The sequence below is a fragment of the Symphalangus syndactylus genome, chromosome 14, assembly GCF_028878055.3.
Source record: "Symphalangus syndactylus isolate Jambi chromosome 14, NHGRI_mSymSyn1-v2.1_pri, whole genome shotgun sequence".
Classification (NCBI taxonomy): Eukaryota; Metazoa; Chordata; class Mammalia; order Primates; family Hylobatidae; genus Symphalangus; species Symphalangus syndactylus.
Window position 1 is genome coordinate 54,996,910 of NC_072436.2, and position 69,821 is coordinate 55,066,730.

At 51.0% G+C, this 69,821-nt stretch overlaps 2 protein-coding genes and 1 long non-coding RNA gene across 13 annotated transcripts in view; 2 read left to right on the top strand and 1 right to left on the bottom strand.

Moving 5' to 3' along the window:
- Positions 1 to 23,792: 23,792 nt before the first annotated feature.
- ARID5A (AT-rich interaction domain 5A) lies at positions 23,793 to 39,781 on the bottom strand. 8 transcript variants are annotated; one of them, XM_063617688.1, is made up of 9 exons: positions 39,033 to 39,394; positions 38,151 to 38,320; positions 35,785 to 35,930; positions 28,926 to 29,041; positions 26,976 to 27,114; positions 26,631 to 26,683; positions 26,159 to 26,256; positions 25,692 to 25,851; positions 23,793 to 25,326 (listed from the first exon to the last, which is right to left on the bottom strand). In XM_063617688.1, exons 3-9 carry the CDS (start codon positions 35,816 to 35,818, stop codon positions 24,112 to 24,114), a joined length of 1,815 nt encoding a protein of 604 aa, XP_063473758.1. In that variant the 5' UTR covers positions 35,819 to 35,930; positions 38,151 to 38,320; positions 39,033 to 39,394; the 3' UTR covers positions 23,793 to 24,111. The 8 variants fall into 8 exon arrangements, with proteins under 8 accessions (XP_063473758.1, XP_063473759.1, XP_055097557.1 ...); XM_063617689.1 differs by having other exon boundaries at positions 38,798 to 39,394; XM_055241582.2 differs by lacking the exons at positions 35,785 to 35,930; positions 38,151 to 38,320; positions 39,033 to 39,394 and adding an exon at positions 39,640 to 39,781.
- Positions 39,782 to 44,133: 4,352 nt separating this feature from the next.
- On the top strand, positions 44,134 to 48,550 carry LOC129462009 (uncharacterized). Its single transcript, XR_008650750.2, has 3 exons — positions 44,134 to 44,213; positions 46,602 to 46,717; positions 48,264 to 48,550. It is a non-coding gene; the product is annotated as an uncharacterized lncRNA (long non-coding RNA).
- A 16,359-nt stretch (positions 48,551 to 64,909) lies between these two features.
- The window catches only part of NEURL3 (neuralized E3 ubiquitin protein ligase 3), a 13,143-nt gene continuing 8,231 nt past the window's right edge, over positions 64,910 to 69,821 (top strand). For 2 of the 4 annotated variants that reach the window (XM_063617703.1, XM_055241587.2), the window contains exon 1: positions 69,799 to 69,821. This exon is cut by the window's right edge and continues 620 nt beyond it. Coding sequence is in view for 2 of the 4 variants with exons in the window: in XM_055241586.2 (XP_055097561.1) it covers positions 66,104 to 66,179 (76 nt within the window). In the remaining 2 variants the exon portion in view is untranslated. Of the gene's footprint in view, positions 66,180 to 69,798 lie in introns of those variants that run through there. The other 2 variants (XM_055241586.2, XM_063617702.1) reach the window with 2 other exon arrangements.

Genomic DNA, 69,821 nt, shown 5'->3' on the forward strand with positions numbered 1-69,821 from the left:
AATTTTATGATAATCCACAGCCATTACCCAAGATCTAAGTACCTTCTTCACAGTCCAAAAGGTGTGTTAGACGGAGATGTGATAGGTACTTCCATGCCTCCAACTTTCAAGTCTTTGATATTAGCACTGATTTCTGCAGTTCCCCCTGGGTGCAGTATTACTATTCAGGAGCTTCACTTGGCCTTTCCTACTGTAAGCCAGTGTGGAGGGATTCAGCCAGTTGCCAGTATATCTATGCCAATTATACATTCAGGAACTGGGAATTTAACCACAGGCATGGATCTACAGATGTCCTGGGTCCACTGTAATTCAAATTTGGACTCAGTCCATTTATCGCCTGCTCATCAGTAACACAGGAACAGGGAGGAGAAGCCTATGAGAAGTGGAGTGGAAGACGCAAGTCCCTTCTCACTCCTCCATCTTTGCAGCCTCCCTCTGGTGGCCTCTATTAGCAGAGACCCACAGGGAAGCATTATCACAAAGCAGAAATGAGGTTTGTAGAGTTCCATATCACAAACCAGAATAGAAAATGTAGGTTTGCAGCTGAGATACATATATGCATTATATGTTATTCCCATATACAGCTATCCCTCAGTATCCAAGGGGGACTGATTCCTGGACCTCTTGTGGATATCAAAATCCATAGATGCTCAAGTCTCTAGTACAAAATGGAATAGTATTTGCATATAACGCATGTATATCCTCCTGTATCATTTGAATCATCTCTAGATTACTTATAATACCTTACATAATGTAAATGCTATATAAATAGTTGTTATACTATATTGTTTAGGGAATAATGACAAAAAAATAGTCTGTACATATTTAGTACAGACAGTTTTTCTCTGTATATTTTTGACCCACGATTGGTTGAATCCGAGGATTCAACCCACAGATATGGAGGGCCACAGATATGGAGGGCCAACTGTAATATGTATACTGCAGAACCCACAGATATGGAGGGCCACAGATATGGAGGGCCAACTGTAATATATATGCTGCAGAACCCACAGATATGGAGGGCCACAGATATGGAGGGCCAATTGTAATATATATGCTGTATATCATATATATATAATATATATGCTGTGTGATATATATAATATATATGCTGTGTGTTATATATAATATATATGCTATGTGTTATATATGTGATATAATAATAACTGGCACATGCTTTTTCTCATTTCTCTATCAAAAAATTATTTTTTTGAGACCAACTCTGCTGTTGTTGACCAACAGCTAATAGGCACTGTAGGAATTCCAGATTTAGAAATTTTGGGCAGCATGGCTGGCCTTGAAGAGGCTGGGATGGAAGAGGTTTCCTGGATCTGCCCACAGTGGTGTTCTCAGAGCCCTGGGAGTCCACACACAGCTATAAGAAGCACTGAAAGCTTCCTGCATGTCAGCGTTCTCCTCTTCCTTCATATCCATGACTGGTGCATGCCTGGATTTCTTCTGTCTCTCTGGCACTCATACCTCCACCTCTCCCTGCCATGTTTGGCTTTGGCACCTTCTTCTGCTGTTGCTGCTCCTCAGGCTCTGCTCTTCTGTGGCCACCTCATACATTTCCAGGACATCACACTCAACAATTGTGGAATGCCATGCAGCTACTAAGGCAAAAGCAAAGGTAAATAATACATGATTTCTTGCCTCACAGAGCCTTACAGTCAAGGGAGGCTGACTCATCAGACTCTGCCTCCTGTCCTGACCATGCATCTGCCTCCAAACATGCATTTCTGTCTTCCTCCTAGACACTGCTGCTTGCCCTGACTAGGTAGTCCTTGCCTCCCTTTTCTCAGCCCACTCCCTCGCTGGGCTCACTGTTTCTAAAGATAAAACCATTACATCAGTGAGTGATTCAGGCCCACAGACCTCCATTCAATCACTGAGCCCAGGTTCTGTCTGCAGAGTATTCTAATCTCATGCATCCACTCACTCCCCCTTATTCAGGACCTCATTCCGTCATCCTTATAACTGCCGCTCTCCTCTATAATCAGTCCATCCTCCACCCTGCAGTTAGCTTAGTAGTTCTATTATGTGGCTCCTACTATGTAATTTAACCCCAAATCTTTATTAGCCTTCACTTTTCCACCAGTGCTTATGTTATCAGGTCTAGCCCTTGTCCTTCCATGACTGGGTCTTGAATCCCTATGCTTACCTTATATTCCTATTAAACTGCACCACTAACTTTGTCCTTAATGCCTCCCATGGCCTTCTGCTTGCATACTTTTGTTACCAAGTTCTCATCATCTGAAATTTCTTCTGTGTCAGCTTCTGTCTGCTTCCCTTTCCGGTTCTCTTTGTTGTCCCCCCTCACCCAAACTGAAATTCCACAGAGCTTCTTTTTCATTTTGGAAGATAATGATATTGTTAACCTAACACTCAGCACATATGGCTTTGTACTGTAGTTGTTTATGTTCATGCCACATTGCCTTCCTTGGCTGTAGGCTCTTTAAGGGAAGAAATTATATAGTATTTACATTTGTATTGATCTTAGTAGCTGGTATGACACTCAACATTTGTTGAGCGTATAAGTAATTCCGTTCTCTCCTCTCACCTATACTTTTCCTCTTTTCCTCTCTTTACTGATGTTTCTCACCTTGGCCTAGAAAAATGTTTACATCTTCTCCATATTAAAAACAAAACTAGGGTTCCTCTTCTACCTAAGATGTAGAAAGCTGGCATGAAAGACAAAATGCACTGGATAATTAAGGAGGAATGCTTAATTAATAGGAAGAATATTGAGCAATGAAGACAGTCTCAAAGAACAGCGGGGAGACCTAGGGTTTTATGGGGGCACTTAGACAAGGGAGCCATCTGTATCTTCTGCAAATCTTATAGAAGTCAAGCAGAAGGATGGAGATGGGTCTTATCTTGGTGTATGCCAGAGCAGGGCGGTACTTTGCAGTTAGCCATTTCCTGAGCCACAAAAAGATAGGGAAATTTCTTAACTGTTACTGTTTTTAGGCATATGAGGCTCAGGCGGAGTTCACTGTTGTTAGTCCCTTCTTTTTTCGTGAATATCATTCATTACTGAACAACTAAGAGGTGATCACAAAGCTTTAGAGGGGCAAAGCAGGTATAAGAAGTGGCCTCCCAAGGGCTCTTGGTGGTGGTGGTTTTGCAGAGTCAGTTGAGCCATCTGATGAGAGGTGGTGGCAAAGATCAGTTGTTTTAGAGTGCTAGAAATCTGGCATCTTTAAAGAAGCATGACTGAAATGTAAAAGAGAAATATTCATATCAATGGTTGAACTGAAGTACAGAGCCTGAGGGTAACCTGTTCATTGGATTCCAAGTGGTCAAAGGAAGAAAACCTTTTGGTTTTGCAGCAGTGCTTCTTGAGTTTCTTGAAGCTCAAGCTAGGATGGTGATGCTCTTGATGTTGGTCAGTCTTGGTTCTTGCTCATATAGAGACATGCATATACAAGCATTTTACTGGTCTTCCTTAGTAGTCCAGACAGTGGCCTGTGCAGGGAGAATTCAGCCCCTGCATGGTCTGCCATGGTGATGAGGCCTTTGAGGTTTATATCAAGTCTTTGGGCTATAGGTTATAGGGGGTTCTGCAGATCCCGGACAAAGGGCCAGTGCAAGGCTACCTGGAATCCTGACGTAGAATCTAGATGGTGAGCCTTCATTCAGTTCCTGGTGATGCTGAGTCAGGCAGGAGGTAGGAAAATTAAAAATGTTAGTTTGGATAACCATAGCCAGATATTGATGACATCTGGAAGAATTGAAAATTTGATAAGAATCCACAATTTAGGCAAGGTGGCAGCCTCCAGTCCAATTTGCAGGTAGGTACTAAAATTGTTTTTTCCATGGGGTGAAAGGAAGTCAGTTAAATCTTTACCAGACAAAATAGTTTGCGTATCCATCAGTTACCTGTGATTTATAAAAAAATGAACAGCAATGACCAGAGCCAGAATCTGATAACCCAGATGGGTGTGCATAGATTTCCACTGAAACACAAAATTCCTGTCTACAGTCCCTTTCATCTTGATAAAAAATAATCTCAAAGAACTGTTATTCTTGGCTGGGTGCGGTGGCTCACTTCTGTAATCCCAGCACTTTGGGAGGCTGAGGCAAGCGGATCACTTTAGGTCAGGAGTTCAAGACCAGCCTGGCCAACATGGTGAAACCTCATGTCTACTAAAAATACAGTACAGAAAAAAAAATTAGCTGGGCGTGGTGGCATGTGCCTGTAGTCCCAGCTACTCAGGAGGCTGAGGCACGAGAATCGTTTGAACCCAGGAGCTAGAGGTTGCAGTGAGCCAAGATCATGCCACTGCACTCCAGCCTGGGCAACAGAGTGAGACTGTCTCAAAAAAACAAACAAACAAAAAACGATTATTCCTGATCAAGGCTTGATCACAAAATAAAGCTGGTCTCATTAGACTTGTCTGATTACTCACATAGGTAGTGTAAGAATGGTAATTTGCCACACAGGTCTTCTTAAGTTTACTTTGTTGAAAGTTTTCATGAAGACTTTCAGACTGAGCTTTAAAATTCTCTTGAGGCTAGGAAGCCAAGCTAAGAACTTGCCATCATACTTTAAATGCAGTACCTATAAATTTGGACAAGTTCCTCTTTTCTTGAGTCCCCAGAATATCCTAAGCTTCCTGGTACTGTCAGGAAGTGACCTTTCTTACTCACCTGTAAGACTGAAACCATGTACTCCAGTGCCAGTTTTCCCAAGAGCATTTTGTAAACATTGGCTCCAAAAAGTCAACCTTAGTTCTTTAAAGTATCTGGTCATAGCTGATTAAATGAGCATCATTCTCAAACATGACATTTGGGGAAGCACTAGAGTAAAAGAAAAAAACTATTTGTAGATGACAAAAGACTTAAAGGCCTTTGTTGTATAACGAATGTTTCCAATTCTGTCCTGTAAACAAGGAGGACAAATTCTTATTGAACCTGTGCAAGTAATTATATTGCAATGAAATTAAGAATACTCCAAATTCTGGAAGGATCAGGCAGTAAGAAAAATACACCATTTGCAAATTGATATGGTTTGGCTCTGTGTCTCCACCTAAATTTCATGTCGAATTGTAATTCCCACATGTCAGCAGAGGGGCCTGATGGGAGATGACTGGATCATGAGGGCAGATTTCCGCCTTGCTGTTCTCATGATATGAGTGAGTTCTCACAAGGTGTGTTTGTTTGAGAATGTGTGGCACTTCCCCCATCACTGTCTCTCTCTCCTGCCACCATGGTAAGACATGCTTGCTTCCTCTTGGCCTTCCGCCATGATTGTAAGTTTCCTGAGGCCTCCCAGCCATGCTTCCTGTACAGCCTGCCAAACTGTGAGTCAATTAAACCTCTTTTCTTCATAAATTACCCAGTCTCAGATAGTTCTTTATAGCAGTGTAAGAATGGACCAATACACAAATGTTCATTTTAGTTTATAAGAATATAGTCTACTAAATTGTTATGAGTTATAGATAGCTTAAGATAAAGGAACTCTTTATGTATTCAGAAAATAGAACATTAAAACAACAATATTCCAAGCAAAACCCACAACCATCCCCTATCAGTTCATTCAGTCCTATGTCATTAATTCCTGTTCAGCTCAATCTTAGGTTAGCAATCTCATGAATCCATCTGTTTCTCAACTAGAGTTCTAGAAATCCTGACTCAGTTCAATTATGTGGTCTCAAAGTTGCTTAAATAGTGCCATCAGAAGTCTATACCCAAAGGTACCTGGCATAGTCCTTTTCCACGGAGTTCTGAGACAGTCCTTCTTTATTGACGTGATTACAAGTCCTTTCAGAGAAGCATCAGAGTAGAACAGAACACTATTGGTAGATAACAGAAGACTTAAAAATGACTATGGTTAACATACTGCTTATAATTATCAAAAGTGAAAGGCATGATGAGAGTTCATTACAAAGATAATGCAACTCAAGAATATTTGCAGTTTCTGAGGCGTGCAAAACAAGATGAAGTCAGTCAAAATATTTTTAGGCAAAATATCTATAAATATAATGATTGATCCTATTTTCAAAGAAAAGTAGATGTTATATCTAGTTTATAAAAATTAATGAACATAACCTTTTCAGGGAAAAAAATCTTAAGATATAAAACATAACAAACATGGACATAATATATCATGAATATACCAAGTATATAACAAATGACAGTGTTAAGTTTTGTGGGAGCCCTATGTTTCTGGAAAACAGCAAAGGCTGAGAAATCCCCGCACTCTGCCCTCCAGGAAACAGCTTACTGTGAAGACCACCCTTCCCTATATGACTTGGCTAAGACTCCCAGATGCTCCTTGTTTACCCTTGGCCAAGTCAGACAGACTCTCCAAATTCCCATTCTTTGCCTCATAAATGATTAGCTGAACTCTTTTGTCCCCACTGGACAAAATGGGAACAAAATCAAAATCTTTGGTTCGTATTCTCTCCTTCACCCAAGGCTCCTAAGCATTGGCTCACCCTCAGCCTGAGCCAGCAGACAGCCCTGCTACTTCTGGAAACAGACTGGGCTAGGTGCAGTGGCTGACACCTGTGATCCTCTTAGTTTGGGAAGCCGAGACTGGAGGATTTCTTGATCCCAGGAATTCAAGACCAGCCTGGGCAACAAAGTGAGACTCCATTTCTAGAAAAAATTTAAAAATTAGCCAGGTGTAGCAGTGCATGCCTGTAGACCCAACTACTCAGGAGGCTGAGGTAGGAGAATCACTTGAGCCCAGGAGGTTGAGGCTGCAGTGAGCCACATTCATGCCACTGCACTCCAGCCTTGCTGACAGAGTGACACTCAAAAAAAAAAAGGGGAGGGGGGAAGAAAATAGACTGGCTTTGGGATAAGACATTCTTGGGTCTGCTATCCTGTCATGCCACCCTCCAATTCCACTTTCCCATACTTGGATCTTTCTAGCCTTATTTACTCCTCTCTACAAAAGAAAAGCACTTTGCGCAACCTCTAAGATACTTGCAGATCTTATGGTCAGAGCAACCTCCCCCTGGCAATAGTTCCTTACCACACCCCCTTGCAGTAACTGCTCCAATAAAGTCTCCTTACATAGTCTGGGTTTGTTTTTATTTGACTTGAGGAAAGAGATTCAGCAAATCTGGATTAGGTCCTAGATACCTGTGTATTAGTAAAACTCCATAGTCAAGTGATGTGAATCCTCAATTAAAAACCCTGGCCCAGAAGATAGTAGATTCAAATTAGAGAATTAAAGCTGCAACCAAGTTAACATTTTAAAAACTAACAAATTATAACTGATAGCACTATACTGTTTTTGTCTAATATTAGGCAAAGGAGCACCAGGAATCATAAACATATAATGGACAGCAAAGACATTGACGATTGTCTAGAAATTTCCCATAAAGCATACAATTTCTGAAAATTTTATATTAATAATAGCCCAGGCCAGCATGCGGTGGCTCACACCTGTAATCCTAGCATTTTGGGAGGCCGAGGTCAGAAGTTCGAGACCAGCTTGGCCAACATGGTGAAACCCCGTTTCTACTAAAAATACAAAAATTAGCCAAGCATGGTGGCACATGCCTGTAATCCCAGCTACTCAGGAGGCTGAGGCAGGAGAATCGCTTGAACCCAGGAAGTGGAGCTTGCAGTGAGACAAGATCGCACCACTGCACTCCAGCCTGGGTGACAGAGTGAGACTCCGTCTCAAAAAAAAAAAAAAAAGTTCAGGTGCAGTGGCTCACACCTGTAATCCCAGCACTTTGGGAGGCTGAGGTGGGTGGATCACAAGGTCAGGCGTTCAAGACCAGTCTGGCCAATACGGTGAAATCCTGTCTCTACAAAAAATACAAATATTAGCCAGGCGTGGTGCTGCATGCCTGTAGTCCCAGCTACTCGGGAGGTTGAGGCAGGAGAATTGCTTGAACCTGGGAGGCATAGGTTGCAGTGAGGTGAGATCGCACCACTGCACTCTAGCCTGGGCCACAGAGCGAGACTCCGTCTTAAAAAAAAAAAAAAAAAAGCATCTCTTCTGATTTGACAAAGTGATCTAGGGCAAGTGAGCCCCCTCCCACCCCCACCAAATTGGGGCTTAGCCCAGGAGGGTTGTTGGCTTTATCTAGGAAGGAATTCAAGGGTGAGCCAGTGGGGTGAGACAGCAACTTTTATAGAGGCGGCAGTGCACAGTGGCAGCGGAAGTGCTGCACCTTACAAAGCGGGGCTACCCCTTAGGCAGTGTGCACAGAGTAGCAGCTTAGAGGCACTTCTACAGTCATATTTATACCCACTTTTAATTATATGCAAATTAAGGGGTAGGTTATGCAGAAATTTGTAGAAAATACTGGTAACTTCTGGGTCGTTGGGTGGTTCCCACAGAAAGGGGCAGTAACCTCTGGGTGTGCCAGTCTTATGGAAAGCTGCTTCTGCGCTGGCCGTGTTTTAGCTAGTCCTCAATCTGGTTCTTGTCCAAGTCTCCACCCCCAGAGTCTAATCCTGCCTCCTACCTCAAAAGCTTCCCATGCAATTTATTAATAACATATCTGATAAGCTGAATTACTTCTAGTACCTCTCCTTTTACAAGGTGAAAGAACAAATCCTAAGTGATTTTCCAGGGACCCTCTGGGAAATCTCAAAGACAGTTGTAGGTATGAAAGATACCATTTAGGATTTGATTTGGGGAAGGCAGAATATCAAAAGCTGTTAGAGGTTTGAATACTTAAGTTAGGGTCATAGATTACTGAGAAACAATACTTAGCTACCCCATTTAGCTAAAGTGACAATGAAAATATTTTAAAAGTAAACATAGGAGGTAACATGATTGTAAAGAACCTTAGCTCTTATAAAAGTGGTAAGACTTTCTCTTCTTACTTAAGGACATGGTAAAGTCAACATAAAGCATAGGAAAGTATTCTGATAAAACACATCTTTGGCCGGGCATGGTGGCTCACGCCTGTAATCCCAGCACTTTGGGAGGCCGAGGCGGGCGGATCACGAGGTCAGGAGATCAAGACCATCCTGGCCAACTTGGTGAAACCCTGTCTCTACTAAAAATACAAAAATTAGCTGGGCATGGTGGCACGTGCCTCTAGTCCCAGCTACTTGGGAGGCTGAGGCAGAATAGCTTGAACCCAGGAGGCAGAGCTTGCAGTGAGCTGAGATTGTGCCACTGCACTCCAGCCTGGTCGACAGAGCGAGACTCCATCTCAAAAAAAAAAAAAAAATGCTTTTTTCCCCACATTGAATGTATTAGAGGTTCAAGTTCCTTAATTTTGGAAAATTTTAAAAATATCGAATTTATATTTCTAGCTCTTGTCTCTAAGATAAATACATCTCAATTAGAATAGAGCTCTTACCTGGGCACAGTGGCTTACACCTGTAATCCCAGCACTTTGGGAGGCTGAGGCAGGAGAATCTCTTGAGCCTAGGAATTTGAAACCAGCCTGGGCAACATGGTGAGACCTCATCTCTATGAGTATGGTGGCACGTGCCTGTGGTCCCAGCTACTCAGGAGGCTGAGGCTGGAGGATTGCTTGAGCCCAGGAGGTCGAGGCTGCAACTATGTTCATGCCACAGCACTTGCATCCTGGGTGATAGAGCAAGACCCTGTCTCAAAAAAAAAAAAAGAAAGAAAGAAAGAAAAAAGGAATAGAGAATAGAACTCCTTTAAGAGATTTATAATCCAACCTAATTTGATGATACTGTCGGGAGGTAGGAAAATATTATACACTCAGAAAAGTAAACATATAAACAGAGCTTATAACTTTAATTCTAAAATTTCAGCCACAGGTCAAGAGTAAACACTTGTTTTCTCCAGTAAACAAGTGGTACAGGTGCAGGTGGTACAGACCTGTAGTCCAGCTACTCAGGAGGCTGAGGAAAGAGGGTCACTTGAGCCAAGGAGTTCAAGGCTGTAGTGCATGATGATCACACCTGTGAATAGTCACTGCACTTCAGCATGGGCAATATGGTGAAACCCCATCTCTAAAAAAAAAAAAATGCATAAATAGGGCTGGGTGCGGTGGCTCACACCTGTAATCCCAGCACTTCGGGAGGCTGAGGCAGGCAGATCACAAGTTCAAGAGATAGAGACCATCCTGGCCAACATGGTAAAACCACGTCTCTACTAAAAATATTAAAAAATTAGCTGGGCATGGTGGTGCACACCTGTAGTCCCAGCTACTTGGGAGGCTGAGTCAGGAAAACTGCCTGAACCCGGGAGGTGGAGGTTGCATTGAGCCAAGATTGTGCCACTGCACTCCTGCTTGGCAACAGAGTGAGACTCCATCTCAATAAATAAATAAATAAATAAATAAATAAATAAATAAAAGCATAAACAAAGAAAACTCACAGTTTTCGAACATTTCATATCAGTGAGTTTTTCTTTTCCCAGAGGGTACAAAATCTGAATTAATTTGAGTTCAAATAGACAAGCAGAGAAGAATAGAAAACTAGATGCTGTGCTGTCATTCATCCATCAGGGCATGACCTCTGGGCCATTAAATCCATTTGGCCTCTTCTCCAGTGTCTCCTTTGCCAGTCTGTATGCATGTCTGATTGGTTGGTATCTCAGTCACATGCCTGCTCAATGGCAGCAAGGGAGTTTGGGAACGCAGGTTTTTATAGCTCATCCCTTGGGAAGATGGTACTCAAAATATAGGAAAGGACCAAAATGGAGGTGGTCCAGATGCCCTCAAGGATATTGGGTAGCCATCAGTGACAGACTTGCATCTGGTGTTTCTGATGACCTTCCCTCATTCTCCCTGCCTGTCAATGGAAGCCACTCTCCTAGGGAGGACAGATTTTAGCTCTCTTCCTGGTCCCTGCCCCATCCCTTTCCCTTTCTCTCATGCGAATTCTAATCCCACTCTATTTGATTTAGCATCCCATTGCTTTCTATACAAGCACAGGTTTGACAGGGCCCAACAATGGGGCAGAGAAGCCTGCAAGGGCTGCCTTGTACGTGCCAGGCATTGTTTGCATGCAAATGACGGCTAAGTTTTCCCTAGGGAAGACCAATCAGGTCTGCTTCTTGGTCCTAGTTCTTGAATGTAGCTGGATCCAAAGCCATCGTCCTGAAAATTCTGGAGTGACTTAAATTCTACACTATGTGTCAAGCCCTCCTCTCCTCATCACAAGTCAGAGGTGCCTGACTTATTGTCTGGAAAGAGTTCTTCCTTTACCTGTGAGCTGGAAGGTGTTCCTTGGCAAAAGTGATGGAGGATCCAAGATCAAGGACTCGGCAGAAAAACACACACACACACGCATACACAAACAACAGCAACAACAACAAACATAAAAAGTGATGGAGGAGAGATTCTGGCCACTAAAGATCAATATCCTTATATTGGCCACAGGGGGGTGATTAGGCTGGCCTGTCAGGTGGCCTTGCTCAGTGCAAGGGCCAGTGAGTCCTCCCACTCATCACTGACTTGGCAGGGGACAAGGCCCAGCCTGTCTCCATAGACGTGCCTCTGCTGCCTGGACCCATGGCTGGGGCTCTTGAACGTTCACCATCTGGGACACCTGGATATCTGGTTGATGGTGTTGGAGTGGCAAATGGCAGAAACTACATCTGGCTAGCTTATATCCAAAGAAGGATTTATGAGGAGGATTCTGGGAATTCTCTCCAACTCCAGAAAACATTTAGGATCCTCCGGGATATGCAGGGTCTCCCTGGAGCACAGCTATGACCCTGACTGAGCGCCATTAGTCCAATTAGATGGTGCCCCTCCTTGGCAGGGGTCAGGTAGTACTGGACCACTCTGGAAATGGCCGCGGGCTGGCTACTGCAGCCACAAAGATGTCAGTGATCAAAAGAAGCATTTGATCACCTGGCCAAGGCTCAGGCATCTGTGTGTGAAGGGGAAGGTGTCAAGGAGTCTGCAACAAGGTTGATGCAAATTCACACAAAACCAGGCACAAAACCTGTTATTGGTCCAGGCTTCCAGACTTGAATGCTACAGCTAGCAGTCACGGCCCAGCCTCGCCCTCCAGGGAACCAGGCAGGAGACATGTCCTAGTGTCATGGGCCTGGGGCCGTGTTTCCATGGTGGGCACTGTGGCACTGCGACTGGACCCTGCTTCAGAGGAACAGGGACATCATTCCATCAACCCACTTCTCAAAGTTCTCAAGTTGCATAGAAGGCTACTCTCAGGACCTCCCTTCTTCCCAAAAAGGGCAAAGGATGGCCCTGTGTTGTCCCACTGACAAATGCTGAGAAGCAGCCAGCTTTTCCTTCTGTTTCTCACGACAGCTTGTGTTGGTCTGTCCCTGGCATTCTGTGCACAGAGACCGGTGCTTAAAAGGAAAGGAAGCGGATAAAACAAGGGGTTTGGAAAGGAAGAAATATCTACACAGGAGTGATGGTCAAATATGTAATAACTATGATAATCTAAATATAAAATATATATTTTTTATTCTCTAAATAATATGAACACAGTTGACCCTTGAACAACATGGGTTTGAACCGCTTGGGTCCGCTTATATTTTGATTTTTTTCAAAAGATATAGTCGGCTCTTGGTATTTATTGATTCCCTATCTGCAAACAAATACAGATGGAAGATGTGGTATTCTCAAGATGCAAAAACCCTTGTCATCAGAGGGCAGACTTTTTATTTAGGAGGGATCTGCAGGGCTAACTTCTGGACTTGGCTGTGCATGGATTTTGGTGTGGGGGGAGAGTCCTGGAACCAATTCCCCGTATATACTGAGGGACAACTATTTCTTATAAAACTGCTTGCCAAGTGATGTAAGTTGTAAAACAAACCGTTCATCAGATCCCTCTGATCATTTCCAAATCACTCATTGGTTTTCGTAAGCTGTTGGTGTGGTCTTTGTTTGACATGGCTGACCCTAAGTCAGTACGTCCGTTTCTGAGCCCATGATGGCATGGGGAGCTATCCCAGACTGTTCCATTAAGCTGCTCCTTTTGTGACCTGGTATCAAGTCACACACCATAACTTCTGCCTTATTTTATCAGTTCATTAGTTAGATGAGCCACTAATTCCAGCCCACATTCAAGAGGAAGGGAATTAGGCTCCACTTTCTGAAAGGAGTACAAGATTTTGTGGGCATATTTTCAGCTACCACAGTCTGCCCTCTGGCCACAGATTGTTTACAACCCTCACTGTATTAGTCTTCTATTTCTGCTGTAATAAGTTACCACAAGCCTAGTGACCTAAAACAACACGAATTTATTATATTGCAGTTCTGGAGGTCCGAAGTCCAGTATGGGTCTCACAGGGCTGGAATCAGGTGTCAGTAGGGCTGTGTTCCTGCTGGAGGGTCTAGGGGAGAATCTGTCTGCTTGACTTACAGCTTCTAGAGGCACCCACATTCCTTGGCTTGTGGCGCCTTCTTCTGTCTTCAAAGCCAGAAACGCTGGGCCAAGTCCTTCCTCTGCTGCCTTTTGAGTCTCTTTCTCCCACCTTGTTCTTCCACTCTTAAGGACGCTTATGTGACATTGGGCCCACCCAGTATTTTCTTGACAATCCAGGATAGTTTATTCATATCCAGCAACCATAATTTCATCTGCAACTGGAATTCCCCTTTGCCATGCCACCTAATATAGTCATAGGTCCTGGGGATTAGGATGTGGACATCTTTAGGAGGCTGTTATTCTGCCTACAGTCCCATATACAGAATATACTCACCCTGTTTAAAGATTCTCCAGAAGCCTTACCCTTTCCAGCATCGGCTGAAAATCCAGGTTGTCATCATTTACCTGAAGATGTCACCAGATGTGGATGAGGCTTCTTGGGCATAATTTCTCAAGTATAGTAGCTCTATATCCAAAGACTTGTGAACTAAAAGGAATTTTTATCTATCCCTGACATGTTCCACAGTGGTGGGACCAGCATAGGATAACTGCAGTGGACATTCCTATTCGAAAAGGGGAACATGGGAGGCACCTAAGAGCCACTGGTCCCTGGCAGCTTTGAAATTCAGTGGGATGAGTGTTGGGGGCTCCTTGATTAGGATGCACTGCTGCACCCGTTGGGGAGTGATTCTCCGTGGGATAAAGCTCCCCAGAACGTGGAAGTCCCTCCCAGCAGATATCCCCTAGATCTTGCATTAGTCAGCTTGGGCTGCCAAACAGAACACCGTAGACTGGGTGGCTGAAACAGCAGTCACTTATTTTCTCATAGTTTTGGAAGTTGGAAGTGTAAGATCAAGATGCTGGCAGGGTTGGTTTTGGAGGAAGCTTGTCTTCTGGGCTTGCAGACAGATGCCTTCTTGCTTCGTCCTCTCTGCTCATGTGCAAGAGAGTGAGTTCTGGTGTCTCTTCTCTTATAAGGACATCAGTCCTATCAGATTCAGCCCCATTTAACCTTATTTATGACCATTTAACCTTAATTGCCTTGTTAAAGGCCCCAAGTCCACATGCAGCCATATTAGGGGTTAGGGCTTCAGCATCTGACTGTGAGGAACACAGTTTGGTCCATAACATCTCACTGGCTGGAGCTGGGCCATGTGGCTTCTAGCTGCCAAGATGGTGGGGGACGTGGGGGATAGAATTGTTAATGATTGGCCAAACCGTATGAGGCCTCCACCACTCATGTCCTGTTACCTGAGGTCGTGCTCTGAACTAAGCTGGGATTCTGTTAGCAAGGACAAAGTGGGAAATGGATGTGAGATGGACAGTTGGCAGGGTCTGCCACACTGTCCCCAGCGATGCTCCTGACCAAGCATCTAGTCACACTCCATGAGCCTAGGGACACAGGGCAGAGACAGTGGGCACCAATTAGTTCTGACCCCACCTCCCCAAGGAAACTTGCCCCGTCTCTACCCCTCCATCTCCATGCACTGATCTGGCCTGTGCTTTCCAAGGCCTGATCTTTGTCCAGTCCTTCAAGACTGTGAGACACTGTGTACTCTCCACACATCCCCTTTTTCTGGCTTAAATTACCCAGATGGTTCTCGCTGCTTGCATTCAATGACTACTGCTGAATGCTCACTTTAAAAGTAATAGAAATAACACATGATATATATTGTGAATGTGTGTGTGTGTGTGTGTGTATAATATATATGTTTTCCATTTTGCTACATAGTCCTCCTGTTCATAATTTCAACACCACAAATGCAGTCTTCTTACCCGAGACTTGGTTGTCACCTCTGCACCCCTTCTTCCATTGCTGAGCATCTCCAATCATTTTCTACAATAAATTCCCAGAAGCGGGACTGCCGTCAAATGGGATGAATATTTTTACAGCTCTTGACATATGCAAGAGGCCTGTGGTAAATTATACTTTCATCAGCAATGTATAGCACTGTTTTTTTTTATTGCATCTCACTATATATTTGTAATTTAAAAAGAAAGAAAATGTTGTTTTCTTTTTCTTTTCACATATCTCAATTCCTAAATTAGAGAATTCCTGTCAAACCATGTCCCCAGGTTTTCTGGTTTGGGAACTATGGGGATGTGGTAAGAAGGGAGATGGGGGAAATCTCCCCTTTTTTTTTTTTGAGACTGAGTCTCACTGCGTCACCCAGGCTGGAGTGCAGTGGCGCCATCTCAGCTCACTGCAACCTCCACTTCCTGGGTTCAAGCAGTTCTCCTGCCTCAACCTCCTGAGTAGCTGGGATTACAGGCATGCACCACCATGTCCAGCTAATTTTTGTATTTTTAGTAGAGACGGGGTTTCACCATGTTGGCCAGGCTGATCTCGAATTCCTGACCTCAGGTGATCCGCCCGCCTTGGCCTCCCAAAGTGCTGGGATTACAGGCATGAGCTACGGCGCCTGGCCGAAATGGACAATCTTTTATTCGATGTTACAGCTACACACGTAAATGCACAGCACGCACACGCTTGCACGCATTAGCAGTTTACTCCTCAGTTCTTCTTCAGAGAAGCGGAATAGAGAAACTGAAGACGGGCTGAAAAGGGCAAATCCTGCCAACAAACTTAAACTGGAGGAAAGCTAAGGCTCCAGCCATGGCCAGACCGTCCAAAGTCCCTCTCTGGCTTCTCCTACTATCCCACTGTCCTTGACCCACAGTCCCTGCATCTTAGCATCGTGAAGCACTGGGCTCTTGGGGTTCAGATCTTGTCTCTTTTCTTGCCAGTGACCTCGGGCAACTCAATCTCCCTTAGCCTCATCCTGTGGAACCCGGGATGAGAACAGAACTTTCTCCTAAGGGGGTTGTGAGAAGAAATAGCTCCTGGCACCTGCATAGCACCAAGCCTGGAGCAAAGTTAGTACCGAATAAATATTAAGCTGCCAATATTATTGTCCTGCCTGTGTGCATTCTCGTTGCCTCCTGGAAAGTGGTATTGATTGTGATTCGTGTTCATCCTGCAGACAGGTATGTCATCCCTTGAATATCACTGCACTTGTTTCCCAGGGTTGCCATGACAAAGTACCTCAAACCAGGTGGTTTAAAACAACAGAGGTAGGTGCATAGCGCATGCCTGGAATCCCAGCACTTGGGGAGGCCAAGGTGGGTGGATTGCTTGAGCTCAGGAGTTTGAGGCCAGCCTGGGCAACATAGTGAGAGCCCATCTCTACAAAAAAAATGCAAAATTAGGTGTAGTGGGACGTGCCTGTGGTCCCAGGTACTCAGGAGGCTGAGGTGGGAGGATCACCTGAGCCTGTGAGGTTGAGGCCACAGTGAGCCAAGATCACACCACTGCACTCCAGCCTGGGCAGCAGAGTGAGACCCTGTCTCAAAAATAAATCAATAAAACAACAGATATTTCTTCCTTCCCAGTTCTGGAGGCCACAGTGTTGACAGAGCCATGCTCCTGGAGGGGAATCCTTCCTTGCCTCTTCCTGGCTGCAGCTGATTTGCTGGCAATCTCAGGCATTCCTTGCAGCTGCATCGCTCCAGTCCTGTCTTCACGTGGCACTCTCCCTGTGTCCAGTCCTGTCTTCATGTGGCACGCTCCCTGTGTCCAGTCCTGTCTTCACGTGGCACTCTCCCTGTGTCCAGTCCTGTCTTCACTTGGCACTCTCCCTGTGTCCAGTCCCGTCTTCACTTGGCACTCTCCCTGTGTCCAGTCCCATCTTCACTTGGCACTCTCCCTGTGTCCAGTCCCGTCTTCACGTGGCACACTCCCTGTGTCCAGTCCTGTCTTCACGTGGCATGCTCCCTGTGTCCAGTCCTGTCTTCACGTGGCACGCTCCCTGTGTCCATGTCTTCACACGGCTGTCTCCTTACAAGGATGCTGGTCATGGTGGATGAGGGTCCACCCTACTCCACTGTGACCTCATCTTAACGAATTACACCCGTAACAACCCTATTCCCAAATAAGGCCACATTCTGAAGTGCTGGGGGTTAGGACTTCAACACATTGCGGGGGGCGGTGTGGGGGAGTGGCAGAAGTCGACCCAAACCCACCAGTTTGATTGGATGGCTGCTTCTCAGCAGAGGAGATAGTCAATCATTTTCACCATTGGTCGGGCACTGTCGACCAACAGCTAGGAGGTTGATCCTAGAAATGAGGATTTAGAGAAAAGCCCCCGATGAGGGTGGAAGAAAACGAGCCTTCCTCCTTTCTCTGAGTAGTGAGTTCCAAGGAGTGGAGTCTCTTGGAGCTGCAGGTGGTGTCTGGAGGTCTAGACTCTGATGTGGACCCACGTCAGGAACTGGGTGTGGCATGTGCTGCATGGATGGAGTTGAGGCAGCTTCAAGAAGCAGTTGTGGGTTGTGTCCTTGTTTTGAGTCCCTTCTGCTGCTTTCCAGAAACTTTAATAAAACCTTATTAAATGTCCCTGCTTGGTCTCATGGGTGTGTGCAGGGTGGGGAGGGGAAGGGATGGGGTTGGCTGTATTTCTGAAGGAAGAATCAAGGGCAGGTTCTGTCCTTTCTCCAAAGCCAGATGGGAATGTGGCAGAGGTTATTGGTGGGAAGAGCCACTCCTCCCCAGGACCACAGCGATCTGGGCAAATGCAGTGGGAAAGAACCTGGGGCTGCTTCCTGAGCATGCAGGAGTCCTCTGGGAACCACTGGGACGCGGAGGAATACCAGGGATGTTTCTGAATGTTGCTAGTGGGCACATGTACCAAAATAATTTAGGTGAAAAGAAAAAAAAGGAAGGGACCCGTGTGATATGGGGCTAGGTATAACTTGGGGTTGGTGGTGAACGGGAATCGCGAATTGCCCTCAGGGAGTTGACAGTCTGGGAAGGCAGGGATGCAGGAAGTCATGGGTCCACACTGGTGGGTGGAGAGGCATTGGCTGTGGGTGCTGTAGGGGCACACAGGATGGGTACCTAAGCCAGGAAGTCTTCCTGGAGGAAGAAACTTCTGAGAGGCTGGAAGGAAAAGTGGGAGCAGTGACATGTTTTTCGGGTGAAAGGAGTGGCATGTCCTTCTAGAGTTGGGGGACAGCCAGGCAGGCCAGGGAGCTGGAGTGGGGCCTCAGGGATCAGCCAAGACAGAAACTGCAGGGGTTTGGGTGCTGTGGGTGGTGGAGGGTGGGGTGGAGGTAAGCCAGGAGCCTGGGGAAGGAAGCAGAGCCCATGAAGAGCCTTCCAGACTGAGGCATTTGGGTTTTAACTTGAGGACAATGGAAGATCATGGACCAAGTTTATGCAGAGGGGTGAGCTGATCAGAGCTGGATTTTGAAATGAATTTTTTTTTTTTTTTTTTTTTTTTCCTGAAACGGAGTCTTGCCCGGGCTGGAGTGCAGTGGTGTGATCTTGGCTCACTGCAACCTCTGCCTGCCAAGTTCAAGCGATTCTCCTGCCTCAGCTTCCCAAGTAGCTGGGATTATAGGCGCCCGCCACCATGCCCAACTAATTTTTGTATTTTTAATGGAGACGGGGTTTCGCCATATTGGCCAGGCTGGTCTCAAACTCCTGACCTCAGGCAATCTGCTCACCTCGGCCTCCCAAAGTGCTGGGATTACAGGCGTGGGCCACCGTGCCCGGCCTTGAAATGATTTAAAAAATTTATCATCTACTGATTATCCCCATACTCAAGGCCAGAGGCCCCAGCTCAAAAGCACTGCAGTTACTTTACAAATGACACCAGAATTGTTCCACTTTTACTCTATCCTATTGGTGTGGATCCTAGATCATCCCTCTCCAGCTTTCTGGTTTTTGGACAGCCTTCCTGGGTTTCTCCCAAGAGGCAGCCTCCCTGATGACTACCCAGGGATCAAACTCTGTAGCTCAAGGCCAAGGGATGTCCAACCCAGACTTCTAGGATTTGACTGCCCAATCCAAGACCTGCTCCTCCACAACCCTTGCTCATGTGGGAGAGAAACTAGGCAGCTCTGCACAGGAGCTGTGGCTAAGATGTGGCAGTGAGGTCAGGACCTACATCAGACAGACCGTCATCAGGCACGGTTAGATCATCACGCATGTAGACAGAGATGGCAACTAAGTGGCAGGTGAGCCTCTGCACCACTGCCTGTGGCCTTGGCAGACATTACTAATCAATTGCATCACTGTCACACTGAGTCAACCCCAAGCTGCAGACAGCCACCATCAGTCAAAGTTGATACCTGGGGGGAAGTGTCTTGCCATACTTGACTCAGACGCTGACAGGATCCAAAGTTCAGTGTGACTGTGAGTCAGAAGCCAGGCGGGAGAGCAGGAATGTTAAAAAGCAGTGAGGCAAAGGGCAGGGTGTGGGGCGGTCAGGCTGGTAGAGCAGAACTGCTGGTGGGGAAGGAGGTGATGATCCACATTCATCAGAACTTTAGTTTACAGAGCACTTTCACTAAATGCCCACCACTCTTGAGGTAGGAGTGACTCATTTCCATATCACAGGTGAGGGAATGGAGGCCAAGAGAAGGTATGCACCTGGCGTCACCCAGCACGGCAGCTACTGTCTTGGTCTACAGAAGACACACTTCCTCTGAGATAACAGCCTCAGAGGTTACTGGGTAAGCAGAGGCCTCAGATAAGATTCTCCCCTCACAGTGTATCCTGAAGAGGGACCCCAGGGAGAGAAGGCAGTTGGAGCTGAGTTGGCAGTGCGTGCTGTTAGGTGATTGATCCCTGGCTGGGGGCGGGGGGAGCCCTGATGTGTAGCACGTGCTGATTTCTTTCTTCCTTTTTTTTTTTTTTTTTTTTTTTTTTTGACAGAGTCTCACTCTGTTGCCCAGGCTGGAGTGCATGGCACGATCTTGGCTCACTGCAACCTCTGCCTCCCAAGTTCAAGTGATTCTCCTGCCTCAGCCTCCGGAGTAGCTGGGATTACAGGTGCGTGCCACCGGGCTAATTTTTGTATTTTTAGTAGAGACGGGGTTTCACCATGTTGGCCAGGCTGGTCTTGAATTCCTGACCTCAGGTGATCTGCCTGCCTTGGCCTCCCAAAGTGCTGGGATTACAGGCATGAGACATAGTGCCTGGCCAGAAATTCTGGTTTTTAAAGAGAAGCCTGATACCCACATTTTTATGTGAAATCTGATTTTTAAATTCTGGCAACTATTTAAAAACATTTAGCTGGCTGCTGTGACATGCACCTGTAGTCCCAGCTGCTTGGGAGGCTGAGGTGGGAGGACTGCTTGAGTCCAGGAGTTTGGGTGCTGCAATGCATGATGGTCTTGCCTGTAAATAGCCACAGCACCACTCCAGCCTGGGTGACACTGCAAGACCCCATCTCTTAAAAAAAAAAAAAAAAAAAAAACACATCTCAGGCCACTGTCAGCAGCCTCTGTTGTTTGTTTGTTTGAGACAGAGTTTCACTCTTGTAGCCCAGGCTGGAGTGCAGTGGCACAATCTCAGCTCAGTGCAACCTCCGCCTCCTGGGTTCAAGTGATTCTCCTGCTTCCCTGGTAGCAGGAACTACAGGTGCATGCCATCACGCCCAGCTGATTTTTGTATTTTTAGTTGAGATGGGGTTTCACCATGTTAGCCAGGCTGGTGTCGAATTCCTGACCTCAGGTGATCTGCCTGTCTTGGCCTCCCAAAGTTCTAGGATTACAGGCATGAGCCATCGCAGCTGGCCCACCCTCTGGTTTTGAGTGTAAACCTTTGCTGAGTGGTAGAGGTCTCTCACTTCCCTGCCTGGGCTCCCAGCTGCCCCTCTGCTTCCTCCCCTGCCAGCCCGTGGCTGTGCCCACCCTGAGACTACTCCCTCAGCTCCCTCCAGTGCAGGTCGCTTCTCCACGCTGTCCCGAGGTGGGGGTTGCTGCCAGCCCATGTTGCTGCCCCTGCATCGTGGCCTTGCTGTGGACCCCGAGCCCCTCCTCCCCACTTCTTGCCTGACCTTGGCCCAAAGGCGGTGACTCCAAGGATTCCCACGCTCCAGCCCCTTAGTTCCTTGGCCTCCTCTCCTCCACTCACTCCCACGGTGCACCCAGGTACAGGGAACGTCAGCCAGCCCTCTTATCCCCAGGCCACCTCCTTGAGTCCCGCGGTTCTTGGAGCCCCACTGCGCTCAATCAGTCCCGCCAACCGTCCTTGGCTCCCCGCACCCAGCTTGGACTCCAGGCCCTCCACTGGCCTTGCTCCCTGCACTCGCCTCAGCTCCCTGTCCCGCTCTGTGTGCCAGACTGTCCCGGCCCAGCGCCTCCTCGGTGGAACCTGGCTCTCCCCGACTCCGAATCTTCACACAGCTTGTGGCCTGGTCCCGCCGAAACCCAAAACCCGTGCCACCAACCTCAGGTGGAACCTAGTGCTTCCCAGAGGCGCCAGGGCATGGCGGTGCTCCGGTCTGAGATCACTCATTCTCGTCCCCTCCTCCCCTCAACCTCAGGTCTCCAGCCCTGGTACTTGTCCTCAGTCTCTGCTCACTGAGGAATCAGAGGCACTGACGTGACCCCACCATTCAGGCCGATTGTGAGCCGGGACGCTACCCTCTGAGAATCGGGTACAGCTAGTACCGGGCTGTGGGGCACTGGGCACAGAGGGTGTCCTGGAAGCATGACTACATCCGGCTCTAGCATCTGTGCCAAAGCAGGGTCCCCTGAGTCCTGCCCAGGGCCCCCACTTGCCCAGGACAGACGCCCCACGGGAAGTGCATTCTCCAGACCGGCCTCCAGAGGGCGCCGTGATCACAGCGCTGAGCTGCCTGCCCTCAAGTCCTGCGGACGGGCCGCCTGCCCATCTTTGCGCCAGGGCCAGGCCAATGTTGCTTCGCAGATGAAGGGCACCCTGCCCCATCCTGGGCAGGACCCTGCACACAACAGGGTAATCTCCCCTTTTATCCAGGGGATCTGACCCCAATGACCAGACCCAGGGCCTGGAGGGTGAGCAGAACTCAGCTCCCTCCCCATTCTTTTTTTTTTGAGACCGAGTTTTGCTCGTTGCCCAGGCTGGAGTGCAGTGACGCAGTCTCGGCTCACTGCAACCTCTGCCTCCCGAGTTCAAGTGATTCTCCTGCCTCACCCTCCTAAGTACCTGGGATTACAGGCGCCCGCCACCATGCCTGGCTAATTTTTGTATTTTTTGTACAGATGGAGTTTCACCATGTTGGCCAGGCTGGTCACAAACTCCTGACCTCAGGTGATCCGCCCGCCTTGGCCTCCCAAAATGCTGAGATTACAGGTGTGAGCCACTGCACCCGGCCCCTCCCCATTCTTTATCATCCACTGAGCCTCCGCAGCTCGGAGAGATGGACTGCACACGGGCGCATGTGGCAGTGCGGAGCTCAGGGCTGGTCACTGCAGGTGCTCAGGCTGACATCTTGGCATCTCTCAGAAGGAAGGAGATGGAAGGTTGGGAAATGCCCCTGCAGAGCCTGAGTGCTCTCAACATCAGGGACCACCACTCTTTGCCCCTCCACCCGTCACAGGCCTCGCTTGGAAGGTGCCTGAGCTCTCCTCCACAGGCTGCTCCTGAAGGAGGCAGCCAGGGGCAGGGGCTGGATAGGGTGCCTTTTTGGCCTGGCCACCCACTCCCTGGTGCCAGGCATGCTGCACGTTCCCTGGCCTGGGTTCTGTCATCATGGATGGTGGCCTTGGGCAAGCAAGACCCTGCCCGTCCCTGGCCTTGGCCCCTCTACCTGCAAACTATGGGGGCCCTTCCCATGGCCGGAGTTCATAAGCATCCCAGCATCCCAGCCCCAGCGGCCAGGGTATGTTCCAGTGGTGCGTGTCACCCACTGACCTGCTCACACCTATGGCCCCGACATCTGCCCTCTACTTGGCCAGCAGTAGCCCCACTTTTCCAGGACTACATGTGAAGCTGTTTGGGTGCAGGCTGCTTGTGGAGGGAGGGGACAGTGCCTCTGAAAAGAACCTGCCCTCCCTCCTCCCGAGCCAAGGCCCTGCTCCCATCCGGCCTGCAGGAAGCAGGGTGTCAGGCCGCAGGGATTCTAATATGAGCCCTGGGGCAACCACATCTGAAACCGCAGGGGCTTGTTACCGATGCAGACACGCAGACCCAGACCAGTGGATTTGCTCCCCTTTCCCTCCAGGCACCTCCGGTGATTTCAATCCAGTGGTCATTCTGGCCTGTCCATGCGGGTCAGGCAAGTGGGGTGGGGCTGCAGAGTGGGCTCGGCTGCAGGCCCCAGAAATCTACATCCACCACCAAGGCAGACCAACTCAGGCTTCCTGGTGACACTCCCAAGCCCCCAGGGGCACTGGTAACAGCCTGGGGTCCTGCTCAGAGCACGGGAGTCACACAGCCTGCGCAGCCCTCCCCTGCCCCTCCTGCCAGGGGAAACTGGGCAAGTCACCGACCCTCCTACGGCCTCCAATCCCCATCTCCACAATGAGGAAGGCAGCAAGCATTCCCTGAAGCTCAACTAGGAAACTGGACTGAAGGCAAGGACAGATGTCAGAGGCTTCCTAAATGGCAGAGGCTGGGGTTTGCTTTGGGCCTGCTCTTGAGTGGGGTAGTGGTGTTCAGGTCCACTTCCTTGGCCCCCTAATAGCAGCCCCACCCACAAGCTCACCCCCACCTTGCCTGCCGTTGCAAAGGCCCACACCACACACACTTCAGGGCTATGTGGATTCACACTGGTGTCTTTTTATTGGATTTTCCGTGGGCAACCTGGGTGTTTCAAGCTCCGCTCTGGGGCAGTGGGAGCAGCCCACCCTCTCCCAGGGCCTTATAACAACTGGGTCCTCTGCTCCTGTGCTCAGGCTGCTGCCTTGAGATAAACCCAGTTTTCCCACTGCCTCCTTCTTCACTTGTGCCAGGCTGCCCAGCCAGGGGCATGGCCCAGGTGTCCTGGGTAGCAGGCACTAGTTCAGAGCCCCCTGGCAGCAGCACCTGCCTGTTGTAGGCCCGTTGACTCCACAGTGTACACGACACCATGGGCTGGCCTACAGCTTGGTGTTGAGGTGGAAGAAGTGGGGTGCTGCATAGGTTGTGACTGGTGGTGCGTGCCAGGCAGATGAGGCCGGGCAAAGTCTGTGGCGGAGGGCACTGTCGAGGGATGTGGGGGGGAAGTGCATCAGGCCAGCGGCCACGGGCGAGGGGCCTGCAGTGGCCAGGAAGTGGGCCGGGAAGGCCGGGATGACCAGGGGGCTGAAGGGGAGTGCAGCCTGGCCCTTCAAGGGGCCCGGGGTGCCAGTGAAGTTCAGCGGGCAGTGCAGCATGGTGCCCCTGTAGGCCTCTGGGGGCACAGGCCCCAGGGCTGGGCCCAGAAGGCAGGAGACCAGGCCAGACCCTGCAGGTTTGGCCCCACACTTCTTGGCATCCGCCTCCTTAAGAAAGGGAGACACGGCCCGTAGTCTCTTCCCACTGTGGGCAGCACCCTCTTCCTCCAGGCTGCGCTTGCTGCCCAGGCCTGGGCTACTGGGGAAGGTGGGCGGGAGTGTGGGGCTCTCGGCTGGGACCTTGGCCATGGGGGACACCCAGCAGGCTTTGGGCTTGGGGTAGAGGATGCCCTTTCTGGAGCCACCTTTGTGGAATGCAGAAGGGCGGTTAGCGTCCCCGCCCCACACCAGCTGGGGCTCTTTCACTGACAGCCCCTCTTTGCCAGGAGGCCCCCGTAGCACCCCATCTTTAAGTCTAGAGAAGAAGTCCCTGGGGTGCTGGCTGACAGGCTTCAGCACCTCGGTGGGGTGGGTGTGGAAGCAGCCCTTGAAGATGGGGGCTGCCGGGCAGGGGCCCGCCTGTGCCTCCTCCCTGAGGCTGCCACCTGGGGCCTGCAATTCCTCCTGAGGGGTCAGCCGGTGCCTGGAGTTCTCAGTCAGCCCTCTGGGGCTCTGGGGACTCTCTGGGAGGTGAACAGCTGGGGACGCCTGGGGCTCTGCCCCATGGCGGCAGCCCTCCTCCTGGCACTGCAAGGCCTCCGCCTTGCTCACCTGGGCCAGGAGCTTCTTTTTGGCCAGCGGTGACATGATGCCGTGTGTCCCCTTGCAGTAGAAGCTGGATAGGAGCCGCTTGTAGGCCTTGGGGCAGCCGCTGGCACCCACGAAGGACACAGAAGACCCAGAGGCCGGGCCCTGCTGTTCTATGCTGTTCCTGGGGGGTTCCTGGCTGGGAAGTGGTGCTGGGTCAGCAGCATCTGCTTTGGTCTTTCCTGGCATCATCTGGAATGAGAGAAAGCCTTGCCTCAGGGCTACCTGAGCCACCCATCCTGACCTGAGGAGCAGGAGGTGGCACTTTCAGCCCTGCCCAGGTCCCCCGCTAGCCCCTGCAGTCCTCTGTGCAGAATTTTCCAAAGGTGCCCTGTCCTCTGAGTGGACACAGCCTCAGGTGCCTGGTGGGTGGGCGGAGGCTGGAGTTCAGAGTCCACTTGCACAACCATCTGTGGAGAACCAGGAACCTTGCAAGTCCCGCCCTGGGTGCAGGTTCTGTGTGTTCTGAGCAGACAGCTCCGCGGCCACAGGGAGTTGTGGGGTAGGGGGCTACAAGAGGCAAGGGACAGGGTGGCCCCAGCCAGCTGCAGGCCTACCTGGTCCATGCGCCGCTCCTCCTTGGCCTTCTTCGGCCTCTCGGTGGCCCCATCATCCCCTCTGTTCTCCTTGGCCATCTTGTACTGTTTCCTGGGCTTGGAGGTGGGCAGCGGCTTGTCATCCTCCCCCTTCAGGTGCCGCACGTATGGCAGGACCAGCCTGGGGAGGAACCACGCATGTCCCCCAGGAGGCCGGCGCCCATCCCCTCCATAGGCCTCTGTAACCTCCTCTGAGCCCGTCTTTCCCCGCCGGCGCCGAGGAAGGCCCTCTCCTGGTCCCAAAGCTTCAGCTCCCTCAGTGACTGCGCCCAGCCAGCCTGAGCTCCCGCAGCTGTGAGGACGGCACAGCGCTGAGGACGGCGCATACCCGGCCCGCTCTGGGCAGAGTCCACCCGGCCCTCCCGGCAAGGTCAGCCAAGGCCCCGCAGGGCAGGCGGCGTCCAGCAGCCAGGCCCGCCCCGCCGTACCTCTCGTAGTGACGGCGCGTGCACGTGGCCGCGCTGGTGCTGCCTGGGTTGCCCCCCAGCTCATCGTACACGTTCTTCCAGAGGCGGCGCCCGGTCACCTGCAAGGGCACCTCATGAGGGCGCGGCCGGCGGGCGCCCCCTGGCGGCGGGGTCCTTGCAGCTCCGGCCACCCTCACAGGGACTCGAAGGACTGCAGTTGGGCAGCTGCTCTGCGGCTCCAGCAGCGGCCAGCCGATTCTCCCTCCTAGGGCCATGGACTGCTGGCCCAAGCAGTTTTCCCAACACGGGGCAGGCAGAACAGATGGGGAAGGCTGAAAAGCTGCTTTGAGCAGCAGAGTACCAGCAGGGGAGGCAGGGAGGCAGGGGCAGGACTGGGGATCCTGGCTCTTCCTCTGTCCAGAGGCAAGGACAGTGCTGCAGGCTCACCCCAGGGATATGCAGTTTGGCAAGGACTGGGAGGTGCCTTCCTTACCAGCTCATAGGCCCCCAGCTTCTCCACTGCCTTGTAGATCTTCCACAGGTTAACTGGCGGAGAGAGGGGCAGGCTGGCCGTCAGTCTCTGTGGGAGGTGGGGACAGCCTGCCACCCCTTCCTGGTGCCCTGACAGGCAGGCACAGACCAGCACACACCCAGCCAGGGCCACTGCGATAGACGGGCAGGCTGTGCCCTGTGCACCCCTGGCCCAGTGGCAGCCTGGAGGGAGGCCTCCTTTCTATCTGCAACCTGGGTCACCCAGAGTGGGAGTGCCTGCCCGATGCCCTGCCTGGGCGGGGTCTCTTGCTGGGCCCCCCTCCCTGCCTGCACCCCAGGGACGCACTCTGCTTGAAGCCGAGATGGGGCACCCTCTCGATAGGCGTGTGTCGCTCCTTCATGAACTTGTAGAGGCTGACCAGGAAGGCCTGCTCCTCCTCCCGCTCCTGCTCCTCCTCCCGCTCCCCGCCTGCCTCGGGGGAGTCCTAGGGAGAGAACAGGAGGCATTGGGATGGGCCCCAGTTGGTGGCTGGCTGCTGGGGATGTGCAGAAACCACTGGCTGCAGGAGGAATAAGGTGCCTGCCCCAACCCGTTTCCCAGAGAGCACCTAGCCACTGTTCTGGGAGGGAGTGACTGCTCCTGGGTTCGGCAGGCACAGGTGTCAGCTCTCAGCGCCCCAGGACAGGGGCTAGAGTCCAGGACCTCCCCGGAGGCTGGGTACCCCAGAGCAGCTGGCTCCAGAGGCTGCCACGAGAGCAGTCCCCAGCCTTCTCCAGGCCAGGGTCACTTCTCTGTCTTGGTCTTGATTTGTCATATTTGTGTCAGCTCCTCTGCCAGACTAGGAGCTCCAGGAGGGCAGGCTTAGTGTCCCTGGGACTCCTCCATAACCGCAGAGGGAAAAGCTGAAGCAAAGGTGCTTGGTGCCTTCTGGTGCCGTGGGGTTGCTCTGTCAGGCCCATGTTCCCCGAGCCTCTGTGTGGCCCCAGCCTGCCGTGCTGAGCACAGGGAGGTGAAGCTCTGGGCTTCATTTGCATACTGCTGTCAGGGGCACAGGACTTTTGGTTGCGGATCCCAGAGGGGCAATCTCTGCTGATGCCGTTCATCCAGCGAGTGGCTCGGGGCAGAGCCCAGGGCCCATACCCTGCTCAGAGAACAGACAGCTTCCAGGACATAAACCATCTGGACTAGGACAGCGCAGACAGCCATGTGTTCCAAAAATATTTGGTCCAGCTGGGCACGGTGGCTCATGCCTGTAATCCCAGCACTTTGGGAGGCCGAGGTGGGCAGACAGATCACTTGAGGTCAGGAGTTCGTCCAGCCTGGCCAACACGGGGAAATCCCATCTCTACTAAAAATACGAAAATTAGCCAGGCCTGGTAGTGCATGCCTGTAATCCCAGCTACTCGGGAGGCTGAGGCAGAAGAATCATTTGAACCCAGGAGCTGGAGGTTGCAGTGAGCCAAGATTGTGCCACTGCACTCCAGCCTGGGTAACAATGAGACTCTGTCTAAAAATAATAATAATAATAATAATAATAATAATAATTGATTCAAGTTTATTTCAGTGTTTTTACTTTTTTTGTTAGTTGTAAATAGCTTCTGTAATAGTTCAGTGTTTTTAAGGTATTAAAGACCTCTGAGAAGAAACAACATAGGAACTCATATATCACCCATGAAATCATAACATGCTGGGGCCCTGGGGCTGGTCTGTGCAGACCTCAGAGGAAGGCTCTCTCATAACTGCTCAAGTCAGTCTGCTCCTCCAGGCCTCTATTCTGAATTCCCGGCAAGCTGCTAAAGACAACTACCATTTGCAACCACTTTTCTGCATGAATCAGGATACTTTTCCAGACTGTGCCACCAAAGCAAATGGCCAAAATGAATACAAGGTGGGGTTGACTGTGCTCCGAAAAAGCTGCCTGCAGCTCCCCCTTCAGATTCTGTGCTCATCGAAACAGTCTTGTTGGTCTCACCGAGTGACTTTATACACCCATGTTATGCATCTGAATGAATGGATGTGAATGTGGTTTTACATCATGGGCTGGAGCTTTTGTCTGTTTTATGGATCAGGGTGGTGGGTCATCTTCATTTGAGAAAAGGGTTCTGCTACAAAAACCAAGATTGAAACTCTCTGCCACAGATGACAAGTAAGTCCCCTGGCTGCTGGGCAGGGCCAGGGTAGGAACATATCTCCCTCCTGAGAGCTTGGGGAGTGTCCAGGTTCACCTGGAGGTGGAGCACAGGTGAGGGTGGCAGGGAAGAGCACCCAGGGAGTCAGCAGAGGGAGTCAACTCACCTCCAGTGAGATGGGGTTCTGGATCCCGTTCTGCTCACCAGCAGGTTTGGGGGATGCAGGTGGGTCTAGGGCGTCACCCTCCGTGGACTGCTTCCTGTTCCCTTTGACAGGGGCTGCTACAAGGAGAGAGGGAAGGAGGAAGGAGGAAGGGGTGGGGAGAGAACACATGAGATGCAAGCAGGGAGGAACAGGAGCAGTCTCCTTACCCCCAATCAGAGTTGCCAGAGGGCGCCAGTGCAAGGGCTCACTCCTGTGATCCCAGCACTTTGGGAGGCCCGGGCAGGTGATCACCTGAGGTCAGGAGTTCAAGACCTGTCTGGCCAACATAGTGAGACCCCGTCTCTATTATTTAAAAAAAAAAAAAAAAAAAAAAGAATTGGCCAGGGGGAAGGGGTGTGTCCCTGGCTGCACACAGGCTACATGCACACACACACACACACACACAGACACACACACACACACACACAGGCCCTCCTCCCCTCTCCCCCACAACCCGCTGCATCCGCTCCACACCTGCCCCTTTTCTTTCCTCTGCTCCAGCTATCTCCCCACATCTTTGAAGGAAACGCAAAACCACCTTGAGGTCAAGTCACAGGAGGCCGGGGTTGGGCTGTGGTGCTTGGGGAAATCCTGTCTCCAAAATCTGCCCCATGCTCAGACACAGAGTTGAGAAGCAGCTCAGTCTCACTGGAGAGCTAAAGGATCCCATGGCTGTGGCCCCAAAGCAACACAGGGGTCCCTGAGTAGTAGTTCCTCTGGGAATATTCAGGAACATCTGACCTTTCCCTGAGCATCTGCGGAGTTCTAACTGCCCTAATAAGGCCACATGCTCCCCTCACCTGCAAGGGTCCTGGTGACCCCTCAGGTCTCTGCTGACAAGTGCCTTCCTCTGGGTGGCCTCCTCCGGCCCCTGGCCACCGGCAGCTCCTCCGTCGCCCTAGGCTACTCACAGCCATCCTGGCTGAACTGCCTGTGGCTCTTGGGGCTCCCTGATAGTTTGGTGAGGCTTCCCATACCCACACAGCAGGTGCCAAGCTGGAATGAGCAAGGCTCACAACAACCCTGGGTGGCGGGCAGGAGAAGCCATGGGCCGTATTTTACTAAGAACCACCATGTGCTGATGGTTGCAAAAACGCAACACCTCTGCCACTGCAAAAACCACAACCACTGGAAACTGCCTCAGGCCACATGGCAGGCTGGCAGCAGATACCAGACCAGGAACCCATGTCTTCTGACCTTTTCTTTCTGTCCTTTGTCCTTTTGTTAATCAAGTATGAATTGGTTCACTCCCTCTCAGGACATCCTTATTGTTAGGAACCTATGAGATTTCCCTTCCATCCCAGACAGAAAAAGAATCTCCTCAGGAACAAGAAACCCAAACCAGCGTAAGCCAGGGGCCAGTGGTACTCAGAGGCACTAGAATCCTTGGCCACTGAGTGGTCCTGCTTTGATAGGTGTTCTTATGTCTTGCCTCCATGTTGATGGCTGCTGACTGATCTCAGGGGGGTGGTTTCTTGGGCTGGGGTGACTGTGGCAATTTCTTAAAATAAGACAACAATGAAGTTTGCCACATCCATTAACTCTTCCTTTTTTTTTTTTTTGAGACAGAATCTCGCTCTGTCCTGGAGTGCAGTGGCACGATCTTGGCTCACTGCAATCTTCGCCTCCCGGGTTCAAGTGATTCTTCTGCCTCAGCCTCCCGAGTAGCTGGGACTACAGGTGCGTGCCACTATGCCCGGCTAATTTTTGTAGTTTTAGTAGAGACGGGGTTTCACCATATTGGCCAGGCTGGTCTCAAACTCCTGACCTCATGATCTGCCCACCTCGGCCTCCCAAAGTGCTGGGATTACAGGCGTCAGCCACTGCGCCTGGCAACTCTTCCTTTCATGAAAGATTTCTCCATGGCATGCATGTGATGCTATTTTTGACAGCATTTTATCCACAGCAAAACTTCTTTCAAAACTGATGTCCATCCTCTCAAACCCTGCTGCTGCTTTATCAACTAAGTTTCTGTAACATTCTAAATTCTTTGTTGTCATTTAGACAATGTTCACAGCATGTTCGCCAGTAGATTCCACCTCAAGAGGCCACTTTAGGATGGGCGCGGTGGCTCACGCCTGTAATCCCAGCACTTTGGGGGCCAAGGTGGGCGGATCACCTGAGGTCAGGAGTTTGAGACCAGCCTGGCCAGTGTGGTGAAACCCTGTCTCTACTAAAAACACAAAAGTCAGCTGGGTGTGGTGGCAGGTCCCAGTAGTCCCAGCAACTCGGGAGGCTGAGGCAGGAGAATCCTTTGAACCCAGGAGGCGGAGGCTGCAGTGAGCGGAGATTACTCCACTGTACTCCAGTCTGGGCGATGGAACAAGACTCTGTCTCAAATTAAAAAAAAAAAAAAAAGAAAAGAAAAGGAAAGAAAAAAAGTCACTTTCTTTGCCCACCCATAAAAAGCAACTCCTCATCCACTCAAGTTTGATCATGAGATTGCAGCAATTCAGTCTCATCCTCAAGCTCTGCTTCTAACTCTAGTTCTCTTGCTGGTTCCACTGCATCTGCAGTGACTTCTCCACTGAAGTCTTGAAGCCCTCAAAGTCATCCATGAAGGTTGGAATCAACTTCTCCCAAATGCTTGGATATTTTGACCTCCTCCCAAGAACCACGAATGTACCTTAAATGCTCTCCGGAGGTTTTCAATGTATTTTACCCGGATCCATCAGAGGAATCACTATCTATGGCAGCTACAGCCTTACAAAATGTATTTCTTAAATAATAAGACTTGAAACTTAAAATTACTCCTTGATCCTTGGCTCTAGAATAAATGTTGTGCTAGCAGGCATGGAAACAACATGCAGCTCCTGCTACATTTTCATCAACGCTCTTGCGTGACCGGTTGCCTTGTCAATGAACAGTAATATTTTGAAAGGAATCTTTTTTTCTGAGCAATAGGTCTCAACAGTTGGCTTAGAATCCTCAGTAAACCATGTTATAAACAGATGTGCTGTCATCCAGGCTTTGTTATTTCATTTTTAGAACACAGAGTGAGTAGATTTAGCATAATTCTTAAAGGTTCTAGGTTTTTTGGAATGATAAAATGAGCACTGGCTTCAACTTAAAGCCACCAGCTGCATTAGCCCCTAACAAGAGAGTCAGCCTGTCTTTTGAAGCCATGCATTGACTTCTCCTTAGCTATGAAAGTCCTAGATGACATCTTCTTCTGATACAAAGCTGTTTCATCTACATGGAAAATCTGTGGTAGTGTGGCCACCTTCATCGATGATCTTAGCTGGATCTTCTGGATAAATTGCTGCAGCTTCTACACCAGCCCTGGTTGATTCACCTTGCACTTTTATGTGATGGAGATGGCATCTTTCCTTAAACCTCGTGAAGCAACCTCTGCTAGCTTCCAACTTTTCTTCTGCAGCTTCCTCACCTCTTTCAGCCTTCACAGCATTGGAGATTTAGAGCCTTGGTCTGGATTAGGCTTTGGCTTAAGGGAATGTTATGGCTTGTTGGATCTTCTATCTAGACTTCTCAAACTTTCTCCATTATCAGCAATAAGGCTGTTTTGCTTTCTTACCATGTGTGTTCACTGGAATAGCACTTCTGATTTCCTTCAATAACTTTTCCTTGGCATTCACAACTTGACAAACCGGTGCAAGAGGCCTAGCTTTCGGCCTATCTGGGCTTTCGACCTGCCTTCCTCACTAAGCTTAATTATTTCTAGTTTTTTATTTAAAAATAAAGACCTGTAACTCCTCCTTTCACTTGAACACTTAGAGACCACTGTAGGATTGTTAATTGGCCCAGTTTCAATATTGTTGTGCCTTAGGCAACAGGGAGGCCAGAGAAGAGAAAGAGAGGAAGAGAGATGGGGAATGCTGGTCGATGGAGCAGGTGGAGGACGAGCACACACAACATTTATCGATTTAGTTCACTGTCTTTGTGGGTGGGGTTCATGGTACCCCAAAACAATGACAATAGTAACATCAAAGATCACTGATCACAGATCACCATAACAGATATAATAATGAAAAAGTTTGAAATGTTGTAAGAATCACCAAAATGTGACACTGAGACACAAAGTGAGCACATGCTGTTAAAAAAATGGCATCGATAGACTTGCTCCATGCCAGGTTGCCACAAACCTTCAATGAGTAAAAAATGCTGTATCTGTGAAGTACAATAAAGCAAAGCATGATAGAGCAAGGTGGGCCTGTACATTCTCTCCCTCAGTCCCAGAGGAATTCCATTTTAAAGAGGGGGAATCTGAAGCCAGAATGGTTATGGGTAAGTCGCTTGCCTCCCTGGGGAACCAGGATTCAAAACAAGGTCTGATTCTGGTCCAGTGGCTGCTGTGGTTATCAACATTTGCAAGGCCTTCATGAAGAGTCCAAGTAAGCCCAGAGAGAAACCAATCCTAAGGCTTGTCAAAGAGAAAGAGACCAGGGCCACCCTCTTGGGCTAGCCTCTGACCCACCAGTCTCCAGAAATCCTGGGTACTAACAAGTGACCCAGCAGACTGATGCCTTTCCAACCAAGTCCTCTGTGACTTTGTGCTTCAGTCTTCCCTGCTATGAAATGGGAGAGGAAGATCCTTGAGTTCTTTGCTAGCGATCCGTGAATTCCTGAAGTCTTCCAGGTCCAGGAGCACCTCCTCCACCGGCTCTTCTCCCACTGCCTGCTACCCTCAGCTCACATATCCCCTCCCCTCATTCCTGCTGCCCCAGAGCCTCGGCATCAACAGACCCTCTCCATGTCTTCTTTGGTGTGACTGGGGCTTCTTAGTCACAGACTTGCTATGTGACCCTTGGCAAGTCGCTGCCCCTTGGGCTTCAGAAAAATACAGTGGTTAGACAGGGCCCATCAGAATCACCTGGAGGAGCATAATGCTCCGGCTGCATCCTCAGAGTCTGATTTAAGGTCCAAGGTGGGGCAGCAGGGTTAAAGCTCCCCAGAGCATCCCAGTGGGCAGCCAGGTCACGAGCCACAGGGCGAGAGGGGCCCTAGTCCCTTCTGCGTGATTCAGAGTTTGCAAGCTCTGCCTGGACCACACTGGGGGAAAATCTCCTGGAGTTGGGTGCTCGTATTACCTGGAAAGGAGGTCACCAATCCGAGCTGTTTAACCCCAGATGGGAAAGGGATTAGAGCTGTCGCCTTAAGCCACAAAGGAAAACATTCTATCTCTGTGTCCAGCTGAGTCCCCAGATGAACTTGGTCTCCATTCTCAGGGTTAGTGCTCTGTCCTGCCAGGGTCCTCTGGGTTGCAGGTCTCTGGGCCCCCACTTCTGCAGCATTAGATGAGCGAGAAGGGAGAGTCCTCCCGCTTGGTCTCCAGGGTGCCCTCTGTCTTGTCCCTGACTGCCCTAATCCCTCCCTTTCCCTGATCATTCACAGATCAGGGTTACATTTGTAAAAGGGGTTCTGCTATAAAAAATAAGCTTGAAACCCGCTGTCATAGATGTTGGGCCACGCAGGTCCGGCGTTGGGAGGTAGAGAGCTGGGAGCCAGGCAGGCAGGACCTGCACAGGTGGGTGGGCCCTCTCCTGGCTCTGTGGAGGAGGGAAAAGGCTTATGGAGCTGGAGGCCCCGTCTCCCAGCCCCACTCAGCCCACAGAGGCAGGAGAAACCCACTTGCCCCTGACAGCTGCTGCTGCTGCTGTGAGCCACCGCACTACTGCCTTGTTCCCAGCCTGTGTGTGCAGATTCCTTCCTGGCACAATGCCTTACATGTTTTATTTGTAACAAAAGTGGGGGATCAAATGCAAAAAAGAAAACTGCTCTCCATAAGAATGTCATCCAGACTTCACCTTTCTCCATCCAGCAAGCAATGATGATGAATGGTGATTATTGTCTCATTACTCACTTCTAACACATCTGGAATCTATTCCAGTATACAGGATGAAATAGGGATCCTAGCCATACTTTCCCTCCATTGGTTAGGGGGTCCCAGTGAGTGGCCTCCTCCCCCAATGGTGCAAAATGCTACTTTCCCCATAATGTCAATGCGTATAAGGAAAACATCTGGGACTATTTCTGGACATTCTATTCTGTTCCATCTGCGGTGGAATGCTAGGACCTGTGCACACTGTTTTAATTTTTGTAGCTTTATAAATCAACTTACTATCCAGAGGGCAAGTTGCCCAATATTACTCATCTTTTAAAAATATTCCATCTGAACTTTGGGATAATTCTGTTACATTCTCTTAAAAAAAAAAAAAAAAAAAAAAAAAAACACGTTGGGAGGCCAAGGCAGGCAGATCATGAGGTCAAGAGATCGAGACCATCCTGGCCAACATGGTGAAACCTCATCTCTACTAAAAATACAAAAATTAGCTGGGCGTGGTGGCACATGCCTGTAGTCCCAGCTACTTGGGAGGCTGAGGCAGGAGAATCGCTTGAACCCAGGAGGGGGAGGTTGCAGTGAGCTGAGATCGCGCCACTGCACTCCAGCCTGGCGACAGAGCGAGATTCCATCTCAAAAAAAAAAAAAAAAAAGGCCAGGTGTGGTGGCTCACGCCTGTAATCCTGGCACTTTGGGAGGCCAAAGCAGGCAGATCACTTGAGGTAAGGAGTTCGAGACCAGCCTGGCCAACATGGTGAAACCCCATCTCCACTAAAAATACAAAAATTGGCGGGTGTGGTGGCACACGCCAATAATCCCAGCTACTCAGGAGGCTGAGGCAGAACAATCGCTTGAACCCAGGAGGTGGAGGTTGCAGTGAGCTGAGATCAGGCCACTGCACTCCAGCCTCGGTGACAGAGACTCCGTCTCTAAAACAAACAAACAAACAAACAAAAAACCCCCACTACTGGGGCTTTGATTGCATTTAAATTTAGAAACTACTTTGAGGAGAAATAATACCTTTACAGTATTGCATCTTTCTTTTCAGGACCATGTGTCTCCATAATTCAGGTTTCCCTCTGCAGTCCTCAGAAGTTCCTTCTTAAAAAGCCCCTGTGCTTTCTTGGGGAGGTTTATTCCTAGTTTGTTCCTTGAGTTTTGTGCAGCTAGAAAATAGTGTTAGAAAAACCCTGATAACGGTAGTTCACTCCACAAAAGCCCTCCTGTGATTTCCTCATTTCACTGCTGGGAAGAGGGCCGAGGCAGGCTAGGTGGCTGTACCAGAAGATGAGCCTGGGCTCCTAGTGACCCAGTCCCTCACTAGGCAGACAGAGGGTGCAGCAGGGTGCTGGGCAGGAGGATTGCCTGAGGCTCTTCCTGTGCTATGAGTCTGATTTCTTTCCAACTCCATGGCTCCTGTCTGAGTCAAGCTCAACTCCCAGATCCTAAAACTCCAGCACTGAAGAGGTTAGTCTGTCACTCCCTCCAGTAGAGGATGCTCCCATAGGTCTACTTGTTCTCAAGTTATATGCTCCACCGACTCAAATCGGTGCCCTGGCTGGCGTGGGCTAGGCATCTCACACAACTTTGCTTTGTTGAATCTTCCCAGCCATCCAGATATAACAGATATAATGTCTGAGGCTCAGAGAGGTTCAGTAACTTGCCTGGGGCCACACAGCTTATCCATGGCAGAGCTGGGATTCAGAACCAGGGTAGTCTGACTCCTGAGAGACACTGATCCGACAGCTAGAGATTTTTTTCTTTCTAATGGGAGCAGGGAGACCTCAAGTTCCTTATCTGTGCTCAAAGGATGCAAACTCCTCCCCTTCCCCCAAGTAGATGTGCAGTTTCCCAGCACATCGCTCCTGTCACTCTGCTAACAAGAGCAGGTCTGTGTTGACTGCTAAGGCATCCAGGCTCAGGGATGGGAGGGGGCTGGTCAGAGAGCTGGGCAGCAGCTGGCGGGGGGGGGGGGGGCGGGGAGGGAAGGGGCATGGCCCCCACACTCTGTGAATCAACTTCCCTGGCCTGTGTTGGGGAGGGCCCAGAGGACCCACCATCTTTGAATAAGGGGTGTTATCTCCATAATCTTGAGGAAGGAGGAAAGACCTGTTGATACATACTGAGATTCCATTTAAAAAACTGCTACCTGTTACCTGAGAGAGTAGGGGGCCAGCTCTGGCCAGGGCTCAGCCAACCTGGCGAAGCAAAGGCAGGTATGCAAAGGCAGGAAGGTGAAGGCAGTGGGGCGGTGGTTGAGAGTCACTGAAGACAAACTTAAGATGTCTCACAGGGCTTAGCCAGGACTAGAAGGTAGCTATGGGGCCGGGCAGTGGGTGGATGTAGGGAAGTCAGCGGGCCCCCTGCCCTGCCAGACATCAAGCTGGAAGCAGATGAGAGTGGGCCAAGAGGATAGATGGGGCAAGGGGCTCTAGCACCGCATGGCTGCACCTCTTATCAAGTTGGTCACTGCTTCTGTATCTCCCTTTCCCCATCTACAAGATGGGCGTGCTAGACTCAATGTGCCCAATGTTCTCAGCAGAAGAAAGAGAGAAGAGAAAGGAGGCTTCCCCCACAAACCACAGCCAGGCTCAGTAAGAAGATCAGAGGCCTGCCTGTCCTGCTCCCTCCTCAAGGCACCTCGCTGCCCAGCAGGTGCTCCGGAAACATCAGCCTCCTGGGTGCAGGATGAGCGCAATGGACTTACAGACCCCTGTTGCCCAGAGAGGGGCAGTGACTAGTACAAGGCCACACAGCTCTCAAGTTTAAGGGTCTGCTAGAGGCACACACCCCTTTTCTTCTCTCCCTCCCTCCCCATCTTTCTGCTACCCGCCCCATTCACCCAGGGTGTGATGGGAAGGAAGTGACACTTCCTTTCATGAAAAGTCACCGACTGGGAACACTGCGTCAATTACCACAATAATGGTAACAGCAGCCTCAATAACAACCAGCAGACGCCGCCCCGCCCCCTCGGCTGAGGTTGTTGGCTTAAGTTTCTCTGAGCTTGGGCTGGAGCAAAACAAAGACAGCCTTTGAAGCGGCGAAACGGCCGGTCCACTAGGCAGCCCGGGAGCGGCGGCCAGGCCGAGTCTACGCGGAGCTTGCGCCAGCAGTTTGGGGAGGGGGGCCTGCCAAGGACTGAGCTGGAGCCAGCAGTGAGAAGAAACGCGATGGGCCTGGGACCCCCACTCCCTACCAGGGCACAGGTGCAGCTCAAGCCACAGCCCGACCTCGGTACCTCAGCTTGGGGGAGGGCGAGAGAGACAGGGTCTGGGAGCAGCTGAGGCCACAGGAGCCACCAGAGGGTACAGAAAGGGACGGAGGTGCGGGGGACACTGAATGTGAGGCTACCAACTTCCAAGCCCCACTCTCCCTGTCCCTCTTACCGGGCTCTGGGATGTCCTAAAAGCCCCAGTTCCAGGATGGGGCTGTCCCTCCCCACTCAGTCTGGATCACATTTGGTGGTGAGAGACAGTGAGAGCTCCTCAGATGGTTTCGTGTGTTGCCATTCCACCTACGGGGCAGAGGCTCAGAGGTGCCAGTTGACGTCTCCCAACTGTAGAAGCAGATTATCGGAGGCCCTTTCCACCTCTGCCACACCAAGCTCTAGGCCCCAGGCGGGTCCCTAAGGCCTGGATTGGGCTCTGAGCTCTGCTATGGGGTGAAGCCCTCGAGCCCCAATCTCCCACCCCTTCTGTGCTCTAGCGTTGCCTGCAGGCGCAGTGACGCCACCGTGCGTGTGGGCTCCCATCAGCTGAGCCCAGGTGGGGCAAGAGGCACCTGTTGTCCTCCCCTGGGGCCCGCAGAGCCCTCCTTACTGGCCCAAGACTCTGCAAACAAAGGGACACTGGACCCACAGCGCCTCGGGACCCCCTGGGCCCTCGGGGGTCCTGCACCGCGCAAGCCCCACCACGACGGCGCTGGGCGGAGGGTGACGCGACCCCAGCCCGGGCGACCCCTAGACACCGCGGAGGGACTGAGCACGGGCCCAGGTTGGCCCGCAGCTCCGGCCGAGCGTGAAGCCGGGCATCACCTGCAAGCTCGCAGCCCACGCTCTTGCCCTCTTCCCCCGACGCTCCCCAGCCGCCACCTCGTCCCTTCTACAGACCGAGGGAAGAGAAGGGGACACACAAGGGACAGGAGAGGAGAGCAACCAGGGAAGCGACCCCTCTCCTGCGGGGCTGCGGCGGATGGGCGGAGAGACAGGAGAAGAAAAGAGAAGGGAAGAGAAGGAAGGGGCACGGGGCGAGAAGCCAGGCTCCCCGGACCATCAGCGCAGCCCGCAGTCGAAAGAGGAACAGTGGAGCCTTCAAAGCGCATTGAGCAAGTTCTTCACACCCGCGCAGCCCCTTTCAGGAAACGGCGGCCGCAGAGGAAAGGACCGCGCGCCCCGGACCCGAAGTCTGTGCCCGGCGGCGCCGCGGTTCTGAAACCCGCAGGATGTCACGGGGCGGAGGGGCGGCTGCCGACAGCTGTCACAACAAATTAGCTGAGCCCAGCTCGAGGTGGAAACCGCAGCAGGAAGTGGGACAACAGAGCCGTACCCAGCTCGGCACATTTCAGGCAAGAGACGGCGAAAAGAGTTTCGAGATAAACGCCCGGGAAGCCCCTGGCCGCCAAAACTTTTTGTCTTTCCTTTTCTCGAAGCGCGCGCGGACGCCCAGCCTCACCCCTTTCGCGCCGGCCGGGGAGCGCTGAAGCCGCGGGCCGGGCTCGCTCCCCACGGCCGGCGCCCCAAAGCCCACCCCGGGCCCCTCTCCGCCCCGTACAGCGGACCGACTGCCACGAGGGCTGGAGGGGACCCGGCACCGGCACCTTGACCCTCCCTGCAGGGCCGCCGAGCCCCGGTCCGGGCCGCGCCGCAGAGCCGCTTACCCATGGTCCGGCGAGGTCCCGCGTCGCCCGCCCCGAGACCCTCAGCGCGCGGCTGTCCAGACCCCGCGCTCTCTGGGATACTGGCTCGCAGCGCCGCCCGCCTGCCGCCTCCCCGCAGTCCCGCCCCGTCCCGCCCCTGCTCGCCCCACTCTGGGCTCCCATTGGTGGGCCCGGCTTCGTCGTGCGGGGGAAGTGGGGGGCGGGGACCGCCCTTGAGCCCGGTGACCTCTGGGAATTGTAGTGCGCGCCCCTCGCCTCTAGGCTTTCAGAGTGGGGCCCCTGGAATAGCGGAGGCAGGACCCCCAGGAATCATTGCTGCCTTGTGCCTCAGTTTCCCTGGAGGCAAAACTAGAGCCTTGGAAAAAGCTTCCTTGCTTTCAGCAGAGCACTGAGGGCTCTGTGGAGCGAGCGAAGTGCTTCTGACTGATTTGAAAGTGGCCCTGTGCATTTCCCAGTCCCACCTAGCCCAACAAAGAAGGCCAAGTGAGGCCGGGAGCGGCCTGGAATCCCTGTGCTTTGGAAGGTGGAGGCGGGAGGATCACTTGAGCCCAGAAGGTCGAGGCTGCAGTGTGTTTTGTGTTTTGATCACACCACTGCATTCTATCCTGGATCCTGGGCAACAGACGGAGACCCTGCCTCAAAAAAAAAAAAAAAAAAAAAAAAAAGGAGAGGTGGTTAGTGTGAGCTAGACAAGGACCAAACTAATAAATCCTTGGCCTAGGCTCTGTGGCCAGGCCTGCCAGTAATAGTCAATGTCCACATACATAATGCAGACAGAGTGTGGCAGCTACAAGCTGAGTAGTCCAAAGAAGGGGCATGAGTTCAGGCTGTGGGAGGTGGGAATGAGGCCTAGGGTGAATGGAGGCAGGAGGAAGTGCCCAGCCAGCCATAGCAGCAACCTGGACCTGTGCAGGCCAAAGAGGAAGAAAAGGAGGCTCAGGGTTTCAGTCCCAGCAGGTGGCTAGCTAGGACGGGAACCCTGTTCCTAGCACATAGAAGCTACACAAAAATCTTTGTTGATGAATTTTAATACTCATAATAGCTCTATGCACTTCACACCATCATTGTCCTCATTTTATAGGGTAAAACTGAGGTCTGAGAGATTAGCTCAAGTAACACAGCTGGTAGGTGTTGGAGCCAGAGCTAGACCCAGGAAGAGGAGCCCTCATAACCAGGCATCCCCCCACCCGCTTTGCACCCATTACTAACCACTCATCATACTGGTGCCCCTCCTCACACTAAACGAATGGACCAGGGTTGCAGTTTGGTGAACCTGAAACTCTGGCCCTTACCCTTTGGCCCTGGGATGGAAGACGTCTGCAGGCTCAGTCTAGAGCAGATGACGCCGTGGGCTCTGCAGGATAAATCCCCTGTCTACCTCATAATGGGTTGGCTTGTAAGAGCCAGCACCTGTAGAATTGGTAATAGACACCCAGAACAATCATAATGGTAATTATAACAATGCATCCCACTTCCAAGTTTACAAGCCACTTTCCCCTCCAGGAAAGCTAAGGCTGTGGTGGAAGACACTATGATGCCATCAGGAAGCACCTTTGTCCATTCTGGAAGCATTGATTGGCAGGCACTACGCCCAAGGCTGGGGATGGAGCTCTGGATGCAGCCCCCGGGGTCACAATCTAGGCCAACCCCTCACTTGTGGGTTGGATACCCCTACTGACAAGGAACTCACTATCTTATAAGACAGCAGCTCATCCCACCAAGAGTTAGGGTTATTCTGCCATCCGGGCAGCTGGGCACATTCTGACAGACAAGGGCTGTTGTGCAAATCCTCAGCAAGTCAACACCTGCCTGTGCCAGCCTGGGAACGATAGGATCTAAATTTAATTGCTTCCTGAGGCAACTGTTTGCAATAGAAAGTAACTTACAATGGCCAGTAAATCCTGCAGAAAACAGACATCTCCATTCGTCTGGCTAAAAGCATAAACACTTCCATTGCTCAAGCCTCCATCTCACACACCTCCACTCCGGCCCAAAGCCACCCTCCTCCTGCACCCTCCAACCACAGGATCCCAGGCCAGGACGCCTCTGTGCCTACAGAGGGAGTCACCTAGCCCCTCAGTGTCCTGGTGTCTCTTTGTGTGTCTTAATAATAAGAAAAACAAACCATCACTTATAAATAAACACATTCGTCCTGTAAAAACATGCAAGTAAATCAGCCCTCTCTGATGCTACACCAAATCCAGTTCCCTCCCTGCCCCAGAGGTAAAGACCCATCAGACTGGGTGAAGTCTTCCAGAACTTTCCCTATGTGTATTTTCAAAACTATATATGTATCCATGGTATAGAAAAATAGATAGCTTTGTTTTATGTGTGTGTTTAAAGAAACGATACAATTCTCATTGCTCCATTCTGAAACTTGCTTTTTCAATCACCGCTAGATCTTACAGACTTTCCTTGTTGGAACACAGATCTGCTTCTTTGAGAACTGCTGGGCTGTGTACCCAGCACAGTGTATTTAATCTCCTCTTGATAGCATTTAATCTTTTTGCAATTACATGAATCCTGCTGAGAACATTGTAGACCCCCTTAGAACAGTTTCAGGGCTAAGGAGCTCACAAAGGTTTCCCAGAGACTGAACTAAAAGCTGCTTTCTAACTCCCACCTCCATGTCCTAGCACCTCTTGTTAGCCCATTTCTAGGGAGAAAATCTGGCCCCGGGGGTGGTTCTCATCCTGGAGCTCTCAGAGATATAGGGACCATTCAAGATCATCTGTCCACCTGGTCTCATTTTAGAAAGGATGCCACCAGGCCCAGAGAGGTTAAGCAAACTGCCCAAAGTCACACAGCAAAAGCAGTGCTTTTGTTTCTTCTGGGACCTGCAAACCCATCCAGTGCCCTCAGGAAACAGAATGCACAGCCAGTCTTCTATCCTGGGATGCTCAGTTCCCAGGCTCAGCAGTTGCCAAAGGCCCCTAGGGCTTTGTTTTCAAAGGAGAAATGAAGCGGGGGAAGTATTTTTAACGCGGCCCCGCCCTGCTTGCCTAACTCCTCCTTCCCCGTGCTAGCTGTCCAGGAAAGGCCAGCTTCACAGCAGCATTTGCAACTCATGGAAAACAACAAATGCCCGAAATAGATGATACCCAAGCTCAGGAATGGAAAAAATTGGCTCATGGTTTCAAATGCCTCTTTTAGAAAAAGACAAAAATAGCTTTCGGCCTTTGGGGAACTGCTGGGGGTGAAGGAGTGGGGAGGTGGTTGTGAGTCCCAGATCACCAAGGGCCAACTTCCTGCCTGAAAGAGCTTTGGCCACTGTACCCCAGGGCACGTGTAAACCAGCTTCCCGAGCTTTGTCCACACTGGAAGCTGCATCTGCACCTGGCTCTAGGTTCCCTCCAACCTCCAGCCAATCTGGAAAGATTTCCTGTGTTGGGCCAAGGCTGGGCTGGGTTCCCCTCTCCACCCCACATCTCCCCACTGTGTCCCAGCAGGGTAGAAACCCATGGTTCTGAACTTCCTGAGCCTGAAGTGTGGAAGCTGAATTCCCCTGGGGGAGGGGAACAGAGGGCAAGGAGAGAAAATTGGGGGTTTCATTACCACTCAGACACAGCCCAGCTGTGTGGCCTTGGACAAGTCACTTAACCTCTCAGGGCCTCAGGCCCCTCCCCTGGAAAGCAGGATAATGCTCCACTTACTCAGTCATCCACTCATCCAACATGTGTTGTGTGGTCCTACTGTGTGCCAGCACTGAGCTAGACCCGGGATGTAGCCATGACCAGAAGGAAGTCTGTATCCTTGTGGAGCAGAAGATGTGGCCCTTGCCAACCTCACAGGCTACTAAGAATCAGTCCCCACTCCAGCTACTCAGCGAAGGCCTTGTGCTAAAAGGGATGAAAATGCCTTGGACCAGGGCTGACCCTAACACACACTGCACCATCTTGCACGGAGTATTTCATTCAATGTCACTCTAGCCCTCTGAAGTGGGCGCTGTATCTATATCTATCCCCTTATTACAATTGAGAACCAGAGAGTAAGTGCTGGACAAGCCCGCAGACTCGTCCACAGACAGGAAGGAGTAAGTTTGGGCTGGGTGAGGGCCAGGCCCTGGTAAGTCCCGGGGTCTGGGTAACTCTGTGTGAGTCTTGACTGGCGCTCAGCACAAAATGCACTGGACAAGATATCTCTTAAAACCACTGGGTCTGTGTGACACTTTTACTTAAAATAAGGTCTCAACTGACCCTTCCACTCTCTGTTGTATGTCAGGTGACCCTTCCATTTGACAGAAGAGTAAACCAAGGCATGTAGAGGTTAAATGACCTCTGCCCAGCCAGACCCTGCCCATCTCCCACCAAGATGAGGCGGGAGAGGGGCGAGGAGCTGGGCTGGGGATGGGGGCGTGACTGGGGCCAGGACAGAACTCCATCTCCCAGGATGCCATGCAAGGGGGGCGTGTAAGGGCTGGGCCTCCGCGTAGGCAGGGCTGTAATTTCTTGGTATTTAAAAAAAAAAAAAAAAAAAGGAGCAAAAGGAAAGAGAGAAAGAATCAAAGCCTCAAGCGTCACGTCTAGGAATAGCGCCGGAGTCGGGCCAAGTCATTAGAGACGATGAGTAATCCGGTTAAGTCATTTCTCTAAACACCATTCCTTGTAAGAGAATTAAAATATCAGCTTACATCAGAGTGGGAGAGGCAGGCTCCAGGGGCCCAAGCAGGAGCACCGCCAGGAAGGGGGCGCGACTGTTGCGCTCTGCCACTCAGCCCTGCCCTGGGCGGGGGCTGCATGCGGGGCCCTGCCAGCTGAGCCCTGGGCTTGCGGTGGGGGCTGGCATCCAGCTGGTGGGGGTAGGGGGAGCGGGGAGCGGGGAGCGGCCCGCCACACCTTAGTTTACCTCGTTGTTCAGGGTGCTGGGAGAAGTTCGGGACTGCCTGCTTTTGGGAGAATCGTTGTTCCTCCTGGGGGCAGCTGTTTTTTTTTTTTCTTCAGTGTCTCCCCTCCCTCCAAAGATGTTGAGTTGATATCACGACAGCTTCAGGTCTACCGTTGGAGTAAAGGGCTGGGGATTGGCCTGGGGACACAGGGAATGGAAAGAGGGGTCCCCAAACCTCTGGAGAGGTGCCGATTTCCCCCTAGACTAACTGGAAAGTGGTGAGGGGTGATGCCTTAATTTCTATTTCCCCCTTTTCCCTTTAGTTGCCCTGTATTTGGAGAACACAGGGCTGGGAATCTGCCAGACTTACGGAGGTGGTGGTGACTGCCAGCGCCACTTTCCACATCCTGGGGGCAGGATTATGATGACCTGGGGAGAGCTGCTGATCATGAAGCTGACCCTTGTGGGAGGCAGTGGCGCAAGTCTGTGGTCCCAGTGACTCCGGAGCTGAGGTGGGAGGGGGATCTCTTGAGCCAGGAGTTCAAGGCTACAGTGAGCTGTGATCGCGCCAGGGCACTCTAGCCTGGGCGACAGAGCGAGACCCCAACTTAAAAAAAAAAAAAAGCTGCCCTCAGTCTCATTATAACACCTACCCTCTGAGCCAGGACCCACAACATGAATTGGGTCTCAGCTGTGAGCAGGACACAGATGTCATCTCACCCTCTGTAGCCCTAAAGAGGCCCAGAGACTTCCTAATGGCCTCCCAGCCATTCCTAGGCAGTGTGGAATCACTCAGGTTTATGGTGGCGGGCCCCAAACACTTGATACAGGCTCTCACCACACGCTGACTCCTGCAGCGACAGGCTAGGAGAGGTCCATGCCTCCCTGGGAGCTTCTCAGCCAGTCCAGAGAACAGAAACCTCCCCGGCTCTGGAGTCAGGTGGACTGGTTTGCAATCTGGGTACCCTCCCTTGCAGATGGTATGACCTGGGATGGGTTATTCACTGTCTCCAACCCTTAGTTTTCCTGTGTGAAATGGCGTTAGCAATACCTAGTTTGCAAGATTACTGTGAGGCTGAGAAATAACATAAGCCTTCAACAACTGGTCATTCTATTGTGGCAGCTACATGAGAACAGCCTCCTTCACTGGTGGCATTAGAACTTCTGCAGGGTGGATTCTGTGCTCTTCAGGCCTTGCCCTGATGACCTGGGGCTTGGCCCTGAGACCCCACTCCCTATCGGGCTTTCTAGGTCTTCAGGTAGCAACTGCAAAGCCCCCCCCAGGTTCCTGGTGGGGTCCTAGGTTCTGGCCAGGATGCGGGCATGAAGGGAAGAATTGTGGGGGAAGTCAGTGACTCATCTCCAATCTGAGTGGGCCCCACTAACCCCTTCAATACTGGAAGCCCAGACTTTTGTGGGAGGGACTGCTCTAATTCCTCTTCCCCAGATGAACTCACGGGACTTTGCGAATATGAAAACTAAAGCTTTCAGCCTTGCAATGACCTGGGGTCAGCTGGCTCCAAGAACTCAGATCCCTCAGAGGTTTCATACTGTTGCTGTGGCTCCCCCACACGCAGCCCCGACCTGAAGCCCAGGCCCCTGCTTTCATCATCGTGGTATCATCCACCCAGCACCTGCCACAGGCAGGGCTACCCTCCCTGCCTGACATCTCAACTACCTTTGTTGGAAACAGTACCTGGCAGGGAGAACCCAAGGTGAACCCAGGTCTAAGTGGTCCTGTCTACACCCTAAGAGCTCTCTCATTCTCCCCGCACCTGCTGTGCATCCTTTCTGCTGCTGCACACCCAGATATGAATGTGCAAAGCTGTGTACACACGCCTGTGCATCTATGCATGGGTCTTGCATGGCAGGAGCCCACAGCTCACACATAGGATCACACAAACATATGTATACACTAACTCACCAGAGAGCCTGCAAGAAGCCCCTGAGGCTTTTTCTTCCCCACATCTGGGGCACCCTGGCCTGCCCTGAACTCCTAGAAGAGGACACAGGGTTGTCCAGCCCCCTCACTCACCCCAGCTGCCTACCTATGCCATGGTGTCTTCAGCCATGGGGCCGGCCTGAGGGACTTTGCTTTGTCAAAACTGCCTTCTCTCTCTCTGCCTTGGCCTCAGCAGGTTCTTCCAGATCTTCCTGAGTGGTAGTGGCCACGGCTGAAGGCAGAGGGCTACATGGAGGCTGAAGGCAGAGGGCTGGGCCTTGGGCCTGGGTAAAGACAGCTCTGGACATGGAGGTAGGTTGGCATCCGCCCTCTCTGGCAAATATGGTAATATAGCCACACTGGGAGGGCTTTGCCCCAGTGCCTCGTGCTGTTCCTGGAGCTGTGTGTGTGCATGGGCTGTACCCTCTGGACTGGAGGAACCTTCCCGGGCTTGGCAGTTCCCACCGTATCTACCTAGTGAGCTTCTGCTCATCCTTCAAGGGCCCATCTGAGGCAGATACTCAGGGGTCTCAGCACACACCTCCACCAGGGCATGTGCCACATCGTGCTCCTGTGGTCAGCCCCATGCCATTGTGTGACTGGCCAGCAGCTCCTGAGCCTCTCGTCTCCAGCTAGGAGTGGTCTTTACTATCTGCCCACACTACACTGCTGACAGGGCGGCAGAGCCCCGGCCGCTGCTCCTCCAGAAGAGGAAACTGAGGGTCTAAGTGGGAAGGGACTTATCCAAGGTCTCACAGTTGCTTCAAAAGATCTCACAATTGGTAAAGGAATTGGGAAGGAAGAGGAGGAAGTGAGAGGCCACTGAGGGCAGGTGCACAGTAGGTGCTCAATGAAGATCCACAAAAGGAGAATGAAGGGCACGGAGGAGAGGGAGGAGGAAGAGGCCATGCACCCACCTCCACCCCTATCCCACATCTCCCTCCATCACAGGCACCATCTGCCCTTCCTTCCCCAGGGGTTAGTGCTTCCTAGTTGTCAAGGGCAGCACATTCTAGATACTGGGGCCTTGACCTCACATGCGCCCTTCTCGCTGGAGTTTCACTGGAGTCACACCCTCCCTATGGCTGCAGGCTGGCTGCTCAGGGCACAGCCCCGTTCCTGGGTATCTGTGTTGCTGCTGAATCCTGGCCAGGGGTATGAACACAGCCCAGGTATTGGACTCCAGGACAGCGCCCCCTCAGCTCCCCAAGGAGCTCAGAGGTCCCAAGCCCCTGGCCAGCTTGTCTCAGCTGGAGGGAGTTTCTGGGCATCCTGTAGCTGGACTCTGGGGACTCTGAGGCCTGCCTTGGCTGAGGAGAATCTGCCTTGGCACAGATTCTGTGCCAAAGCGATGGGCAAATTTTTCTCCACAGGAAACCCAAGTACCCCAGTGCAGTTGAGCTCTCCATGCTGTCTCCTATCTATGAAACAGGCTGGCAGGCACAATAACAGCCCTCACGCCTCCGGGTGCAATTACGGGCATTGGATGAGCTATTTCTTATAAAGGGCTTAGAACTGTGCCCGCTGGCGGGAGGAAGTGCTCCATAAACATTAGCTGGTTTCCACAGCCCTGGGTGAAACAGAAGGCACGGGGTGGGCCCAGGCTGGGGGAGTAGGGACAGGAAACCGGACTTCCAGCTCCATCCCCAGCTCAGCAGATAGGCCGTTTGGTTCTGCAAGACCCCCACCCCCTTGCCTTCCCTCCGTCTGTACATGTGTGTCATATTTTGTTGGCTTTGGGGCTTTCTTTTCTTTCTTTCTTTTTTTTTTTTAAATAAACAAGGGCTGCATGAAACCCCTAATATTCTGGGTAAGTGTTGAAACAGCTCAGAAATCCCCTCCTCCCCTTGTGACTCAGTGGCAGGAGCGATAAGCAGAACTACTGGTGACACTGTGGGAGAGAAATTCTGCAAAATAACAGCTGGGCAGCCCGGGACCCCAGGGAGTTGAAATGGGACCTCCGAGACATCGGGATGTCCTGGAGAGGCACCAAGGCCCGAGGTCCCCCAGGGACCGTGGAGGGGGCATTAAGCCCTGAAAACAGATCGTGATGCCCATCCCCCCAGCATAATTAGAAATAAAAACAACCCGGGACAGTTAAATTAGTGTAAGGAAGTCCCTCAAGAGTTTGACTTTTCCCGTAACGGCGATTTTCGATGCTCCTTGGGAAACATCAAATTCTTTCCAAGCATTATTCTTTTTCTATTTTGGTGCCCTAAGCACTAGTGTGGTGGACCAAGCCCCTGCACCAGCGGTGAGCGACCCCTGCGGGCTGCCTGGCCCCTCTGGGCACTGGCTCTGGGGCTGCGGCTGGGGGCGGAGGGGGCGACACCGGGCTTGGGGGGGGCAGCGGGGGAAGGACTGGGTGGGGAGGGGGGAGGGCGGGGAGGGCGCCCAGCGGCTCGGCCGCGCCCCCCACCCCACCCCCACCCAGGACCGCGCTGGGGTTTCAGAAAGCGCTTTTCTGGCTCTGCCGCCGGATCTGACTCAAAAAGGGGAGCTGGCTCAAACCGAAAGAATAATTCGGTTAGCCAAAGCGCCGATATTTCCCTGGGGCCCAAATGGGGCCCAAATGGCTGCCAGGCAGGGGGCTCCAGGGCCGCAGCCTCGCCGGCCCCTCCGGCCCCGCCGAAAGCCCCGGGCCCCACACAGCCCCGCCACCGAAAGGGGCAGGAAGAGCAGCTGAGAGGAGGGCGCCTCCTCCAGCCCCGCAGGCTCTGCTGCCTGACCGTCGTGTCCCTCCCGAGGCCTTCCCCTGCCTGTCCCAGCGGGCCCTGCTCTCCTGGGTTCTCAGGACGTTGGCAGACCCCTTAGGCCTCTTTTCTAGCAGCACGCACATTCCTGCACACCTCCGCATGTGAAGTTTTTCTGGAAGTATCATGTGGTCACTTTTGGAGGCCTACACCCACTCTTAGAGGTGTCTGGCGTCCCATTGCAGGGGCGTTCCGTCTTTTGAAGTTGAAGAATTGTCTTGGACCATACATAAAATACACTAACACTACCGACAGCCGGTGAGCTAAAAGAAAAAATCGCGGAAATACCTCAGTGTTTTAAGAAAGCTTTATGAATTTGGGCCGCATTCAAAACCTTCCTCGGTCCCATGCCGCCCGTGGGCCACGCGTTGGACAAACTTGCCTTCCAGAGACCAATGCGAAATTAACTCGAAAAGAAAGAACCACTCGGGCCGATTCAACACCCCTGTCACCTATCCCCACCCACGATTTCACTCCCAGGCCCCTTGGCCTGGCTGTGCTTGCCCTTTGGCCAGCGCCCTAGAGGTCACAGTGAGGCCCAAATGAACGGGGTTTTACTGAACTGACATGCCCAGGAGAGAAACATGGGTCTATACAGAGAGGCTAATCATTTGTTTCAAGCTGAATTACCAGGGTGGCGTGGGTGGGGTGGACCCAGGGGCTCCCCTCCGCTCCCCCTGCAACCCCTGTGTCCGGTCTGAGGTACCTGTATGCATTCTCTTCAGGTCCCCACTCCCTTCAGTCTGAAGCAGGGACCCCAGCTTTGCAGGTGCAGAAGCTCTGTGGCTCTGGGAGCCTGCTGGACTCAAGTTCGTTCTGACCTCAGGACAGGTGTGGGCAGGAGATGCTGACGGCTGGTTTTCCTGGGCCACCCAGAACACCTGGCCTCTCAGCTGTCTCAGCACAAAATTCGCCCTGTAAGCAGGACCCTCCTGAGCTCCCAGGAAGGGCCAGGCACATAGCTGCTGTCACCGGCAACAGTCCTGCAGACAGCAAGATGGCTGTGACACAGTGCTGCACACAAAGCCTGGCTGCTGCCCGCCACACGCAAGGACAGGCACCGAACACAGCCAAGGTCAGGGACCTGCAGGGTCAGCTGAGCGTGTGAGGAGGACTCAGGTGCCTGCAATCCTTGCCTCCCTGCCACAGTGTGATGCTACGGGGTGGCCCGGCAGGACTGGGTCATTACAGCTCCTGACCTACCAGAGGACCTAATGTCACCCCCCACTCAGTTGTCATGTTGCTGGGGAGTCTGAAGAGGGGGAAGGCACCAGGGTGGTCCCAGCCATGCTGGGACTTGGAGCAGTCCCTAGTACTGACACTGAAGTATGTCAATATCATAATAAGTGGCTTAGAGGGGGCGGTGTTGACTGTTAATCCCAAGGGATGAAGAGAACACCTCGCTCCCGGAAGAAAGCTGGGAGGATCTCTGTTTTTTTTTTTTTTTTTTTTTTTTTTTGAGACAGGGTCAGGCTGAGTGCAGTGGTGCAGTCTCAGCTCACTGCAGCCTTGGACTCCTGGGCTCAAGTGATTCTTGCACCTCAGCCTCCCAGGCAGCCACGACCATAGGCATGCACCACCATGCCTGTCTAATCTTTTAAAAATTTTTATGGAGGTGGGATCTCACTATGTTGCCCAGACTGGTCTTGAACTCCTGGGCTCAAGTGATCCACCCACTTTGGCCTCCCAAAGTGCTGGGATTATAGGCGTGAGCCACGGCACCAGGCTACATCTCCATTTTAAGATGCTGAATGGGCACTTAGAGGAAGGACAAGAAGCAGAGTGGGTGCTGCCATATTGTGTACATTCTGGGAGTCCTCACTGCCCTGGTACCCAGACATAGGTCTGTCACTCAGGAGTGGCAAGGGCTGCCCTAGGTCTGGCCCAGAAGGCCTCTGAGCTCCTGCTTAGAGTGCCATAGTGCCATGCCGGTGGTGTGGAGGGGCTTGAGCACACTCGGGCTTATGCGCACATGTGTCCGGTGGACTGTCTGGGTGCGCCTCCGTGTAGGAGAGCATTCTGCCTTCTTGCATAGCAGTGAAGCTTTCGTAGGAACTCTAACCCTGTTGAAGGGAAGTAGGGAAATGAGGAGTGTCTGAGACACCAGGCTGCCTGCTCAGTCTTTCAGAGGTAGGAGAGAAGCCTGCAGAGGTCTCAGGGATCACTTCCGCTTCCCATGAAGGCTCCCACCTGGGATCCCCCAGGTCCAAGAGCCCTCTGGAGGGAGGACCTCTCCTAAAGGGTGGCAGCCTGGGATCATCAACCAATCCATGAAATTTCCCTCCGAGCCCTTTACAGTTCACTGTGCCCTGATTTTACAGATGGGAAAACCAAGGCCCAGAGAGGGAAAGTGGTGTGCTCAAGGCCACACTGTGGATCAGGGGCGGGGCATGGTCTGGTGCCTGCCAGCGTCCTGCGTTTCTTCCCATACTGCAGTCAGGAGAGGGAGGTGGCCGGGCAACCCTGGATCTGCTGCCCGCGGGCAGTTAGGGGTGGGGAGGGGAATCCAATGGTTGCTGTGCCCCCAGCAGCAGTGGCTGCTTCACACCCCGTCCTTGGCCAGTTGCTTTGAACAAGGTATGTTTTGCTAACTTTTTACCTGGGGATCTCCAAGCACGCGATGAATTCGGAGAATATGGTTTCTGGTTTCTGTACATTTTCTTCCCCTGTAGTCTGGCCTGTTTATCACGAGCTCTGCTAATCAGAATATTCAAGTGCACGCACGTACACAGGCATACACGATGTGCAGGACGTTCTGGGGAATTTACTTTTCTGGGTAACTGAGGGTTAACTGGAAACCTGTGTTCTTATGCCTTATTGAAAATTTTTCTACAAATGATGAGCATTTCCCCAACTTAGTATTTTGAAAAGTTCCACCACTTTCTAAATACGTGACCTTGGTCGAGTTACCTAACCTCAGTAACCTCAGTTTCCTTATCTGTAAAATGTGCAGAGCAATGCCTCTCTAGGTAATGAAAGGAACTAGAAATAAAAGCAGTGCATAGCATACCATGTGTGCTTTAGAAATGAAGCCATTGCTACTGCTGTTAGGACTCTTATTACCTGGTCAAAGGATCGGGAGAGTCGACTGAGGATCTTTGTGGGGATTTGGGACTCTGGTTTGGATGCCGTTGCACATCTGGCATCCATCTGCAGTTTCTGTCCCAATTAAGTCCTCCCAAGGAGATAGTTTTCTTATGATTTGCTGCTTTCTCATAAAAGCTCCTGCAGCCGTGGGAGCTGCATGCAATGAACCAAGGACCTTTGGTCTGGAGCCCATACGTTCTCTTTGAGTTTGTTGTGCCTCCTCTGGGAAAGGGCCAGAGGATGAAGGGCAGGGCATGGGCTCAGCCTTCCTGGGATTCTGTTCCACCCCACTCTGTGTCACGCATTCCCCCTGCACACAGCTCAGGACCCACTCCCTTGCCAGAGGGCAGGCCAGGAAAAAGACAGGGAAAGGGGCACCCCGGCCACTGAGAAGGCAGGAAGGGCACCCTGGGCTGGGGGAGAGCAGGAGAGGCTCTGGATCCCCAGCAACTATAGGGAGATTGGAATGGCTGGGGAGGGGCCTGGGTCTTAGTCTTGGCCTGGTGCATTCTAGGAAACCCTTTCTTCCTTCCCTTCCTTCCTTCCTTCCCTCCTTCCCTCCTTCTTTCCTCTTCCTTCCTTCCTTCCTTCCTTCCTTCCTTCCTTCCCTTTTTTTTTTTTTGATGGAGTCTCACTCTGTTGTCCAGGCTGGAGTGCAGTGGTGCGATCTTGGCTCACTGCAGCCTCTGCCTCCTGGGTTCAAGCGATCCTCGTGCCTCAGCCTCCTGAGTAGCTGCCACTGCAGAAGCGTGCGCCACCACACTCAGCTAATTTTTTTTTTTTTTTTTTGTATATTTTTAGTAGAGATGGGGTTTTACCATGTTGGCCAGGCTGGTCTCAAACTCTTGACCTCAAGTGATCGGCCCACCTTGGCCTCCCAAAGTGCTGGGATTACAGCTGTGAGTCACTGCGCCCGGTCCAAGAGGCAGCCTTTTCTGACCCACCCCCAGATAGATCCAGATTGAAGAGTTGAGGAGCTGCCTGGAAGTGGGGAGCCCACGGGACTCCCAGCTCCATGAAACTGCTCCTGCTGGCTGTGGAGGGGGAGGAAGCAGCCACAGATGGGGAGAGTGGCAACCAGGCACCTCCCCTGCAGGGCTGCTGCCTTGCCCCCACAGGTGTAGCTCTATCCGCCCAGGGATGAGGCCTGGGTGCCTGCTGGTGCCCTGCGTCAGAGGTACAGTCCTGTGAAAGGGCATGGAGTTCAGAGTCAGATCAACCCCAGCCCTGTCCCTTACTGGGTGGCCTTGGGCAGCCCACTTAGATCTCTGGGCCTCACTCTTCTTAACTGTAAAATGGAAATACTTACCTTTGGGTGATGATGTGAAGATGCAATGAGACTAGTGTGTGAAAAGTCAGCCTGGTGCAGTCCCTAGGCTTGCAACCTGCCTCCTGCCCTTTGCTCAGGGCTGCTGAGAGGGGCACCTGGTGCTGGACTGGGCAGAGCCTTGCAGACTGAGGGTGGAGCATTGTAGGATTTGGTTTCTGGGATGGGGGCAAAGGCTATCTCTAGACCTCATCTGTATTCAGTCCCTCCTCGTTCTCCCTCCAGCTCAGTCTGTCCCTGCTTCTCCACTTCTCTTTCTTCCTCGCCACATCCTGCCCCAGGCCCCCAGCCTTCATACGGAGACCTGCCACGCTGGCACAGGGCCTGCAATGGGATGAGGAAGTGCTTGCTTTGATGTCCCACTCCCCTTAGACTCACTTTTGTCCACCTGGAGACAGCATCCTGGGGCACATAGAGGCCCACCATGGTGCCTGAGCTCCTGCACACCCAGCAGAAGCTGGAGGGTGGGAGGGGGGCAGGAGGATGTATAAACGTTGTATTGAACCATAGAGTGCACACACGCTGAGCACATACTGTGTGCAGAGACAGTGCCACTGGCCTTTTAGTTCATTTTCTGCTGCTGTAACAGAATACCACAGGCTGGGTAACTTATAATGAATGAAAATCTATTTGGCTTACTGTTTTGGAGGCTGGGAAGTTCAAGAGCATGGTGCCAGCATCTGGCGAGGGCCACTCTGTGGCAAAAGGCAGAAGGTGAAAGCAAGGGCAGGAGAGACAGAGAGAGGAAATCGGCTGAATTAATCCTTTTTATCAGGAGCCCACCCCTCAGCAATAACACTTCACTCACTCTTGCATAATAGCATTAATCCGTTCATGAGGACAGAGCCCTCATGACCTAATCATCTCTTAAATGTTTCACCTCTTAATACCATCAGAATGAGGACAAGCTTCCAACCCGTGAATTTTGGGGGAACACATTCAAACCATAGCAGCTGGGGTGGGGGAGATTGCACAAAAAGCATTCCTGCTATTGATAATGAAAATATCACTTTGTGTATGTACAGCACAGAAAATTTCACAAGCGCTTTCCTACACTAGCTTTTCATCCTTGCCACGATAGTCCCTGACTTCAAAAAGCTTATCATTTAGTTACTGGAGAATGTTGTGAATAACTGTGACACAATGCAGCAAGGCCAACATTAGGGGGAAGTATCCCTAATCTGGAGGTATCTGGAGGTAAAGACTTGAGCCACGTCCTTAAAACGGTACCCAGTTAACAACTGTAGGTTAATTTGTTGTTATTTAAGTATGTGGCAGAACCCTGATTTTGATGGGATTGGCAAACAAATTATACTTCCCATCATCCCTTGCAGCTAGGGGTAGGCTCAGGATCCAGTACTGGCCAATGAGCTGTAAATAGAAGTTAGTTGGGGATTTCTGGGAGTTAGACTTTCCTGGTGTAAGCCTCACCCCTTCCTTGTTGTCACTTCCTTTTTTCTTCTTCTGGTAAGGTGGAGTGAGGCTGAGGTGGAATCAGGCGGCAGGTGCTTAAACAGGAGTTTAAGGCTCTTGGAAACTCATTACTGTCTCTGGATCTGTTTCCTTATCTGTAAACCAGAGGTTGAATGAGATAAAAACATTTTTAAGCATTCTACTTTGCTAATTTGTAATATGTGAACATATAATACACATACAAGCATCTGTGAATGGGTTGAGAAATATGATTTAATTGACAAAAACTCAGATTACTGTAACCTAGTGTCTTAAGGAGCACAGCCACCCTCAGTGTAAAGTAGGTGCTCCAGTAGATTTAAAATAAATCAATTTAGGACAGCTGCCACTCTTTGAGGCTCATGTATTTGTGGCAGAAAAAAGAATGATTATTTTAGTAAAAAACATCTGGCTATGCACATTTCTGCTGCCTGACAAGTGTGCAATTATTCAGCCAGCATGAAGACAAACCTCTGTACTGCCTTCTTCAGTTTACACAGACTGGCAGGTGAAGAAATCATGTCTAGAATTAGATCACATTAAAGGAACGATTGTAATCTTAAAGCATCCATGATTCTAACATGGAGGCCTGGAGTTGATAACCCTTTGTTTAAAATCTCTCAGTATGATGGTGACTTTGACAGTTTTTTCTTGTAATTCTGTAACTGTTTGCTGTATATATTTTAGAGCTATTAGTTGCAAGCAGGTTCAACATTGTTTTATCCTATTGATAATTATTCCTTTTATCATTATATAATGACACCTTTTTCTTAGTGATGGCTTTTGCCTTAAAGTCTATTTTGCCTAATACTAATATTGCTACACCATCTTTCTTTTGGTTAGCATCTGCTTAGTATAGAAATATTCCCAATATTTCTGTGTCATTATGTTTTAGGTGTATGTCTTATAAATAGCATATAGCTAGAATTTTAAAAATATAATCTGAGAATCTGTTATTTAAATGAAAAATCAAGTCCATTTGCATTTATTATTGTTATATATTTGGATTTAATTCTGCAATTTTACTTATTTTATATTTACCTTTTTTTTTTCTTTTTTGAGATGGAGTCTCGCTCTGTTGCCCAGGCTGGAATGCAGTGGTGCAGTCTCGGCTCACTGCAACTTCTGCCTCCCGGATTCAAGTGATTCACCTGCCTCAGCCTCCTGAGTAGCTGGGACTACAGGCATGTGCCACCACACCTGGCTAATTTTTGTATTTCTGGTAGAGATAGAGTTTCAACATGTTGGCCAGGCCAGTCTCAAACTCCTGGCCTCAAGTGATCCGCCAGCCTTGGCCTCCCAAAGTGCTGGGATTACAGGTGTGAGCCACTGTGCCTGGCCTATATTTACCATAATTTTGCTTTGCTTCTTTCCTCCCTTTGCTAGTATCTTTTTTTTTTTTTTTTTTTTTTTTTTTGAGGCAGATTCTTGCTCTGTCATCCAGGCTGGAGTGCAGTCATGCAATCTTGGCTCACTGCAGTCTCCTCCTCTCGGGTTCAAGCAATTCTCATGCCTCAGCCTCCAGAGTAGCTGGGACTACAGGTGCACACCACCATGCCCAGCTAATTTTTGTACTTTTAGTAGAGATGGGGTTTCACCATTTTGGCCAGGCTGGTCTTGAACTCCTGACCTCAGATGATCCACCCACTTTGGCCTCCCAAAGTGCTGGGATTGCAGGATGAGCCACCATGCCTGGCCTGCTACTGTCTATTATATTGATCAAATTTTCTTTATCTCCACCCCCTTTCCTTATACTGGTTTGAAAATTATACATTGTATTTTGATTCTTTTAGTAGTTGACTTATCTTTCTATCATGTGTATTTGATTTAACAAGGGATAAATTAGTCAATATATTTAATATAATTTTATTTTTTAAGAGGTGGGATCTTGCTCTGTCACTCAGGCTGGAGTACAGTGGCATGATCATAGCTCACTGTAGCCTCAAACTCTTGGGCTCAAGGGATCCTCCCACCTCAGCCTCCCAAGTAGCTAGGACTATAGGTGCATACCACCATGCCTAGCTAAGTTTAGAAAACTTTTTTTGTAGAGGCAGAGTCTTGCTATGTTGCCCAGTCTGGTCTGGAACTCTTAACCTCAAGAGGTTCTCCTGTCTTAGCCTTCCAAGTGCTGGATTACAAACATGAGCCACTCTACCTGGCCTATATCTTTATGCCCCTCCCAAGCAAAGATCTTAAAAGCTTCAACTCCAATTACACACCTTCCATTTTCCATGTATTATTATCTAATGGTTTATTTTAATCTTATTTTTACATCCCAAATCATTCATTTTTGTTGTTGTTGGTATAAATCAATGACTTTTTTTTTCTTTTTAGAGATGGGGGTCTCTCTCTATTGCCCAGGCTGGAGTGCAGTGGCACGATGATAGTTCACTGCAGCTTCCAACTCCTGGGCTCAAGCGATCCGCACACCTCAGCCTCCTAGGACTGCAGGCACGTGCCACCATGCTCAGCATTTTTTTTTTTAAATGTTTTTGTAGAGATCCAGGGTCTTGTTATGTTGCCCAGGCTGGTCTCAAACTCCTGCCCTTAAGTAATTCCAAGCATTAGCCTCCTGAGTAGCTGAGATTACAGGTTCAAGTCACCAGGCCCAGCTCAACGACTACTTAGGTTTATAATGGATAACTTCTTTTTGTTTACTGTGGCAGTTTGTATTTTTTAAAGATAGAAGCAACCATAGCTCCCATCTCACATGGTCTTCTGCAATATGCCTTGACACCCCCCATCAACAGATGGAATCTATTTCTTCTCCTTTTGAATTTGGGATGACCTTAGTGACTTGTTTTAGTCCGTAGAATGTGGTGTGTGATTTCTGAGACCAGATTAGAACTAGGAAAGATTAGACGCATCTTTCCTAGTTCTTTGGAGGACTTGCTCTCTGGACACTCCCATGTAGAGGCCATTTGTAGATGTTACAGTCAACAGTCTTCACTCAGCATGGTCTTTGAATAATCTTAGCTCAGATGCTAGATATGTGAGTGAAGGGGCCTCCAGATGCTTCCAGCCCTCAGCCACATGAGCCATTCAGGACTTTCCAGGTGGAGCCCCAGACATCATTTAAAAAGTTGAGCTGGCTGGACTTAGTGGCTCATGCCTGTAATCCCAGCACTTTGGGAGGCCGAGGTGGGTGGATCACTTTGAGCTCAGGAGTTCGACACCAGCCTGACCAACATGGTGAAACCCCGTCTCTACTAAAAATGCAAGAATTAGCCGGTCGTGGTTGTGCATGCCTGTAATCCCAGCTACTTGGGAGGCTGAGGCAGGAGAATCACTTGAACCCAGGAGGTGGAGGTTTCAGTGAACTGAGATTGCGCCATTGCACTCCAGCCTGGGCAACAAGAGCGAAACGCCATCTCAAAAAAAAAAAAAAAAGTTGAGCCATCCTTGCTGTATCTGTTTTAGTTCCTAACCCACAAAACTTGTGAGCATAATAAAATGGCTGTTCTTTTACTTCACTAAATTTGGGGTGGCTTGTTATACCCCCAAAAAATAACTGGGACACTTCGATTGCATATATTTCCTGTGGGTTCCATTTCCATCTTACCAATATACATCCTACAGTTCCTATAGTAATTATTTCAGTGAGGATCTTGAGTGATAAAACTTGTTTTTGTCTGCAAATATCTTTTCCCCCTTACTCTTAAATAATAATTTTCACGGGTCTGGAACTTGAAGTTCCTGGTTGTCTTCCCTCAGCACATTGAATATATTTATGTTTATTGTTTTATGGTAGATATTATTAAGAAAAGTTGTCTCCAATCTAATTATTGATCCTTTTAAAGTAAGCTGTATTTTCTCCCTAGTTGCTTTTAAGATCTACCTTTGGTGTTCTGCAATGTCTATTTGTATATTTATTTTCATCATGCTCAGTAATCAATGTGCCTCTTCAATCTGAAGATTCATGGCTATTTCTTGTTCTAGAAAAACTTCATGCATTATTTGTTTGAATGTGGCAAATATTGTCGCTTTCTGATTCATTTTGACTTTTTCTTCTGGAACTCCTATTAGTGGTATATTGGACTTTCTCATTTTATTATCCATGTCTTTTAGCTTTTCTTTCAAATATTCTCTTTGCCAGAGTTCTGGTGAGTTTCTGCAGATCTGCCTTCCAGTACACCTATTCTCAATTCAACTGTGTCTAATCTGCTGGCTTGCCAGTATATTGTGTTTGCAAATTCAATAACCATATTCTTTCATCTCTGTGGTTCTTTTCCAAATCTGTTGTTTTACACAGTATCCTGTTCTTTAACATTTTTATTCCTTCCTTTGTATTTTAACATTTTAATATGCTAATTTTATATCTCTTTTGGCTTGTCCTATTATTTCAGGTTCTTAGAGGTAATGTTTTCCTTTCTTTTTTTTTTTTTTTTTTTTTTTTTTTTTGAGACAGTGTCTGGTTCTGTAGTCCAGGCTGGAGTGCAGTGCCACGATCTCGGCTCACTGTAAGCTCCGCCTCCCGGGTTCATGCCATTCTCCTGCCTCAGACTCCCGTAGCTGGGACTACAGGTGCCCGCCACCACGCCTGGCTAATTTTTTTGTATTTTTAGTAGAGACGGGGTTCCACTGTGTTAGCCAGGATGGTCTCGATCTCCTGACCTTGTGATCCACCCGCCTCAGCCTCCCAAAGTGCTGGGATTACAGGCATGAGCCACTGCGCCCAGCTGGAGGTAATGATTTTCTTGTATGTTGTGCCTGCTGGCTCTCCTTCATGGCAGATGGTTTCCTCATGTGATTTGTAACTGTTGTTTGTGAACTCATCTGCAGTGGAGTTGTTTTGTTCCGTGGGAGTCCTATATGTTCTGGATTGTGAAAATGGCCTCAGAGATGTTTTGTATTTGTTTCTGCCAACTGCTCCCAAGGGCTCATGGGGGAGCATTTTTGTGTAATTTTTCAGCTTGGGAATTCTTTGCCATATGGATATCATAAATTTGGCTGCCACCCTCATGAATAGTTTTGGTTTTCAGTTTTGATTTTTCCCAGGAAACTTTTCTCCCACCCAGAGGCCTGGGCAAAGACAAAATTCATGTGTCACCTCCTAGTTTTGTGGGTAATTCTTTTCCGAGGGGCCATCCTTCCAGGGTTCTTGCTTTATACAGGGGTCTCAGTTCCAGTTCTCCATAAGGCCACACCTCTGGATCCTAGTGGGTGTTGAACCCTCAGCTCCTGTTGGTGGGGCCCCCATCCATGTCCAGTTTCTCACTGGGCCCCCTGGGTTAAAGCCCAAATCTGGCTCTAAGTTCTCTCTGTACACCCGACACCTCGCTGCTTCTCCACTCCTTTTTCAAGTTCCAATGTGGTTCTAACATCTTTCACTTATATTTGGTTCTGAGTTTCTCAGTGTGGCATCAACATTAGCTGAGTCCATGATGTTGCCAGAATCTGAAGTCAGTGATCTTGATGTTTAGCAGAGCACCTCAGGGAGATTTGGGGGCATGCAAAGTTAGGCCTGGGGATAATATTAGTTCAGCTAGGGAGCTGTACTGCTCTGCATGAGAAATAGATTTGGGGGTGAGGAGATTTGAATTGGCTCCAAGAGAGGGAGAATGAGGGGGCTGGAGGTGGAGGAAGGCTCTGGCTTATGAAGAATGAACAGTGTGACGTCATGCTGGCAGAAATATTGCAGGGCTCTTGAAAATAGTGGTTGAGGGTGCATGGTGGCTCACAGCCGGAATCCCAGGACTTTGGAAGGCTAGGCAGGAGGATTGCTTGAGCCCAGAAGTTCAAGAGCAGTTTGGGCAATATGGTGAGACCCCATCTTCAGAAAAGTTTTTAAAAAAATTTATCAGGCATGGTGGCAGGTGTCTGTAGTCCCAGCTACTCAGAAGGCTGAGGCAGGAGGATCACTTGAGCCCTGGAGTTCGAGGCTGCAATGAGCTATGATTGCACCACTGCTCTCCAGCCTGGGTGATAGAGAAAGACCGGGTCTCTAAAAGGAAGAAAGAGAGAGAGAAAATAAATAATGGTTCTCTGAGATTCAGTTTAACTTGGTTCTCTGTGCTGTGAGCTGCACTGTAAGCCTTGCCTCCCTGCTCACACTCTGTGTGACCCTAAACCTTCAGTAAAAGTTGCTGCTCACAAATGTCTGTGTCAGTGCCACCTGAGTAAAATCAAGGGGAAAGAGGCTACCTGGGTGCACTGGGCTGCAGGGAAGAAAACATCCACAGGAAAGGAGACAAGGAGAAGGAAAATTTGGAGAAGGAAGAAACGGGGCAAGGAGGAGCCAGGGGACCTGTCAGGGGAGTGATATGGTTTGGCTCTGTGTCCCCACCCAGATCTCATCTTGTAGCTCCCATAATTTCCATGTGTTATGGGAGGTACCTAGTGGGAGATGATTGAATCATGGTGTGGGGGATCTTTCCCGTACTGTTCTCGTGATAGTGAATGGGTCTCACAAGATGTAATGGTTTTTAAAACGGGAGTTGCTCTGCACAAGCTTTCTCCTTTGCCTGGTTCCATCCATGTAAGATGTGACTTGCTCCTCCTTGACTTCCACCATGATTGTGAGGCCTCCCCAGCCATGTGGAACCATAAGTCCAATAAACCTCTTTCTTTTGGAAATTGTCCAGTCTCGGGTATGTCTTTATCAGCAGCATGAAAATGGAGCCTTGCTTACCCCACCCACCCTGGAGTCCCTGGAGCCCTTGAGCAGGAGGCAGTGGGCTTCTCTCTGAATGGAGAAAGAGGATCCAGAGGATCCAGGTAGTCTCCTTACTTCAGCTCAAATAAATAGCGCACTACCCTCAGCTAATGCACTCACCTGCAGCCTCCACTTAGAGTGACTCCTGCAAACATGCATGCTATGTCTGCAGTTCCATCCAAAGCCTGCAGCCCCACACCCGCCCAGTAGCCTCTGACTTAGCCACCTGGATGATCCAGAACAAACCTGAGAAAAAGGAAGTGTGGCTTAAAAATGATACATGTTGCCCAGTACATGTACTGTACTTTTGCACATTTTCAAAGGACATGTGAGATTTCACTCAGGAGCCTGATCTTTATTTTATTTTTATTTTTGTTTTTTTTTTTTTTGAGATGGAGTCTCTGTCGCCCAGGCTGGAGTGCAGTGGCCTGATCTTGGCTCACTGCAACCTCCGCCTCCCAGGTTTCAAGTGATTCTCCTTCCTCAGCCTCCTGAGTAGCTGGGATTACAGGTGTGCACCACCAAGCCAGGCTAATTTTTATGTTTTTAGTAGAGATGGGGTTTTGCCATGTTGGCCAGGCTGGTCTCAAACTCCCAACCTCAGGTGATCCGCCTGCCTCAGCCTCCCAAAGTGCTGGGATTGCAGGCCTGAGCCACTGTGCCTGGCCTTATTTTTTATTTTATTTTTGAAATAGAGTCTTGCTCTGTCACCCAAGCTGGAGTGCAGCCGCATGAACTCGGCTCACTGCAGCCTCTGCCTCCTGGCTTCCAGCGATTCTCGTGTCTCAGCCTCCCGAGTAGCTGGCATTACAGTCGTGTGCCACCATCACACCCAGCTAATCTTTGCATTTTTTTTGTAGAGACAGGGTTTTACCCTGTTGTCCAGGCTGGTCTCAAATTCCTGGCCTCAAGCAATCCACCCACCTGGCGCCTCCCAAAGTGCTGGGATTAGAGGCATGAGCCACTATGCTTGGCCTCATCTTTATTTTAGAATTAACAAAACGGTGGAGAACTTTGGGGTCAGTCCTGGTTTGACCTATACGAGTCACTCAGTCTTTCTGAGCCCCAGTCCCCATCTGTAATACACCCAAGTCCCACAGCCACAGTGGGAGGCAGAGTCCCACAGTGGGTGGCAGAGTCCCCACTCCGTGCTGCTGACTGTGCTAGGCTATTTCATGGTACTTGCAAAGGCCTGGCACATCATGGGCCCCAGTGTGTGCTGACTGTATGGCTGAAAGGATTGATGAGACACTAAAGTCCCCCATGAAGGCACAAGCCAGAAGGTAAGTACTCGTCCAGTCACAATGGAAGGAATGAAAGCATAAGGACGGTGTGCATGCACATGTGGCGCCGGGGACCCATGCTCCAGGTTAGCTGCCGGAAGACCCAGGGCCTAACCCAAGCCAAGACAACTCAGATACACTGACAGGATTTGAGGACCCTGTCTTTCTTCCCTCCACCGAATATCTTCGCACACAAGGAGGAGCAGAGAGAGGCAGCAGCAGCCCAGTCAGGGCAGAGGTAGTGCCTCGCTTCCGAGGGAAGAGTTGACTCTTAGCTTGCTTCTCAAAGCTCAAGTCGGGGGCTGGGCATGGTGGCTCACGCCTGTAATCCCAGCACTTTGGGAGGCCAAGTCAGGCAGATCACCTGAGGTCAGGAGTTCGAGACGAGCCTGGCCAACATGGTGAAACCCCATCTCTACTAAAATTGCAAAAATTAGCCTGGCATGGCAGCATGCCTCTGTAATCCCAGCTACTCAGGAGGCTGAGGTGGGAGGATTGCTTGAACCCGGGAGGCAGAGGCTGCAGTGAGCCGAGATCATGCCACTGTACTCCAGCCTGGTGAGAGGGCGAGACCTCGTAAAAAAAAAACAAACAAACAAACAAAAAAAACGCTCAAGTTGGGAAAGGAGAGGCTCCTTAATACAGAATGGGCTGGAGTCCACTCCACTCCAGCAGGGAACATTTGGCCCTAGCTCTGACAGGGTGGAGGGGGTGTCAGGAGACCTAGGGAATGGTCAATCCCTGCCTGTGGAGGATGGACCATGCCCAAGGCCTGGGCAGTGGAGACAATGACAATGGCTGCAGTGAGCTTTGACAATGGGCAAAATCTCAGAGGAGTGGGAGGAAGAGATTTTCTTCCCCTCTGCGCTATTTTGGCTTTGGTGAGGGACCAGAAGGACCTCCAGGGATCTGGAAAAATTCTACTGGAGAAGTTGGCGATTTGTTGTTCTGGCCAGTAGCGGTGGTTCTCAGCTACAACAGCTCCCTTGCCCACCCACCCACAGTGCCCCCACAGCGGAGTTCCTGCGGGCTGGGTGCCAGGTGATGTGCAAGCCGCACATGTGAGTCCCAGGTGCATGGGGTCTCCCAGCGCTCAGAGCCTCCCACCAGGCTACACCCTGGATGCCATGCCCTCTCTCTTTCCCTGCACCCTACGGCTGCTGTTTTCCCTCAATATCCATTCTCTCCTTCTCTATTGTAATATTGGGACACTCCAGTTTCTGTCTAGCTGGGCACATGATTGCCCAGAATAAAGCCTACACTTTCCAGTTCCTTGCAGCTGGATGTGGCCACACAACTAAGTTTTGGCCAATGGGATTCAAGCTGAAGTTTAGGCCATGTGTGCTCTTCCTGGCTGTGCCCTTTAAGGAAAGGAGCATGCCATGGCCCGCTCTGGCCCCTTTTCCCTGCTGGCAGGAGGCATAACACTTCTCTTGACCCACCTGTCTGGGGCTGCAGATGCCCCTGTCCAGGAGTTTTGGCAGAGCCAGGGGCTGCCCTAGCCATGCTGGGTTGGAGGTCTCAGGGCCCTGGAGAGGCACAGTGCTTGTGATCTCACCTGAGCGATCCCACACAGGGCTCCACGGGCCCCACCTTGCAGTGAGAGGACTGTCGGGCACAGTGAATGGCCCCAAGAAAGGCACTGATGTCCTCTTCAGTAAGTGGGGGGCGGGGGGGGGGTGGTTTACTGGTAAAAGCGGGTATTTACTGGTTAGTGCAATTCCCTGTGTGGGAATGTGCTACTCATTACTCATTCAGCCCTCCTATCATCCCGCACAGAAGGCCTCTTTATTCCCATTTTGCACATGAGAAAATTAAGGCTTAGAAAGTGTTGTCAGCCAGCCCACAGGCTTATGGCTATTAAGTGGTGAAGTCTGGATTTGAACGCAGCTCTGGCTTCAAAATTTATGCACTTGGTCACTCCATTGTTCTCCTTCCCCAGTAACTCAGAAAGATCCATCAGAGTCCTCCAGCTGAACGACTGGATCCTGGCCTGGCTGATCCCATCCACCACTGTATGACTGGTGGCTTCCACATCTATGTTCCCAGCACTGTTCTCTCTCCTGAGCTTCCGCTTGGATTCTCAGTTGCCTTTGAGCCACCTGACTTGATGGCTAACAGCTGCCTCAGACACAACTATCTGCTAGTACTGTTTTCCTCCCAGACTACCCTCAGTAGATCTGTGTCCCTCCCTGGGACCCTGGCATCACCTACCACTGTTGCCAGGCTTAGCCTTGGCTCTTCTGGGGTGCCCTTCCCTGCCTCGTGCCCTTATTAACTTCTCACAGTTCCCTTCCCCTCCATGCATGCTTCCGTTTTCTGCCCAAAAGAAGAGAGGGCACATCTTTCCCTTGACCTTTCCCTCACCCACAGGCATGAGCAGCCACGCCAGGCCTGGAAGCTGTGCCTCTCTCCCCCAGCTCCCCTCTCTGTCAGGCTCCCCATTCATGCCCAGTGGGCGCTCCCGTGCTGGCGGGGAGAACCAGGAGGGAGGAAGGCCGTGGAGGCGCCTGGCAGAATCAGGACCCAGGAGGACCGCGACAGGGCGGAAGTGACAGCACAGACCTATTAATAACTCTGGGCTGGTACTGTGCTACAGGCTGGCCTCCCTCTCCTCCCTCCCATCCCCAAGGCCCCGTGGGGATTGCAGCTATTGGCCCAGAGGGCTTGGTGGAGTTGTTGGGTGCTCGTGGGGCAGGCCGACTTGGTGGCTGAGGGCGGCGCCTAGGACACAGGTGCAGTCCTGGCGGAGCCTTTGTGGCCCATTCCCTCCAGGGCACCAGGCCCGTGGTCAGTTCCGCTGCCGGCCACTGGGCGGCAGTGCTGGTCAAGCCCTCCAGCCTCCAGAGCCGGTCTTCCCAGGCGGGTGGATGCTCCCTGACTCACCAGCTGCGCCAGAATGACATTGTTAGGGCTGGAAGGGCTTAGCCAACATAACACGAAGACGCAATTTATGTATGATTTGCGGGTCCGACTGGAAGGATTTTTTTGTACATCTACACACCTGTGTGACCACGATCAAGGTGCAGGACGTTTCCAGCTCCCCAGAGGTTTCCAGTATCCCTGCCGATCACTAACTCCCAAAGGGAGCCTTGTCCTGCTTCGAACACCACGGATGGGTTTTGCCTGAACTTCCTATGAATGGCAGCACGCGGTGCTCTTTGGGTCTTCCCTTACATCAGCCTCATGTCTGTGAGGTTTATCCACGTCGTTGCAGGTAGCAGTAATTTGTTTTCAGTGGCATAGTATTCCATGGCGCGCATATGTGGCAGTTTAGGTCCTGCTGATGGTTGTGGGAAGCTGGGCCGGGAGCAGCCTCTGAGACAGAGATCAGGGACAGGCTGCTTAGGCGGCAGACCCGGGGAAGCATAGGCCTGGACTGGGTGTGGGTGGGACACTGGCTTTGGCCTCCGGGGAATGGGCCCTGCATTCCCGGGGATCTGAGCAGTTCAACTCCCCCAGCTGAGTGTGAGGTGGACAGCAGTGGACATTCACTTGTTTCCATGCTGGAGCTGTTGTGCAGAGCGCTGCTATGGGCCAGTACACTTGGTTCACGGGGGTGGCATTGCTGGGCCATAAGGCTGGCAGAGGGGTGCCTTGTGCAAAAGCTCCCAACGCTGCCCTGTTTGGCCCCTGCGCGCCCTGGCCTACTGCCCACAGCGCCCGCGGCCCTGAGGTTCTGGGGCTGGTTTCTAGGCAGGGCAGCCCCTGCCCTCTGAGATTTTGGCCCGGCAGGGAAGGGATGAGGGCTGGCAAGTGTCATAGGTAGGCGTCCCAGGGCCTTAATGGCAGGGCCCACGAGGGACCGGGCTGCCTGAGTGCCCCAGGTTGGGCTGGGCTCCCGGTCCCCCTGGGCCGTAGGCTGGCATGGGCGCGGGGCAGCAGTGGCTTCCTCGTGTGCCAGGCTCTTCCCGGAGCGCGGGCTGGTCTTGAGAGATAACCTGCTTGAAGACATGTGTAGTGATGGGGCTCTGGGCAAGCGGGGCCGACTGCAACAGAGGGGTCCCAGTGAGGCTACCGCCTACCCTGGGAGACGGGCGTGTGGGAGCTGCGGTATAGTGAGCCTCGGCGCCGCTGACCTCCCTTTGGGGCGCCCATTCCGGCTTTGGAGGCTCCCGGGCCCTCGGCGCTTCCTGCAGTACTGATCGCCGCCAGCAGGGGCCGCCGCAGTCTCGGCCTATCGGAAGCCGCCCCGAGCTCCAGGGCCCATGCCCGCCCCTCTCAGAGCAAAGGTTTGCAGCGGGGCTGGCGGGTGACATCTACTGCGGGGCAGCCTCCACCTCACACTCAGCAGCCAGTTAGCCCTATCTACAAAGCTCCTGCTCTGTGCCCGTGCAGTCCAATGGGGGAGATATTCCTAATTAGGGGGCACTTCCAAGGGGCCAAGTCACCGTGGCGAGTGGCCGTGGAGGGGGGCAAGGCACACGGTCTCCAGCCACGATACCTGGGCCGAATCCTAGCCTGTCACGTCATGCCTAGTGAGCTGAACAAGCTGCCTAACTGTCGTGTGCCTCAGTTTCCCCACGTGTATAATGGAAATGATTACAATAAACAGGACCTTTTTGAGGAGTTGCCATGAGGACTATCAGGTAAGTTCTGGACTTAGAACGGTAGCATTCCGGCCGGGCGCGGTGGCTCACGCCTGTAATCCCAGCCCTTTGGGAGGCCGAGACGGGTGGATCACGAGGTCAGAAGATCGAGACCATCCTGGCTAACACGGTGAAAACCCCGTCTCTACTAAAAATACAAAAAAAAAAAATTAGCTGGGCGCGGTGGCAGGAGCCTGTAGTCCCAGCTACTCGGGAGGCTGAGGCAGGAGAATAGCGTGAACCCGGGAGGCGGAGCTTGCAGTGAGCCGAGGTCGCGCCACTGCACTCCAACCTGGGCGACAGAGCGAGACTCTGTCTCAAAAAAAAAAAAAAAAAAAAAAAGAAGAACGGTAGCATTCCGGGCCAGGCGCGGTGGCTCACGCCTGTAATCCCAGCACTTTGGGAGGCCAAGGCGGTTGGGTCACCAGGTCAGTAGATCGAGACCATCCTGGCCAACATGGTGAAACCTCATCTCTACTAAAAATACAAAAATTAACTGGGCATCGTGGAGCGCGCCACAGTCCCAGCTACTTGGGAGGCTGAGGCAGGAGAGTTGCTTGAACCTGGGAGGCAGAGGTTGCAGTGAGCCGAGATTGTGCCACTGCACCCCACTGTGGGCCACAGAGCGAGACTCCGTGTCAAAAACAACAACAACAACAACAACAAAACGGTAGCATTCTGCAGGGGAGGAAAAGTAGAAAAGTAGAATCTCCTCACCCATTGCTGGGTTCGTGGCTAGGACACCTATAATAAAAGACAGGTCAACAAGAGAAAAGCACACAAATTTATTTCGTGTAAATTTTACATGACACAGGGGCCTTCAGAAATGAAGACCCAAAGAAATGGGGACATGTATTTTTATGTGTTGGTTTCATGAAGAGTGGGCATCGTGGAGAAGTGATTGGCTAAAGGGGGAAGGGCTAATAAACCGGGGAGAGTCGGCCAGGCCTGTTCAGATTCTTCTCTCTGTCCCTGTGTCTTCAGAGGTAAGGATGGGTCTTATGGCCTCATGGCCCTACTTCAGGGGATTAGGGCAAAGGGAAGGTGAGCGAGGCCTTCCTGCTTCTGCTGTTTCCTTAAATGCCAAGGTGCCATATTTTGGGGTGGCATGTCCTGAACCCTGGCAGTTTCTTCAATAAACAAACACAGAGTGTGTGGCGGGTATGCCTGTCCCCTGGATGGGAGGCTTTAGGCAGGCTTTAGCTCCTCAGAATGACCCCCTCTGCCCCCCAGCTGCCTCATGGCCCAAGGTCCCGCTGATGCGACTACACCACCCCAGCCTGCCGGCTTTGGGTGGCCTGAGGGCCATAGCTTGCCAGGTAACTTTCCAGACAGTCTGAGGCTCAGAGTTGACTTCCCTGATAAGATGCCATACATACCTCTCATGAGAGTGTGATTTATTAACAAGGTGCACGGCTCCAGCTCTCTGGGGAACAACCCAAGGCAGCCTGCACTAGGGTGGAGCACGTACCTGGCGCTAGCCATCCCTTAGCCGAGCAGTCACTGATTGTGGCCTTGATCTGGGGTCTTGGGAGGGGCTTAGCCCACAGGTTGAGGGTCAGGGCACTCACAAGGCTCCAAACCACCTAAAGTGGGGCCCTTGCCACCTAAAGTGGGGTCCACTTGGCCAGGTGTGGTGGCTCATGCCTGTAATCTCAGCACTTGGGGATGCCAAGATGGGAGGATTGCTTGAGGCCAGAAGTTAGAGACCAGCCTGGGCCACATAGCTAGAACTGTCTTCACAATATCAAAAATATTAGCTGGGCATGGTGGGGTGCAACTGTGGTCCCAGCTACTCAGGATGCTGAGGTGGGAGGATCACTTGAGCTTGGGAGTTTGAGGTTATAGTGAGCCATGATCACACCACTGCACTCCAGCCTGAATGACAGTGAGACCCTGTCTCAAAAAAAAAAAAAAAAAGGAAAAAAAAAAAAAAAGTCGAGTCCACATATCTCAGGGCCTCAGGCTTTCTGAGTCAATGTGCATTTTAACAAGATCCCCAGGAGATTTGAGAGTATGTTGCAATGTGAGTGAGAAGCACTAGGTTAGAGTAAGCCACCTTCCCTCCATAAGCCTCAGTTTTCCTAACCGAAATAAATATTGAGGGGCTAGAATATCTTTGGCTTCTTTTCCAGTGCTAACACATTGGGAGCTAGACCTTTGGAGTGACCGTCTGTAGGGGTATTTGCATTTTGTGGCAGTTCTGGAGAAGTGGAATTCCCAGAAATTCCAGTGGGAAAGGCTGGAGGGATCATCAGCTTCTCTCCTCT

Bases quoted from the DNA above. Each gene is read 5' to 3' on its own strand.
- ARID5A (XM_055241580.2), bottom strand. The intron at 26,684-26,975 runs GTGCGTCCCTGG...TCTCTCCGCCAG, and splicing joins CCATCTCGGCTTCAAGCAGA to TTAACCTGTGGAAGATCTAC. The intron at 25,327-25,691 runs GTAGGCCTGCAG...CTCTCATTCCAG, and splicing joins AGGAGCGGCGCATGGACCAG to ATGATGCCAGGAAAGACCAA.